Source organism: Melopsittacus undulatus, chromosome 1 (assembly GCF_012275295.1).
Source record: "Melopsittacus undulatus isolate bMelUnd1 chromosome 1, bMelUnd1.mat.Z, whole genome shotgun sequence".
In the NCBI taxonomy this organism is placed as follows: Eukaryota; Metazoa; Chordata; class Aves; order Psittaciformes; family Psittaculidae; genus Melopsittacus; species Melopsittacus undulatus.
In genome coordinates this window covers 40,722,456-40,794,544 of record NC_047527.1, presented here as the reverse complement: position 1 = coordinate 40,794,544, position 72,089 = coordinate 40,722,456, and the positions used below count along the sequence as shown (strand labels likewise).

The following is a 72,089-nucleotide window of genomic DNA, read 5'->3' as shown; positions in this document are numbered from 1 at the left end:
CCTGTAGCTGTGCCTGGGATCGCTCCGACCCAGGTGTAGGACCTTGCACTTGGCATGGTTAAACTTCATGAGGTTGGCATCAGCCCACCTCACAAGTGTGTCAAGGTCCCTCTGAATGGCATTCCTTCCCTCCAGCGGATCAACCGAACCACACAGCTTGGTGTCATTGGCAAACTTGCTGAGAGCACACTCAATCCCACTGTCCATGTCACCGACAAAGATGTTGAACAAGAGCGGTTCCAACACTGATCCCTGAGGGATACCACTCGTTACTGGTCTCCAGCTGGACATTGAACCGTTGACCACAACTATTTGCGTGTGGCCATCCAGCCAGTTCTTTATCCACCAAGTGGTCCACCTATCAAACTGATGACACTCCAATTTAGAGACAAGGATGTCGTGTGGGACAGTGTCGAACGCTTTGCACAAGTCCAGGTAGATGATGTCAACTGTTCTACCCCTGTCCATCACTTCTGTAGCCCTGTCATAGAAGGCCACCAAATTGGTCAGGCAGGATTTCCCCTTAGTGAAGCCATGCTGGCTGTCACCAAGCACCTTGTTGTTTTTCATGTACCTTAGCATGCCTTCCAGGAGGATCTGCTCCCAGATTTTGCCAGGCACAGAGGTGAGACTGACTGGTCTGTAATTCCCTGTAATTCCCATTTTCCCCTCCTTGAAAATGGGGGTAATATTTCCCTTTTTCCAGTCATCAGGAACTTCACCTGACTGCCATGATTTTTCACATATGATGGCCAGTGGCTTAGCAACTTCATTCACCAGCTCTTTCAGGACCCGTGGATGGATTTCATCAGGTCCCATGGACCTGTGCGTGTTCAGGCTCTTAAGATGGTCTTGAACCAGATCCTCTCCTACAGTGGGCCTAGGGTCTTCATTATCACAGTCTCTGTGTCTGCCTTCTGAGGGTAGATATTGTCTCTGCCTTTTGTTTCTATAACAAGTGCTCTGACTACTTTGTCCTATTCTATACCCTAATATTTCAATTAAGGTAGAGAGTTGTGCATCAAGAGATGATCTGTTTTCAGCGTCAGCTTCGCTGTTGACTTGGTGGGGGATACAAATTAGAACCATCCAAAGATGCTGACTACTATTTCAGACTGGGAACTCCCCAGCCCCCAGTTCATTCTCTTGGGGAGCCTCACATTTCATCAGTAGTTCCACAGATATTCATTATCTCCTTGTAAATTAAGCATACAGGAGAGCTGGTATCATGCTCAGGAATAGTTACCAATACCATAATACCTAAGCAATTTAGTTACGGTAAAGAAAGCACTAACATCACCTAAACAAGTCTTTTTCAAAACACACACACAAAAAAAAAGAGTCATGCTGCATTAACAATTACTCATTAAACTTTGGGAATATTTCAGAGCACTTCAGCTCAGGAAGACTGAAAATCCTCTTAATGAGAGCTTGTTATGTAGCTACGCATATGCCGTAACACGTTTCAAGAAAACATGTTACCAGATGTTTAAGTGCTGCAAGAAGGAGTTAACCTCTTCTCAGTTCCAAAACTAGAAAAAACAGAAAAGCCTCATCCTCTCTGCTACAAAAATAGGAACACATTAAAAAAGAAATAAAATCTGCTCCCACATTCAATAAACTTCCAAAGCCTTAAAGTCTTTTATAGAATTATACTAGCCATCCTCATGAGGAACACAGATGATGCTCATCCACTGCAATCAACGATTAGGTTTCATTGGCCTGTGTTTCAAGATACCAAAGGCCAAACAGAATGAACAACTGATCCTGAAGGCAGGTAGAACCCAAATACTGCTGGCACAGCTTTCATACTGATATGGAATGGGTAGTATAGCAAATTCAGTGACACTGCCATCAAGGACCATCTGATTAATAAGGTAGCACAGAAGTATCCCTGATTGAATGCCTACTTAATGCTACATGTCTTCCCCTCATATCTTCATCTTACTACATACCACATAAATTATGAGGCCACTGTGAAGGCACTGATGAAACAAGAATACCTGTGTGATGTTAACAGACTGTCATAGCACTTACATCAGAGAGAAACTATTCAAAGAACAGAAAACAGATCTGTGGAAAAAGATTGAGACAACAGAAATGGCTTTCCCTATTATCTTCAAGGGAACCATGGGAATGGAGCAATGCAAAAGTAAATAATACGTGGGTGACTTAGGAGGGTTAAGGGGGAAGTGAAGATTGACGTATTTGACCACATAGTTTTTGAGACCTGAGAAAAAGAACAAATTCAGGTAACAACACACAAGAAGGTTTTGCGTCACAGGGCAGTACGTTATGTGTAAAAAACAAGTCAGACCAGCACACTCGGTCACAAGATAATTATGAAGTAACATATTTACAAAAGCTGTTTTGCTCCTCTGCAGAAAGCAAACAAAAAATAGTTGTGTGCATAAACAGCTTAATTAAGGCATTTTTTAGTTTATATATAACACTGCAGCCTTCCCCAGGAAGCGTGAGTCTGATCTGGCACAGACAATAGAAACACAGCATATTAGGTCACTAATTAAGGCTCCAGTCATACTCCAGTTCATTAGTTTGGCCTGTGGTCCTCACACTTCAGATTTTGATTTGTGTGAGAAGGTTATCATCTCCATTACAGATAACACACATACAGACTGTGATTCAAACCCAAACCCTCTAACATAGATGTGAGGTTCAAGTCAGGTTGTTCTAACACATCAAGCCTGTGATGTTTTTAATTTTTGCATTCTGGCTCAAGGAGGAAAGCAAACTTTGCAATGCCACTAGGACCTACTAGAAACAGAAGTAATAGTGTCTCTAAGTGACATCTCCCCACATGACTACAGGATGTGTGTGGAGGAAAGTTACAGCCATCAAAGCTTAAGCAGCTATACTGAAATATAGCACAAGTTACCAGTATAAGTTTCAGCCAACACATAAAGCAGGCCTACACAAAAGCTGAAGAGGGACTTTTTACAAGAGTATGTAGTGGCAGGATAAGATTAGATATTAGGAAGATGTTCTTTACTGTGAGGGTGGTGAGGCACTGGCAGAGGGTGCCCAGAGAAGCCGTGGCTGCCCCATCCCTGGCAGTGCTCAAGGACAAGTTGGATGGCACTTTGAGCAACCCAGTCTAGCGGAAGGTGTTCCTGTCCATGACAGGAGGGGTGTAACTGGATGAGCTTTAGGGTCCATTCCAACCCAAACCATTCTGTGGGTCTGTGAATCTGGAAGCAAGGAGATTTAAAGCCATCAGAGAAGTGCATTTCTGGTCCAATCTTGTAGTAGGAGAAAGAAATACAACTGACTCTACAACAAAGGCAATTAATATTGCAGCCTCTGAACCAACAAGCAAGGCCTTTGCTGAACTTTTCTGAACCTTCCCTATAAGCACAAGACAGTTCACTGCTTCCACAAATTCAGGGATTCACAACCTCTCATGGATACTGGTTAAGCCCTAGGAAAAATTCACAGGGAAACAGGGAGGCAGTTTTGCTTCAGAGCTCTCCCCTCTCCCAGCACAAACCTTCTCCACTCCTTACCGAAACATCACTTTGTGCACAGGCACTTGCGCTAGCCTGAGTCCTCCTGTTCAAGGGAGGTCTCTGCAGAGACCTGGTTTCCCTAGGCAGAATTAGCACTGAATTACCCTTTAAAAGGGATGAAATCAATAATAACTTCTAGAGTAAACAAGGCACTGGTGCAGCTCAACACAGCAGGTCCCTCAACTGCAGCACAGGCTGCTGCAGTGGCCTGGGGAGAATGGAGTTACCAAGCAATGCCCCACACTACTCATGGCATCGGCTAAAATCATGGGAGCTTCTTATGAAAGCCTTGTTCAGTACAAAACAGTTATCTTCTGATGCCATATCTTGGAAGAGAGGCTATAAAGGAAGTCAGCTGTGGAGCTTGCTATGTCCACATGCCATATAACCAAATATTTCCATAACAAATTGCATCAGAACACAGACTGCTTTTGTTTAATCTCTTCGGCTTATTCCAAATCTTGGCTGCAACAGTGATGATTAGACAGCATTCCCAAGCACTGGTTTAATTAAGCCTTGTCACTATGTCATTTATGCTAGACAGGAGCTCATGACAATATTGCAACCTTTATTTTTAACTCCTTTACTGCGAAGTTGTGCTGAAGAAAAATCACCATCTGTCCTCTACTTCAGTCACCCCTTAGTATTTACTAGGCACTCATCCTCAAAAATGATAGGAGAAGAGCATGCGTTTTTGCCAAAGTAATGTTTACTATAAGCAAATTCCCAAACATTTAGAAAACCTTTATGCAGATCCCATGGTAAAGGCCTTTCATGGCAATTATTGTATTCAAAATACTATAGCCAAAAGGTAATTTAAATAGACAGATGAGTTGCTGTGTGGCCTGGCAGTAGAGTGTCTAAAAGCTCAGAAAAGTTAACAAAAGCATTAAAGCTTTAGCCTTTGGTCATCAGTGAGGACCCTCTCTGGGAGCAAAATACATACCACTTCAGGTATACAGGGCATCAGTTTAACTTGTCAAAGATCAACACCAGGAATCCAACCAGGATGTTGGGGCTCAGGAAAGGTGAACTCACCCAAACATGAATCCAGGGAGAAGCTAGAGGCAACTGCACGTTTCCCCCCACTACCACCTCCCAGCGCTCACACCACAGCATCATTTGAACTCTGGTTATTCCAAGGCTCCTTCAGCCACGTGTCTTCCTGTCAAAACTTCCCAGACAGCCTATAGAAACACAGCAGCATCCCTTAGTTGTGCAGATTCTTTGTTGTCAGGTACCTGGCACAAGCCCCTGTACCTGCACAACCCAATCAGCTACTCCTGCCCCCATGCAGGTGAATGATGTCCACTCAGGCATGGCACACACATTAACATAAAAGTAGAAAGCCATAAGACTGTTATCAGCCCCTTAAGTAAGTCTCAGAAGTGTAATTTGTTCAGGTCTGTCTCTATTTCATTTGCTCCCCAGACACTTCAGGTAGGAAATAGCTTCCCTGCCACTTCATAAAATGACAAGTTTTATCTGCAATTTCCAGCAGCTTCACACAATAGAAAAAAAAAAACCTAAAATCAAGATTTAAAAAAAAGAAATGTTGTTTTAAAGGAAATACAAACAACTCTCACCCCTGGAAAAGCTGCATGGAGCTCTTCAGCCATAACTACACCAGGAGGAAATACTACCTCTCCTGGCTTGCCTTGGTGTTTATCCCTCAGGCAGAGCAGGTTTTCCTGCGGTCATGGTGAAAGAGAGTAAAATGAAGCTGTAGGTCTGCTTGCAAGAAGAAACAAGCTGGCAGCAATGAAATATACTTAGTACAAGCCATGCAACCCTTTCTACTGCTTTGCCAAGCTCCCAGAAAGCCCAAAAGGTTAAGTAGGAACAGCAAGTAGCTCTTCACTGCCCTGGGAGTCAGCGTTTGTATCCAGACATAGCATGGAAGTAGGATCAGCCACATTCAGGAGAACAGCAAAACTGCTACACATGCACAACACAGAAGTCTCAGCACATAGAATTATACAATCATAGGATCACAGAATGGTTTGGGTTGGAAGGGATCTTAAAGCTCATCCAGTTCCAGCTCCCCTGCCATGGGCAGGGACACCTTCCACTAGATCAGGTTGCTCAAAGCCTCATCCAACCTGGCCCTGAACACTGCCAGGGACGGGGCAGCCACAGAATCTATGGGCACTCTGTGCCAGTGCCTCACCACCCTCACAGGGAAGATTTTTTTTGCTTATATCTAATCTAAGTCTACCCTCATGTATTCTCAAGGGTTCTTGGATTTCTCTAAGGTGAGCAAGGCTGTCTGTCTTATGCAGAGGGAAAAACAGCCACTAATATAAATTCTTGTACAACTCTCCTGGTCCCTTGCAAAGCCGTACAAGCTGCTGACAGCTAAAGTACATCTTGAGAAATCATCATCCATTTGCTTATCTCTTTTGGAATCCATTTACCTGATGAACGTCCCCCATTCAGTTACTTCTGTGGAATACAGATTGGGCACAAGGGAGAAACAAATGGCTAGAGACATCGCACCACAGGCATTTCAAATTAAATACAGCTTGATCAGAGGGAGGAGTAGATGGTGCAGAGCAGTCTATTTTGTCAAAGACTAAGATTTAACTTGCTTTTGTATAAGTTATTAGCATCACCTACACAAGCTGCACTCATGTCTGTGTTTGTCCAGAAGTGGTTTACGCTTCAGTGTTACTGATTAATGGCAAAAAGGGAACTGATGAGGAAAAAGTTACCTTTTTTGTTCATTATTACTTTATTTCAGAATTTTAAATTGAGAACACATTATCTAATTCTGTCAGGCTATGGAATCTAAGGCACACATTAAATTTCAAGTATCACGCTGTAGATACTGCACAGCCTGGATCTTGTGAGATATGACCAGAATGAATATAAAATACTTTTATTACAAGCACTGCATGAAAATGGTCTTCAAGAATACACCCTGCAGAAGCATCACTTCCCAACATCCATTCCTCAACTCAGCTTGGGGCAGGAAGTAGAGAGGAACATTTTAAAAATCTGTTGATTTCAAGTGTTATATTTATTGCATCCGGTGATCTACGATTTCTCCACAATATAAATTGGCCTTTTTAAACCCAAATGGTGATTTGCCTTATCTGCCTACAACAAAAATTCAAACTATGCTAACATGAAGCTATAGTCTCACAGCCAGTAACAGACGTTTGCATCCCTATTGATGTAAAAGACTTCCATATCTTCAAAATACAAACTTACAAACCCAAATTTTTGTAACCAACATAAAAATTTGCAAGTGACTTTACAAAACAAGGAGTTAATGCTCCTTACTCCTCAAAAATAAATTTAAGAAGGACAGAGAGAATGGACAGAGATGGCAACTGTGGCAGCACTGAAAAAGACCTAATAAAGATGACACTCTAGGAAGAAGTTCTGCTAATTAGTTTCAAACAGGCACTCAAAAGTTTTTCCCTGCATAAAGTATTGTGTAGTTGGAGACTAAAGTTGGATCAGGAAACAGAATTTATATGGAATTCTGAGGAAATACAGAAGAGTTAACTCGTCATCTACAGATTAAATAAAAACACCTGAGAAAAACAGTCTTTAATTATGTGACCAAAGAGGCACCAGCTGAAAGAGCCTTGCACCAGGGCAGAACAAGGAAGAAAGAGGCAGAAATAAATGAAGAGATGGGGGTATGGAAGCGCCAAACAGAAGGAAGAAAAGCCAGAGAAGACCAGAGGTTCGACACAGTGCAAGAGATGCAACTGTACACAACTGAGAACTTTTTTCTCATGCAACAGACCAGTTAGTAGGGAATTCAGAATGCACAATAAGAGCAGAGACACAGGATGGAGAACAGATGATGAAAAGGATCTCACTGGTTTGATGCAGTATTCCACTAATCCTCCACACCAAGTTGCACCATCATAAGATTCTCATCAAAATTATCAATTAATTATACTGGACTAGGAAACAAAGACAAAAAAAGAGTAAGATTCCAGCAATCTTCAACAAAGTTCCTTTCACCTCCAGAGACGGCACAGAGATATGATGGGACAAACATTATTCTGTTATAAAGAAATTACAGTGCCTAGTCCCTGCAGAGCAGTCAAAGACACAAAGTATATGCTTGGCTTTGCCCCAGTATAAAGCTATTAATGTAGACTAATAAAATTAAGGTCAGGAAATGAAAATTTCCCTAGAAACAAAATCTAGGGAGCTTAATGCAGTCTCTTTAGGGGAAGATTTCATCCCATTCCAGATTTCTTTGAAAAAAAATAAGCACAATGCATGTTAAGTCAGAGATAATAAAATTTAGGAAATGCAATGTCTCCATAAAATAAAAAAGGAAACGATCTGGACTTAGACTTGTTGGATTAAGAGCAATAGGCTAAAAACCTTGACTCTTCCTTTAGAAATAGTATTTGACAGAATTTGGACTGGAATGTATAAGGAAAACACAAGACAGGTAAAATAGCATAAATAGCCTTTTTTTGCCAGAAAAAGGTTTCTAAAACATTTCCTTGATTCTAGGTCTCATCCATCATCTGCTCAACATAGTACCACAAATGCATTTCAACTGGGAAATACTACCAATTGTATGAATCAGAATATAATCTAGAAAGAACTGTATGGCACTAATGGGAATACTGAGAGAAGAGTGACATTCAGAAATACAACAGAAGGTAAAATTTGTGCACTTCACACAAACAACTTCTCCTGTAAAAAGGACTTCACCAATCGAAGACATCCCAGATGGATTTCAGAATCTCACCAGTGGTCTCCCACATTTTGGCAGAAAAGGGCCAGCTCAGTTCAAGTGTGCTGGTTGGGGAAGTCAAATAGAAAGTGATTGTTAGTAAATCCCTTGAGATTAAAACAGCCTGTGATGTCCTAGACAAACAATAAAAAAAAAATTTAAAAAATGTTGAAACGCAGAAATCTTGAAGGGGAAAAAAAAGAACATTTCTAAAAATTATTTTTCTGCTCAATGTTTTATGCTAAAATGATTTAATCTTTTCAACTGATGGCCAAAGCTATGTGTTTCCCTGCATCTACAACCAAACTATTAGCTGTGATCCCCACATTGGCACAATTAATAATCTGAAGATGCACTTGGAATACCTGAACCTGACAGAATAGGGTCATTTTGCACGCTTCTTTTTCATGGAAGTTATCTAGAGAACAATGACCTTCAAGCCTGCAATTCACACATTTTCTTGCTACACAGTCATCTGATACTCTAGCACTTTTGCGGTTTCCAAATCAATAGGCTTTAACTGTCATTGCCACAATCAGCCAGCCAATTTCCTTGCCCAATTTTCGGCAGAGCTGGACCTATCCCTGCAGCCTTCTTAACATAGCTTATGATGACACTGAAAAAGCTATTTAAATTTTCAGCTTGACAGCACTGTCTCTTACAGATTCCAGACAAGGGAAACCAACTGAAGAGCCTTGAAAATATTATACCACGAGTGGGCACATAATGGCACCAAAGATTAACTCATGAAAAACTGTATTGTTCCCTTCCACTGTTTTAACTTTTGCACAGAAATGTTCTTGGATACAACCAAGTAACAAACAAGACACTCTGCATAGCAATCAGCCATTATGCCATTGCTGGGTTTTATGAGGCTCCTTACTATGCAGTAACTTAGTTTAAAAGCAGCAGTAAAGCCAAGATACAGGTCATGAGAAAACATTCTCAAAGGGTACTGAGAGGCATCTTGAACAGGCTGTACCAATGAAATATGCATACCCCAAAGTAAGAAAAGTTCCCAGGTAACTCTCTAGATTCTACACCTGACATCTGCAAGCAGTGCTGCTGCTTTCTGTGGTATCTGAATAACACTGAATGATAAAAGTTCAACAGCAGTTCAGATTTTTTGAGTCTAAGAGGAAGTGAATATAATTAATAACATACCAAATCATCATGAGACCATCAGCTCTGTTCTCAACTCTGACAAAGCACATCGATCTAAAAAGATAACTCACAACTACCGTGCAGAAGATGTCAAAGAGAAAAGCAAAAGCTTTTAGATAGAGATGAGTCAATGGGATTCCTTCTAACACCTTGTCACCTACTGGGCTAAAACTAGCATGTCATATTCACCAAAAAAACATATATTGACCCAGCAGGCCTGAGTTACGAATTGTTGGCAATCTTCCCTCATTCATGCAGGTACACAATGACACTTTTGCAATTCTGATGAGATACATAAGGGAGATTTGATGCAGTATGGTACAGCCCATCTCCTGCTCAGCCCTGCTGTATTACTAGCAGAGTAGCTCACACCGGCTAAAACCAAGATCTGGCCTCCTCTTCATCCAGATGCAGGCCTTAGGATCTCAAATGGCTTGTTGGAATAATAAACATGCACTAGGCATATGATTAAAGCATTTTCCTGCCTTAGTTCCTGATGTCAGCACTGTTCTTCATCATGCTTCGCCTCCATCCCTCCTGCATTTAACAGTGACAGGTTTAAATTCTTTTCACAGTTGCTGCATCTTGCAAACTTACTCAGTTTCCCATTTAGATTTCAGAACAAGATCAAAGTTGAAAGAAAATCATTTCAGCAGACGTATCATGAAAAGCAGAAGAAACCTTCAACACTTTAAAGGCAGCTTATAAAGATTCCAAAGACTCAGTTATTTCCATTATAGGAAAATTAAACTGCATTTATTCTTGGATGCAACATAAGAGTGAAACAAAAAATTAGGAAAATGGACAAAAACTTACAAAGAGAAGACTGATTACCCTTATTTGGGAGAAGGTAACTTATCTCCTCACCTAAGAAGTAAGGTAGTCATCTGGTTCACGGCAGCTAATCTGCCATCATCTCCAAATCTCCATGTCACCAAAGGGAAGGAAGCTGCTTGCACACACTTCCTGTCACTGAGCTCTACCCACACTGTCACCACACTGCCCTGAAGCTTCAACCTGTCACCATGGCATCTGGCTACCTAACCCATGCACAGTTTGGAAGAATGAGGCTGAGCAAGTTAAGTGAGCCAACACAAACAGGTGAATACTAAAAACAGTGCTCAACAGCAAAAGCTAAAGCTCATTATAACTTATCAGACAAAACCAGATGCAGTAGAAAGTTTTAGGAATTAACTGAAATTCAACAAAAGCTTTTGGTCAAGTTTCTTGACTTCAAAGGTTAAAAGAGCTCCAGGACAGTTCTGCTCCGTTTTCTCTCTTGAGCCATCTGAACTTTACCATATGGGGTTGCAAATGTCATGGCTTTCAGGTTTCACAGTCAAAAAGGTATAAGTACTGCACACTGATGTAAGTAATACACCACGACCATTTCTTTAAATACACCTTATTCTGCCTACAACAGATTTCTAACTAAACAAAGTTGAACATAACAAAGAATTAAACTATGTACAGAGAAATACTAGCAAACCTACAGAGAGAAGAATTTAATTGTGTAATACATGAACACAATATTTAGATGTTTCAAGACAAGTCCTGTAAGCAATTTTGTTTCGTGCTACGAATAGCTCCCAAAAAATAGGAGAAGTTGCCATCGGTAGCATTCACCATCTTTACTGATACAACTGAAACCCAAACCCCCTTACTAAGCGGTGCTTCTGTGTTCCCTTCAGACAAGGAAGCAACACAAACTTCTGCTCTGAACATGAGAGTATGTAACTTTCCCATTAATGCCCTGTCACGGTTCCTGTGCAGGTGTAACCAGAGGAGCAACCTTTTACAGCATCTTCAAGGTAAGCACCAGGCTATGCTTAAATCAGCAAGTGTGACATGAGAATCTGACTTGTAGACCAAGACATTTGGTGCTAAGAATCCAGCTTTCACTCTGCCTGAATGTCAAAGGGCTGTGCTTCAAAGAAAATCTTACCTGGTCCAGTGGACTGAACACTTGCCAAGTAGCCAAGAGACATAGGATATACACCCAGCAGTTTAGCTTTATCGACAAATCCCATTCATACAACGATCCCACCATGCAATGGAAATTGAAGTGTAAAAAGCAGGGAAAAAAATCAGAGATTTATTTCAGGAGCATTCAACTGACCCAAGATAAAAATGGCAGTGCAGGCGCACCCTTGAACTCCCAGTAGCTTCTCACACCACTATTATCATCACTATGGAAACATGCAGTGCCAAGATAAGATCCATTCAGATAACCTCCACTCCAGCTAAAGTCAGTTTAATTCTCACAAGCTTCAGCATCTATCCTCATGATACTAACATCAATATAAAAGCCCATATCTCCTATATGTAGAGGTAAGTACTTGTCATTAATCTACACAATCCAATTTTGATTAAGCAGGCCAAGAAATCAAGCTGTCATCACAAATGTCTTCTCTCCCACCACTGCAGCAGTGATCAAATTTCAGTTATAGATGATGAAAATCCAGACTGGATAAGAAAAGTTCTCCCAGTTTGCTTTTCTTTCTTGATGACAAAGTACCCCCAGCTTCCTCAGAGACTTGCACCACACAAAACTACTGAGGGCATAGAGTTGTTATCTCATCTTCCATTTTCAGTCTAAAAATTAATCACAAGAATATTAACTGTTTAGTGTTGCAAGTGCCTGAGGCCAAGCTCCTATATACGCAACAGGACTGTTTTCACATGCCAATCCAGTATCATATTTGATTTATTGATGTTTACATTTTTTTTACTATGAGGAGCTACAAAACAGAAAATATCAACAAACAAATTATTTGGCTTATATAAAGGAAATACAATGGATTTTAGAATGACCCCAGAACCCGAATATTTACAAGTCTTTTCAATAACAAAAACACTCCATGAAATTCCAAGTTTATCAGTTCCTGAACATGTTACTAAAAAAAACCCCAAAAACCAAAAACCAAAACAACACAGACAGAAGCCCTGATCTCTGCTCAGCCTTAATGCTGATGTTATACAGCTTGACTAATAATTTTAAATTTACCAGGAGTGTTTTCTTTTTCTTTTCTCATGTCCAGATTTTCTTAATGTAGTCTCTAACCCCATCCCCCAAAAACCCATATGCTTGCTTTTATATAAAATTATACACTGTTTTGAGACTTTGTGTATTTGTAGTACTGATAACCAATACTTTTTGGGCTATTGCATTTCCTGTGGAACACTAAATAAAAGCTTTATTAATTTGTCTGGAGACATATAGGGACTACCTGCTTTTCTTGAGAAGTGATAACACTGACAACTCATTGAAAGAACAGTTTTTCTAGGCCAATTATAACATGGAATGAATATCCTTTAATAACATTCTTTATTACGAGAATAAATACATTAAACAACACAATATATTAGCCACATTTCCTCATATACATTCAGAATATAACAAGAAGCTAATACACATAATCATCAGAACCAGTTGAACAAAGAGATTTTTACCAAGCCAAAATCACCAGAGGAAAGCTGGAAAGTTTATGTGCTAATAGCAGGCAAAGAACATGTGATTTCGTTGTTCCCTTGATATTAATTTAAAGACAAACATACTGTAGTTATAAGCATGAACTGACGAAAGTGTTTAGCTCCGTGCGGTGGCCGTTTGAGGTTGTTCTGACTGCAATTGCTTTCCAAGGTATTCCCTGAAATACAACAAAAAATTAGATTGAGAAACGTTCTGGAAACCAGGGAGTATGGAATAAAGAAAGAGGAAAAAGCTTTAAGCTTAGAACTAAACCTTAAATAATGCCTACTGCTGATAGTCATTTGGAGCTACTATGAGAGTACCTAAGCTTTAGGTATCCATCATCTACTGTCCTGAAAGTAAGGTACAAACCAAACATCAACAAAACTGGAAAAAGAAGCAGTCCAGTCATAATCTTTAAAAGGCCTGGCAACTGTGACATCATGAAGCCCACAGATTTTGCTCACTAAATATACATGTTAGAAGTCGTGGCAAAGGCTCTCTTCCCATAACCCAGCTGCATGAGCACAAGTAATACTGATGGATATACCGGCAACTTAATCCATAGCCAGCCAAAATAGACACTGACTAAAGAACTGTATGTCTAAGTTGGAAAAAAGAACAGATATTTGAGCCAGGCTCACTGTGTACCAACAATTTCCTCACCTGTTTTTGAAGTGCTTATTTTGTCACTTATTTTACACCTGTCATCTTAACACTGGAACAAATACCCTCCAAATTCTTAGCATTTGCCTTGAACAACAATACCTATACTGCACAATCCTTGTGAATGTCCCCATCTTTCACTGTTTCCTATGAAAGCACCTCAACATCTCACAGAGCCACAAAGAAACTGAAAGTGGTATTTAGTAGTGCCTGGGTTATTGCTTGTTACAGAAAATACACTTCAATAATTGTACCATTGTACCAGCAGAAATAAAGGTTTCGGGACCTGTGAGGCATACACATTTCTTTTCCACTACTGATTGTACGCTTAGCACCCAGTTTTTCCTCACTAAACAGGTATTTCAACCTACACAGATTAAACATAAGAAACAGTTTAGAGAAATTATGTTTAGAATGAAGCCTTAAAAAGAACTCAAAAGATAAAGAATATGCACTTGCGCTTTATTTAAAGTTAAAAATATTAGTTCTTACTGTACATTTCAAAAACTAGTTTTCATTTTAGTGTCCTGTTGAATGGCTATTCCCCAGGCATTACAATTCCTACCACACAATGAAGTTTAGGATCACAACTGTCCCACCCAACATCATTTTTCTCAGTTTTAAAGTTAAGTATCTAGAAAAGCAGAATTCCTGTAATGTTAACTTCAAACTCCACTAGCAAAGAAAATGACACAATTTGGATGCTGCGCATATGTTATGATTTAGCACCTTCCTTCACAGCTTTATCAGGTGTTGCAGCAGGATCACAATATTTTAATAACTGGGCTGCACTCAACAGATATGGCTTTTGATCATATTAGGTAGGCTACCATCTTCAAAGTAGAGACTCCTGATGGCAAAGAAGGAAATGAGCTGCCCTCCTGTGGCTTTGCAGGACTCAAAGTTGTACCACCAAAATAAACAAAATTTGACAGCCACTCAGAGACACAGCCAGCAGCTACAGAAGGGTTTCCAAACCTCCCCTGCTCTCCCAGTGTTCTTTCTCCCTTTGTTTCAGGCATGTACTGATTCTAGTACTTCTCTGACATCCAGCCTTGAAAGCAACTGACACTTCACTTGCTGCATACTTGGATCTGCAAACAGCATCAAAAGCCTGTAAGGTTATTTATAAAGCACACATGAGCCATTTTGACTGTGAATTTCTCACACAAGTACTTAGAAGTAGGAAAATCAATCAAGCTAGCAATCTAGAACAGTACAACTATTGCATAGCTTACACTGGTTCAGATGCATGCTCAAGGCTTACTAAAATCCAATCATAATGCAGTGTATTCAGCAAAAATCTCTGAGAAGGCAGAGCAGTCAGATATTCTGTGGTAGTGAGTGCCTTAATGGATACATTTAACTTCTAAGGACATGCAGTAGATATCACAGTATCTTCTCTACAAAGCCATTTCAGTCATTCATTTGCATGTGTGAGGTTTAAGTCCAGGGACAAGGAAAAGCTTTTATCTCATTTCCCCATACAGAGGAAATATCTGCAGTTACTGCTCTACACGATCATGCTGCAAACCCAGGTGAAAACTGTTGTGTTCCTACCCCATCACTTCCTTAGCCACCACCAAGGGCCACTGAAATGCACAAATCCTGTCCCATCTGCTGCTGCAAGTACCAGTTAATTTTCTACTTGATTATTATTTCAAATCAAGTTCTTGCCTGGTCTATGCCAGATGATGAGAGAGATTGGTAAGAGACTGATAGGAGGGATTTAGACAACATTTGAACATGAAAGCTTCATGTGCAGCCTTAGGAGAGCAGACTGACAGGTTATTTTAACAGGTCTTTCGTCACTTCTCCCTCTGATCTTCCACTGAGATTAGCTTCAGTATGCCCCTGTTCTCCCTATGTTAAAACACATACTAGAAGGGCAAGAAGATGCAAGTAGATTTTTTTACATACTGGTATTTCATCGCATCAGGAGGTTAAGTAACACTGTAAGCTTCAATCTTCACACGTAAGTGGGACATAGGTGTCCATCACCATGTATTACAAGTCAACATCTAAGATTTTATTTATCCTGCACTGTTACTCAGTTAAAAGAAAAACAGGATTTTAGAATTCATGTTTACCCAACAAAATTTGAATTACGATTAAGAATGCAAGCATTCAACACATCGCACTGTAAGAGCATGTACAATAAAAGAATAATAAATTTTGTCACCATGATAACAAATGACTTTGCAAAATACTGAAAACAGCATCTGACAGATTAGAGGTGCATGCTACAGTGAAAACTAATAAGATTTTTTTTTTCAATTGCAAGCTATAAATCCACAAACTGGACCACTTTACCCTATTCTACACTTACTTTCTTAGTCCTTCCTTCATAACTTACTTCAGACAAAGACCACTTTACCACAAAAAAAGCATTGTGGCTGGTCTTTTGCAAGCACATCAAGTTTCCAAGACAGTTAACTTGGAAACAGAAGTACACAACATACAACTCTGGCAGAGATTCATGCATGCCTGATCAGCTCATATTATAGACTTAAGACAAAACATATTCTGCTAACTTTGACATAGCTGTGCTTTGGGGCCTACATACCTATTGTCTTTCAGCAACACAATCTTCCCAGTAATGCCATTTTTCACTTCTAAACAGGCCAAGGAGATCTGCAGAATGTCAGTATGCATTCTACAAGATGTACAAAATTCAAATACAAATTCATGGAAAAAGAGCAAAATACTGTCCTGGCCAACAACAAATTCAGTCACCAACTGCCTCCACTAGAAAGCTGCCTTCTACCTTGAGTAGGCATTGTATTAGTGTATATAATACTTCAAAAGCCAGTCAGAAGCAGTAAACACTTTCTCAATACAAAAACACCAGCTCTCCAGCCATTACATAAGGCTCATTTTAATTTTAAATCTTCTAAGATGATGAAGAGAAATTCTATGTACCAGTAATACTGTGCATGCTTACATATAATGCTTTATTCTTTAACTGCTTTCCAAGAAAGGGAAGGAAAGTTACCACATGCTTAATAGTGCTCCCTCAAGGCAATAAGCACCTGGAAAAGTCCGTTCTCCACCCCATAAATAGAGTTGAATTAAGCATCATTTTGGTATACTGACCCTTGCTGGAACTGTAGATGTGAACTCCATAGATATTTTTAAGGTACCTTGCAACAGTTCCTAGTAACACTAACATTAAATCAGTACTAGAAACCATGTAACACAGAACAAGGTGGCAATTCATTCTCCAGCACTAATAATCAGATAGAAAGTTCATTGAGCAAAGGTCCAAGTTCTCTTTGGAAGAATAAGTTCCACTTTGTCTTCCTCACAGTGGAACAGAAAACCATCTTTATGACAAAGCAGATGAAGCTGGTACAGACAAGCTTATATTTACAGTTAACTGCATTCAAACATGAAACAACTGATTCAGTATAAATTTACAAGAGCACAAAATATTAGCTCTGCATTGCTGGGGAAGTGTCAAAACAAGCTAGTGTAGGACACCACTTTTGAGAGTAACTACACAAGCTTTCATTTCCCAACTAGCTCTCAGAACAACAGAACTTGAAACACCACATCTTCTCGCTTTCTTGGTTATTCATAAGTCTGACGGTGAGGTGCAAGTAATTTCTATTTGCCAATTATCTTTTCATTTATATTAGAATAACCAAGTGAGACTTCCACACCAGCAATTTACCCTTTTTCGGGCCTATCTTTAAACACACTCTTTCTGCAGTTTCCAGAGTGCTTTCGCCAAGAAAATAAAGGAAACTTGAAGGTGAATAGATGAAGTCGTTGCATCTCAAATCCTTATTCCATTCTGTTGCTTCATTCCATTTAATTGGGTTTGTTGGTATATGAGAAACACTGACACCCTCAAGTTAAGATACACCTAAGTGTCATGGTAATTGAAACAAGTGTTTATAGGTCATTTAGGAAAAGGCACAAGGAACTGATCCAACATGTAAGCCACCAAATTCAGTGAGTACAAAATAAAGAGATAATTGTAAACTGACACAAGGACCTACCTGAAAATTTCAAACTAAAGGACAATCAATCTCTGACAGATGGGGAAGTTTTATGGTGCACACAAGAGATTTCTAGAGGCCATGTGCTAAAGGGAACAAGCCTTGCTGTTTTATTAGTACTGCTTTCAGTGTTATACTCCAAACTCCAGTGTAGTTAGATTTCCCTGACCTATAAAGAACTGAAAATTCTTCTTTTTAGGAGGCAAGGGAAGAAAAGTGGATGAAGCATAGAAGAAAGGAAGGATGAAACTGCCACATTCTCTCTTTTCTAACATTTATTTTAAATCTTGCTTCCAACCTACTAAAGAACCAAGCTATCAAAAAATATTTGGCAGTTCAGAACATCTGCAATTTCTAGCTTGTTTTAGCAGCCTAAGGTTCCTAAGAGGCAGAATGTTTTCCTTTGACAAAAACAACATAAAACTACTGACTTTATTTTTCTCTACCTAAACATAAACCTGGAATTCCCTGCTTTTGAAAATTAAATTGAAAAGCCAGTTCTGAAGGAAGTCTATGCCTCATGAAAGGGTACAGAAGTGTAATAAAGCTACAATAAGAAGTCTGCCACATGACTCAAGCCACTCAAAAACCATTGCCAACACAAATCAAAGATACAACAAAAAATACTTAAACAATTTCACAAGACAGGCAGCAGATGGAATGTTTGAACAGACAGAACAGTCTTGCCATCTTTACATTGCATTTCCACTAGCGATCCAATAACCTGGACTTGCTGACACCAGTTTTGGCAATTTATCATGGCTTCACAAATAGGTATTCAACCTACACAACTGATGCATTCCCAGCTCTAAGCAGTTTAAAGCGTCCCTTGAAGGCATTGGTCTTGTGCTAGACTGCTGCAAAAACAACTGTTTTGTTGTACAGATGTGACAACCTCTGGAACCTTGTGAGCAGGAGTCAAGTAGCAACATGAAGTAATAGATGAAGTAGCAACATGAGGGCAAGGCTGCAACTGTCTCTCAAGTCCCCATCTAATCCAGCAGGGGACAAGCTGACACAGCCACCCTTGAATCTGAATGCCTGCCTTTCTCATGGAGCATTTATCCAACTGTTCTGGTGAGACAGTACTTTTTGTCCAGGTGAATTGCTTTCTGGTAATAAGCTCTCTTGAACCTGGTTACTGCAGTGTCACATAAACAATAGTGGTGGCCAGAAGTCAGCTGGAGAGGGTACATCACAGATTTATCTGCCTTGTCACAGAGCCACAGCCACACTAGTCAGTAAAGAAAATAAAGAAACCAGGTGCTATCAAACCTGGAGCTATGTTAATATTTACTTCCTGAAATATAATATTAAAATGTCATGCTGCTGGATCAGAAATTATGCCACTGCATAGTTTTGTACATTATTTTATATATGTCATATATACTGTATATATTAAATATACCATATGTATATTTTAAACATTAAATGCACTGCTCTTCACAGTAGTAAATAGAAGTAGTACAGCTATGTTCCTTAGTTTACTACTTTCAGAGTTGGACTGAGAGTGGGTAGGTGGAGTGCTACCACACAGGGAAGCTCTGCAGTTCTCTTCTGTCACTTCTTTGCTGAATACAATTTTCTCCCTTGACTCAGTGGATTAATGCAATGCAAAGTATTTCAAGAGAAACCAAAAAAAAAGTTTAAAGCTTATAAAATATTTGTCCATTATACCAATGTCAGCTGTAAGAAGTGCTGAAGATAATTCAGCACAAGCAAACAAAAAGAACAAACAAATGTACTGAAGAGTTTAACTCAATTTTCCTATCAGGAAATCAAATCTTTAAAGTAACAGTAATCAGATGTGAAACTATTCAAAAAAATTTACTTCTTTGGTGACATATTTTTCAGCATAGCCTATGAAAATGAACAATTTATTTGGAAAAAGAAATGGGAAAACGCAAACTGAACAGGATGTTTAATATATGCAAAATATTTGCTCCACATTAACAGAAGCTCCAGCAATATTAAAGTGTGTTTTACAAAGCATGCAGATCTCATAACAGAACATGGTCACAGTGTACAATCCCAGAGAGCACACACACACTACAAACCACAGTCCCTACCTGTACGGAAGGAAGCTTTACAAGAGAACATATTTATGTTCAAATAAAAAGATGAAACACTCATACTATGCATCAAGTGTGCCTATCACTAATAGGATTTTTGCCTAATTTGTCTCATTCTAGCTAGGAACTGTCCTCTTAAAAATATTATTTTTTAGTGGGGACACACTATCTTCTCAAACTTGTTAGTTACTTCTGCTATCTACTAAAAAGGAATTGTACTGATGATGAGGGCTAAAGAAATAGGGTAAATAAATACAGTGGATTGCATTATCTTGTATGCATTGTTCCCTAGATTTAAGTCTACTGTGTTAAGTATTACACATCTGAGTTTTGGAACAGGGATTAAAAAAAAAGGAGGGGGGAAAGGATCAAACTTCACAGCTGCCAGTTAACTATCATTACACCTTGCACTTCTCTCTACTAAAAGCAAGCATGGCAGAAAAGCTATTTTAAGAGACACATGAGCTTTGGAGAGCAAACTTTATGCCAAAGAATAGTAAGAAATACTGAATATTCAATGCTAACTCCATAGAAAAACAGTTTCTAAAGATAGCATACTGCAAACCCTAGGCAGTTTCAGATTTTTTTAATGTCTCTCTACATAACAAGACACTTTAAAATACAGAAAGCAAGTAATTTTGTCTGGGATGTGCACTCTGAAAATCATGTATGAATCTGTTGCATATTCAAAGCTTGTATTAATTTGTTGCTTCATTCAGTATGCTATTTATTAATTTTACTTCCAACACCATACTTGGTCATGCACCAATGATGCATCCTGACTCCCATTGTTCATCATCTGCTAACATACCCATACTCTCCATGTATGTATCAATTCACTGACTAGCAGTGAAGACTTTATTCCAAAAGTCTGCCTGTTTAGAGGATGTCTATAGCTTAGAGCCTGCAGGGGTGAAAGGACCCTGGGAAGCTGAGGCATCATACCTGAGCACAGAGGTAACGGCATAAGCAGAAAGGTAGGTCAATGGGAGAAACTGCCAAAAGATGGTATGAGATCCACCATTACCCTGACTCAGCCAGAGGAAAACCAAACAAGTCTGTAATCAGATCCACTCTGGTTTCGGTAGCATTTGAATGAATATTGAAGATTACTTCACTGAATACCAGGATGGAAGGGGCCTCAAGGATCATCTGGTCCAACCCTTCCAGGAAAAGCATAACCCATACTAGATGAACCAGCACCCTGTCCAGCCAAATTTTAAGTGTGCAGTGTTGGGGAATCCACCACTTCCCTGGGGAGATTGTTCCAATGGCTGACTGCTCCCTTATGGAAAATTTTCCTCTTCTGTCCATCCAGTCAGAACTTGTGTCCATTGCTTCTTCTTTACCAAGTGACTCCTTTTGAAAAAGAGTCTCCATCTTCTTTGTACCACCCTTTAAGAACTGGAACATGGTGATAAGGTCTCCCAAGCCTTCTTTTCTCAAGGCTGAACAAACCCAGTTCTCAGCTTTTCCTCACATGGCTTCCCAGTCCTTTGATCATCTCTGTGGCTCTTCTCTGGACCCTTTCCAGCCTGTCCACACCTTTTTTTATGTGGTGAATGCAAATAGCTCATTTCAGCTACAGAGGTCAAGCCACTGCATTTTGCTTTATATTCACAAGAACAAAGAGCATACATGATCAATCTCTGCACATGTCAGCTAGGCTGGATACTCTAACAATTCTCTCTTAATTTCTGATCCTTGGTTCCCAGCTCCAAACAGCACTGCTACTGGCAGATCAAGACTAAGGTAATATGGTGCACTTACTACACGAGTCATGAGCAAACTTTTCCTGGGCCTAACCTGGCTAGGAGACAAGCAAGTCTAATGCACTATGTTCTTGATGACCTGTAAGGTCAAAAATAAATTATTTCATTAGCTTATTTAAATTGGTTCATTAAATGCAGAACATCTAGAATTCACCTAGCTCTTCATCTAGCTCTTATTTTAGTGAAGAAATAGGATAGAATTACTGACTTCAGAATGAAGCCAGGAGGCTATAGGTTCACAAATCTTAAAGACAAGAGATTATTCCCACTGATCTACTTCAGGCACTGAAATTGCTTTGCACTGCCCTGAAAACAAAGTGCTGTGTTCCACAGCTTACAGAAGAAACTTGTGCTTCTAGCTGCAGGTGCTTTGAATCATAGCATCCCATCCCTTAGGTTCAGAAAAATGTTGTGCATGAAGCACACAAAAGGCATGTGCTTCATTTGTATAGATTCACATACTGGGTTTCTTTAAAGTGCTATGTGTAATTGTTGTGAATTTAGAATTGAATTATTTGATTCTTTTAAAGCCCACATGATTAAAAACATTGTTCCAACCAGCACAAGGTTCCCAAAGCTATTTCCTAATACTAAAATGGTCAAGTTAGGTATTGCCGCCAAACATCAGCAAAGACAAGGAATAAGGAGATGATGTTTCTCATACATAGTTAAAGCACGAATTGAACAGGATGCACACAAAAAAAATATACACCATCACTGCCATGCTAAACTCCTCCATCTACCAAAAACAGGGTTTTACCATCAGCACGGGGTGCCACAACTAACACAGTGCAAGTGAGACTAAAACACACGATTAATTACCATTTAAAGACATTAAGCAAGGCTATAAATATAGCTTTGCTCCCGGCTTCATCAAATGCATGATCATTTAACATGTAAATGTAACTAGAATATTTCACCTGAACTTACCTCATCTGAAAAGCTGACAGCAGTTACTGCTTTTGCCAACCCAGATTCACCATTTAATAGACTGCCTGACAGTCTGATTTCACCCCATTTAGCCCTGACTTAAAAACCCCTAAGGAAAAACAAGTTGAGCAGCTTCTACCTAACTATTTAAATTACTTGGGAGTTGTCTCCAAGTTGAGCTATTAGCAGTTTAACAATACAGCTAAGTTTTAAACAGAATGCCACTTGAGCTGTCCCATGACACTTGGTTTAGGTACCAAAGGTTTTCCTTATTCTGCTGCTCTAGGCTCCAAAGCTTCAGCCTGGCAGAGCAAACATTTTTTAATCCTTCCCTCGGTTAGCCTACAGGGCTAGGAAATGCGTGACAGAGGCAGTCAGGTTAATGTCACAAATAGTAATGCAGAGTTGCTCCATGCCAATTAAACTCAAGCTAAAAGACAATTGCTCTGAATTAAGTAACTGAATTCCAACACATGTGGAAGCAAGGGGAAAATGGCTTCTTGTTTCCCCAGTTCTGAAGAGCAAGATAAGCAAAACCTGTAAGTTGCTGAGTAACCCATCTTACGATAAAGCAAAGCTAAATATGTAGGCACCTGAACTGCACTGTGCAGCAGTCAGAGGACTGTTCCTCTTCTCCCCACGCAACCCATAAAACAGAAGAAGTCCTGACACACATCAAAAGCCAGATCTATACAAAGACAGATCTAGCTTCCCACATACAAACAGTGTGTCATTTCCTCAGCTCAAGCTACCTCATGTGCATTCTAAAGGGAACATGCTTTGTCAAATATGAACCAAGGACAATGTGTCCCAGAGGCTTGATGCAGTAAGAATTAAATAAGAACATATTCCCTAGAGAGATGACAATACGAATCTGAAAATGGCACTTAAACAGATCCTTTTTGTTGAAACCTCTGAAGATCTGAAACTAGATGGAATTGTAAACTCTTCTCTGCCTCAAGTCTAAAGGTTCACAAACAGACACACAGAAATGTTCACACCATTAAAAAAACAAGACAAATCTAGAAGACCTGATGTGATTTTCTTAAAATTAGTATGCTTAACCTGAAAATGACAAAAAGCCAGGTTAGGCATCCAGGAAAACTTACTACCAGTGAGATTTGTGCTAGAGAAAAACCAGAGCTTTGTATTTTTATTACCAGATTTCCAAGATATCAGGACACACATGAAATAAGACCTGCCCCCCCGCAGAAGGTAAATTCAGTAACTAAGCCTTCAACACTGTAATCTCTGTTTAGCTATTGTTGGTTTATAATACTCAGTATTCAAATATGAGAATAGCATAGTGAGAAATAAGCATATCAACAAACTGAGAAGCAAACTGGAGTGTAATATTCAATAATGACCCAAAATCAGGTTGCACTCAGCCACACATTGTGTCTCCACCTTCACACACTAGTATTTGGTTAAAAATACTCAATACATTCAGTATTTTTTACCAAAGTTGTTGTTACGGGTGGAGAACATTCACTCTGAATTTGATATAGTAAGTTATGTAAATGTGTGTTTCTCTGCTATAGAAGGTTCCCACAGTATGAGAGAGGGAGGAAGCAGAATAAAACTAATATAACATGCATGAGAGTTAAAAAACATTCTTCAGAAGAGAAAGAGAGAAAACTATCTTTCTTTTATGGAAGATACACTGCAGGGAGAGTGGACAGGAGTTTTTGTCAGCCTTGCTAGCCCATCTTCAATAGTCAGAATGTGCTTGCTAAACCTTGTTCCCTACCACTTTCACACTGTTAGCATCATCACTACTCAGCCTTTTAAAAAGATCATATTGTGTCAGAAGTGAGAAAACTGACAGAAGTTGTAGGTACTTCCAATCACCAAGCTCTTCAGAAATAAAAGGTCATTTAAATTCAAAACCAAATTAGTTGGTTTTATCTCAACATCTATGTTTAAATATACTCAGATGTACTGTTGCATTTTATCTTTCTAAGGTAATGCCAAATTGGAAATGTCACCTTTGGTGAAATCATAACTCATAATCAGATTAAGAAATCCTAATTAATATTTGTAACTCTCCGTGCTTTATGCTTAGCATAATTAATTAGTTTGGCATGGTAAACAAAGTTATTTCATGAACACTGAAGTTTTTCAGAACTTTGGTCCTTCATCTCTTCACTATAAAGGTCCTGTGCTCTGTGGAAAGGCAGCATCACCCACCAGCAAGTTCTGTGGCAGAGCAAACCAGAACCTGGGGTTTTGGAGCTTTATTAGAGAACTAGTCAAGAAACTATGAAAGAAAAACCTCATTTCAAATACTATTCTCAGCAACTGATGAAAGAGATACCAACAAGTGATTTTCAACTTCATATAATCAACCAGACCTTAAGCTTCTGCTACCCCAGGAGTTCAAGAAAAATTGTACCTACACCCTTAAAATGGCAACAGAAAAATAACAGCGTAGGTGGGGGAAAAGCACCAGAGCAAAGAACAATGCAAGAGAATGGTCAGGCATGCATTTTGAAAAGCAACTGTCAATTAAGTACTGAAGTGCAAGCCTAAATTACAGTTCATACTGAACATTAAGCAGTTCAGATAAGTCGAAATACAGTGAATTACTCTTGTGACACTCAATTATGCAAGGTGAAGCTACTCAAACTGCAACCAAAATACACAGAAAAACTAGCTCTTATGTATCAGCATCATACTGCTCTATCATTTAAAACTGTAGTCTTAGCACATAAAAATGTTATTCCCCCTTAGAATAATCTATTGTCTTGAATCCTCTCCCCACACCAAATATTTCTCAGTGTTAGTAGCATATTAACAAATCACATATATTAATTATTGACATACCAGTTGTGAACCATCAGCTTCTGCACAGCCAGTAGTGCATTATAACGAACTTGCTGGTCTTCATGATGCATGTGGTTCATTACCAACTGCTTACCACCAAGTTGTTCAATCACTCTGAAAGAGAGAAGGGGAGCAGTTTTACTGACATTACTTCATTTTCTGGGTAGCTATCTTACCCAACCACCTTATGTTCAAAGCATTAAGAGGCTAAGCTTAAGTCACATAATGTTTGGTGAAAGTGTTTCCCAACATATACATCTTATTTGACACATTACCAATGCAGATCTCTCATACTACCTATGAATTTAATTTTTTTCAAGAGTTCACAGCATCAGGAAGCATTTGTATTAGACTCCTCTTTGCTACCCACTACCTACTTCCATAAATTTTGAAATGAACAACAATCCAGGAAGAAGCCCTCTGCACAGAGTGTTATTTACCCAGTTGGCAGGGTACTGCGCTAGCTATTGTTACTTAGGAGTAGGTAATACCCCCTTCCTCCATAAACCGATGATAACCATGTCACTCCATTTTTTGCAAGACTAAAGCCCCAGTCCAGCCCAGCAGTGCCTAATCCAGAAAAAATGCTTGTCAACACACCAACACCTATTAAATCACCAGCTGGTACACCTCACAGTGTTTTCTGACATTCAAACTGTACTGGAGCCACAGCTATTCCTGTACAAGATGCAGAACTGGCTGCTAAGGTACCATTTCCAGAAAAATCACATGCTTGAGCTCAACTTTACCACAGTAGTCAGACATAACTTTTTAATAGCTATAGCAAATCCCACACAAAATACTGATGAAACCTGTTATCACGCCATGAATATATCATTTCTTAAAAAAATATGGAAAGCAATACACTTTAAACTTGCAAAAGTACCACCATCCAGATGACACTCTACATGCAACATTTCAGTCTGTCATAACAAAGAAAGGTTGGAGAGAATTTGCAAGGAATATATGAACTGATTATTCACTGACTAGCATATGTTTTTTTACATCAGTTCTCTCACAGGTCTCTGAGCAGTTAAACATAATATCCTGTGAAGAGGCTATCTTTTGCATTACTATTAACCTGGTGTTATCCTGCCATTCTAAACTTGCATCAGCTATCTGCTTTTATTACTGTTCTTTTCACGGCCAAATTAACGCATTACTGCTGCACAACACGTTTTTGCAAACTGCATAACAAGTATAAAAACGTATCATGGAGATAAAAAAGAGAATTTGCCGTTTCACTTTCTGACTCGGTCGAAACCACCCTGGAGAACACAGGGAATATTATTTCCCAGAAATATTAAAACATACAAGGATGTTGCATACAACAGAAATGCATTCAGAGAAGTGCAATTGTTTTAAGCTGGAAAATCATGGCTAAGAATTCAAAAAATTATTAGCAATGTAACAGAGTCAAAAAAAATGTTTATACCTGCCTTCAGCTGCCTCACATTTTTATGAGTTATATATAAAACCGCTGCACACGAGGACAAGACTATGAAACACAAACAAGAATTTTTTCCGCATTACAAGACTGACTTGAACACTGAATTTTCGGGAACTGAGGTAAAACAAGCCATTAAACTCAAAAGCTTCCTTACATTAGGAACACACAAGGATAAAAATGAAAAGTTAAAAGCCTATAATCACAAATGGTAATAGGATATTTCAGATGACAGTACATCACTGAAATTATGGCTAAGAATATGATGAGCCAGAGAACAGCATTCTTGCATAACACTGCCTAATGGTACAAATCCTTTCCCAGACATGTGGTTTATACCCACAGGAAGGAAAGTGTGAGGAAGGTTCACAGTAAATCCTATTCCTTCAAGTTCCAAACCTGCGCAAAACACTACTATTAGTTCTATTTTCCCTGTCCTCAGCTACTGCTTACTTTACAACAGCAACAGATCCCAGTGAGCCAGTTATGATGCACACACAACTTCTGCAGTTCCCCATAACAACAGTGCACCAAGCCAAAACAGTGACAATTCAAACAAGTTTCTGGATGCTGAAGAGCTGGATTTTAACATGGCCCATTTAAAGGGAGAAAAGGAAACAGAAGATGATGACAAATGAAAATAACTTAGACCATTATAGCAGAAAATACTAATATAAAATCCACACTATATATCTAAAAGCAGATCAAGATAAAAAAGGGAATGCAGTTAAGCTGTTTCTAAATCACAACCTAAGCAATGGAATGGCTCTAGGAGTCAATCTCTTGTACATGCAAAACATAAAACCCATGTTCACAGCATTCAAGTGACTGAAACTGTTATCTTGCGTAGCAGTAACCTTTGGGCCACATGGAAGCTGTACTGGAGGCTGATGTTTAGCCTGCATTTATTTTCACTGACAGGAAACACCAATGGCATACTGCACCTCTGCTGTTCCATTGTTAAAAACACACATGTGGCTGACCCTCATAAGAAGTCCACAGTGCTATTGCCTTGAGAACCTGGTCCTCAATGTGCAATTTTAAAGGCAAGTTAAAATTATTTAAGCAGACACCACTAGAGAACAGCCAAGCAAAAATGTAGTCCTTAAGTTTAACAAACATTTTACTTTGTCAGACAAAGAGAAAGGTTAGCCAAAACTGTCACTCTAGGTCTCCACTGTGTGCAGCAGGTAAACTCAATTTCAGTTCAAATTAACCTCTGCAACCTTTGAAGGCTGAAGGACAATCCAGTTAAGAGTTAAGAATAAACACTCAGAAAAAAGCACTTAAGACATTTGAATTCTGTTATTTTTCTAAGCCAATGAAGAGCTTAAACTCTCAAAGTGAGTCATACAATGAGAGTGTGAAATGCCAGCCCGACATGGGAGGAGTAAACTATACCTGATGAAATCCATCCATGGGTCCTGAAGGAGCTGGCAAATGAAGTTGCAAAGCCACTGGCCACCATATTTGAAAAATCATGGCAGTAAGGTGAAGTTCCTGCTGACTGGAAAAAGGGAAATATAACCCCCATTTTCAAGAAAGGGAAAATGGATGACCCAGGGAATTACAGACCAGACAGTCTCACCTCTGTGCATGGCAAAACCTTGGAGCAGATTCTCCTGGACGGCATGCTAAGGTGCCTGGTGACAGTCAGCATGGCTTCACTAAGGGGAAATCCTGCCTGACCAATTGGCGGCCTTCTATGATGGGGCTACAGAACTGATGGACAGGGGTAGAGCAGCTGACATCATCTACCTGGACTTGTGCGAAGCATTCGACACTGTCCCACACGACATCCTTGTCTCTAAATTGGAGAGACATCAATTTGATAGGTGGACCACTTGGTGGATAAAGAACTGGCTGGATGGTCGCACACAAAGAGTTGTGGTCAACATCTCAATGTCCAGCTGGAGACCAGTAATGAGTGGTGTCCCTCAGGGATCGGTGTTGGGACCGGTCTTGTTCTACATCTTTGTCAGTGACATGGACAGTGGGATTGAGTGTGCCCTCAGCAAGTTTGCCAATGACACCAAGCTGTGTGGTTTGGTTGATATGCTGGAGGGAAGGAATGCCATTCAGAGGGACCTTGACACGCTTGTGAGGTGGGCTGATGCCAACCTCATGAAGTTTAACCATGCCAAGTGCAAGGTCCTACACCTGGGTTGGAGCAATCCCAGGCACAGCTACAGGTTGGGCAGAGAAGAGATTCAGAGCAGCCCTGCAGAGGAGAACTTGGGGGTGTTGATCGATGAGAAAATGAACATGATCTGGCTTCAGTGTGCGCTCGCAGCCCAGAAAGCCAACCGTATCCTGGGCTGCATCAAAAGAAGCGTGACCAGAAGGTCGAAGGAGGTGATCCTGCCCCTCTACTCTGCTCTCACGAGACCTCACTTGGAGTATTGTGTGCAGTTCTGGTGTCCTCAACACAAAAAGGACATGGAACTGTTAGAACAAGTCCAGAGGAGGGCCACGAGGATGATCAGGGGCCTGGAGCACCTCCTGTATGAAGACAGGCTGAGAAAGTTGGGGCTGTTCAGCCTGGAGAAGAGAAGTCTGCATGGAGACCTCATAGCAGCCTTCCAATATTTGAAGGGGGCCTATAAGGATGCTGTGGAGGGACACTTTGTTAGGGACTGTAGTGATAGGACAAGGGGTAATGGGTTGAAACTTAAACAGGGGAAGTTTAAGTTGGATATAAGGAAGAAATTCTTTACTGTAAAGGTGGTGAGGCACTGGAATGGGTTGCCCAGGGAAGTTGTGAATGCTCCATCCCTGGCAGTGTTCAAGGCCAGGTTGGATGAAGCCTTGGGTGATATGGTTTAGTGTGAGGTGTCCCTGCCCATGGCAGGGGGGTTGGAACTAGATGATCTTAAGGTCCTTTCCAATTCTAACTATTCTATGATTCTAGACACCATGGTGAGAAATGGATGTGGGAACTGACATACAGTTCTCAGATATTTTAAGCTTTTAGTGCTAAAATTGCTGAAGTCATGCTCAGTAAGAATATACTGTATTACAGAGGAAATTCTTTAAAAGAAAGAGAGTGATGCATTTTAGTTTGTCCATCAGAATAGGAAGTTAAATAAGCCAAGTTTGTAAGTAGAAAGCAGCTGAAGTATAAGAATTTGATAAAAGAATGTGGGTTAGAATAGTATTATAATAGTTCTTGTTTGATAATGACCACTCTTTTCAAAAGTTGATGCACTTCTGAGTAGGTTTAACACTCTGACAGTTGAGCAGAGCTGTGGTCCCATCAGCAGTACTTTTTCCCAACTACAGAAGGAGATGCAGGTCCTGTTCATCCACTCATCTGACTTCACCACTTTGGTGCAGCAACTGCATAGCCAAACTAGCCCAAGCATTATGCCACATTTGGACAGATGTGTCCAAACTGTTTTAAGATTATGCAAATCACTAATAAAATGGTTTCAGTCAAAGGGCAGCTGAAAGCAGGAGCATCCAGTAGCAAAGCTTCTTTAGATTTGCTACTTGCAGGCAGCAGTGCAAGTTCATACCTTACTGAAGAATATCTTGTTTTCCCTCCAAATAGTAGTTGTCATAAATCTCTTTTGGAAGACATAAGAGCTAATTAACAAAACTGAGTTAATTTGTTCCAGTATTTTAAAAATATCTTCAGCTCAAGATGCTTACAAGACTACAAAGGCTGTGAGTTTTTCTAAGTGAGTAAATTTTTTAGCATATATACAGCATGAAATTTCAGTCTGTTGCTCACATTTCTATTACTGTCAGGACAGCAGATTGAAGTGTCTATGAAATTCTCAACATGCCTAGGAGACCATCCTCATCTTCCCCATTAAACCATATGCAGAAATCAGAAACAGAACACTATTTTGTTGCAAAAATTAAGACACATGTCCCTTTGGGTGACTGATGAGCACAATTCCTGCAAAATCCAAAGGCCTGTTTCTGCTTCAGTGGTCTCTATTTACCTTAGAGATGCAATTATTCAGCAAACATCTTTGTTCACAGATTTAAAAAAAATATGCAGAAATGTCTGTCTGTGTATTTTGACAGGAATTCAGGTTGACAATAAACATTAACACTTTCATTAAAATGTGTATTTGTGTAGCTAAAAGAAAACATGGTAAAATAGAAGTGATAACTGAGTATGTGCTAACATCACTGAAATTATAATAGCAATTGTTTGTGAGAAAAGAGATCTTGTACCTGTAGTCTTAATTCACAAAATAGACTTAATTATTGAAATAATCCACTCATACTGTAAGCCAAATACGTCATAATAGAAGGTAAGAATGATGTTGCTTAAATTCCTGGTAGTTAGTTCTACTTTCTTCTGGTTCATGTCTTTTGCCTTAGTCTAAACAACTTAACTAAAGACTTCTTTAGACATAGGTTCCCATTGCGGTTAAGAGACACTGAAATACATTAAGCCAAAGATTTTGTCTGTATTTTCTCACCTGATCTAGTCTGTGTTTTCTCACCTTCCTAGAGAATTAAACCTAAACACAACCTGCAATCCCTATGTAGCATATTTTAATATAAATGCGCAAAAAAGCCACAAAGGATATACTCTAGCTAGTCTCTTAAGTAACATGTTGGCATTTTTCTTACCGTTTCCCACGGGGATAGTGTCGTACATACTCTCCCACATCATGAGCAGCTACAGCCAGCACTTGCGGGTCATCAGAAACCTCCAGAAGTTTTGTCAGGATTCTAGGAAAGGATTTGAAACAATCAAGTCCCAGGTTTTTGTTTGGGGTTTTTCTTTGTGTTTAAACTTAAAATAATGAAGTCTGTAACCATAAAAATACAAGTCACCCAAACAGCAAAGCTAGAACTTTTTCCAAATATGCAGTTGCACTTAAAACAATGGAGATCCCGCCCCAGTTAATAGAATTAAAGCATTCACTAAATTGAGTTTAGTGAGCTAGATCTACAAATACCTATACCTAAGATTTACAAGGTATCCCTTTTTTCATACAGATGTTTCAAGACCAGCAGGTTTTGAGTTCAAGATCAGCTGTACTTAACCAAACGTATAAACACTTACAGACTGGAACAGGGGTGAGACACAAGCACAATGCCTACACAAGGCCAACAGATGCTGCTGCTTTTGTTATACAACAGACCCCAGTCTTGCTTGCATGCTTTTTGCAGCTCCTGCACTCACGATCTTACACTATGGATTGAGAGAGCAGTAAGGCGACATCACTGGTGACACAGCAAGGTGGGTATGACAAGCCTGCTATCTATCAGCCTTTCTCCAGCTCTGTTCTTCCCCTCACCTTATAACAGTAACCTTGCTCTTGCAGAAGACAATGAAAAAGGGCAAAGTTTTATGGAAAACACTGTTACACAGAACTGTTTAAAAGTTAAAAGGCATCGTAGTAGTTGAGAACAAAGCAGCACACTGAGTTCTTTGGTTTGTACAACCATGAACAACTCTGGGTTCAAGACTGCCAATTTTCTGTTAGGTCTGAGACTAATTAGCAAATGCTCAACAGGGAGAACAACCCATTAGCAGTTAATAACAATGCAATTAAATATCTGAGAGCTCTTAAAAACTGCTTAAAGCCTAGACATCTTTAGAGTACATACTTTCAGAAGCCAGCAAATAAGTCCTTAACTCCAAAAAGAAAGATGAGCTTCACCTTCACTTAATCTAACAATCTACGTATATCAAATACAGTCTCAGAACAAAATAACAGACTGCAATGAAATGCAGCAAGTCAGATTTTCCATGGAACGTTGCCACAACTTTCAATCCACAAGTATTCAAAACATAGGAGATCATTACAGAGATCAACAAGAACACAAAACTAAGACTAAGGTATGGCAGAAGTTTTTTAATTACATTAATTAGTCTAGCTTTTTTTTCAAGTGTTGTGTGTCAACAGCACAAATTTGTATGCAAGTTAAGCTAGAAGTGCTCCCTCCATCATCAACCATACATTCTGGCCAGTAAAAGCAAATAAACAATTCCACTTCTGAACAAAACTATCCATGAGTAAGAACCATACATTCTAAAAATAACAAGATGTTCAGACTTGCTTTCATGCTAGACATTACTTCACATTGAAATGCCAAACATTAGATACAGGTTCAGTTAAAGAGAAAATGTTAAAGAATTCTGTTATTCAAGACTTGAAAACTTACTTGAGTAGCTCATAATTCTTCTCATTTAGTCTTACAGCATTCTCCCGCCAAAACTTCTCAGACTTGTGTACAGGACTCCACTCCAGCCTTCCTGACTTGAGCTCAGAACTGTACTCATCGAAGGAGCTACAAGATTAAGACCTAAATGAAATATGGGCTAAGCTTCTGCGAACAGAGTTTGAACTGTGTGCCCAAGCTCGTCCTATCAAGACAAAGGCGGAACACAACTTGCTGTGACACATATGAAAGTCATCTCTCTGCAGAGCACAAGAACTGCGCCCTCTCTCAGAATTTAACACTTTAAACATAATGAAAGGCATGAAGGGCAAGACCAAAATTTGCTTTCAAACATACCCCTCCATCTACCCCAAAACACAATTCCCAAAGAAAAACAAGCAAATAGAGGAAAACACAAGCCACACAACCACAGCATTCAGGAACTTAACTGGCTGTTTCACCCATTTTCTAGGATTTAACTTCCCCAAACAAGGATGCCAGTCCTTGTCTTTCATCCAATTAAACTTTTGACATGAACTACAATATGCAGTTCAATTTATGCATAAGAGCAAGAACTAGGCAAACGCTAATAAAAACTTCAGTTTATCTGGACAGCAAAATGTACCCTAATCAGGTAGTCTTCAGCTTAAACTGGAACTTCTATAGGATTCCTCTGATGTCCTTTAACAATTTATCAATTACAAAGATGATGTAGCCAAAAGTGAAGATTTATTTCCTATTCAGCTGGTAAATACACACTTACAATATGAAACTTTTATTTACAACCAGCATCTCTGTATGCTCTACCCTATCAACTAGCATTTATATATCATAGAATCATAGAATAGTTAGGGTTGGAAAGACCTTAAGATCATCTCATTCCAACCCCCCTGCCGTGGGCAGGGACACCTCACACTAAACCATATCACTCAAGGCTTCATCCAACCTGGTCTTGAACACTGCCAGGGATGGAGCATTCACCACCTCCCTAGGCAACCCAATCCAGTACCTCACCAACTTAACAGTAAAGAATTTCTTCCTTATATCCAGTCTAAATCTCTGCTGCCTAATTCTGTATGTTATTTAGCCATTAAAAAGAAACAAAAAATTACCAATGTTCATATAATTGCTTTTTTTTTTAAAAGAAGTTCTCACTTGCAAAGCATACCTAAGGTCCTGCACACTCTCACCAAGCTTGTCCAGTAGAAATTTGATATCTTCACTTATGTCTTCATCATCATATTTCTGCTGATCCAGATTCTCCAGCTGCTTCAAAACTTTACACTGAATCATGGCAAGAGCATATTCTTGGCGAGTTTCTCTCTCAGTAGATTTCTCTAACAAATTCTAGGGAAGTAAAAAGTCACTTTAAGACCAGAGTACTTTGAAACAAAGTGATTATTTTTAAGAAATTCTTATTGGTGCTTTTTAATTTGTTGACAGAATTGACCACTTCCCCAAAATAATCATTCCAAAGAAGTATAGTATCAGTCTACCACACAGTGGCTGCTTTATACATACATTTAATAGCATAGATTGCCTAGGACTGACCTTGCAATGCAGGAGGAGCATTCGTATCTGTCACTACAGCAGATGCATAGGGACTTATCACAAAAAGGAAAAAAAAAAGGCTCTGTCTTGCAAGGTAGAAGTAAAGCAACCCTATGTGCTGGAAAACAAAACCACTAATGAACTCAATTTATGTCATCCAGATGATGTCTTACTTTCAATACTAGAAAGTATTAATGCACCTTCTTTGGTCACTTTCCACATCAAATTGGGCTGGCTACGAAGACTAATCAAAGAAAAAGGCCAGATTTATATCCCAAATCCCAGATTGTCTGCTATAAGCAAATACTTTTATCTGGGATTATCGTTTTAGATTTCTATGCAGTAACAGCATAAAGCAGGAAAGCCTCCCCCTGCCATCCCCCACCTAAAAAAGAATACCCACAAATAAAAAACAATCTGAAGTCGTCTTTCCAACTCAAGAGTTACCATCTGGATTAGAAGAGCTTCTTTTGAATTTGGCAGTATTCCAACTAAACATTTTTACTCAAACTGAAGCTTGTTGCTAAGACTGGAATTGCAAGCACAGAATGCAAGTTCAGTCTCTTTTATTCATTACACTTCTACGCAGTTTAATCAGCTTCCAATTTTGTTGTTCAGAACTAGACACCTGCATTTTTTGATAAAGCTGAAAACATGAATTCCATGTAAAAGACAAAGTCCTTAACAAACAGAACATGTGTTTATACAAAGAAGCCTTAACATCTACCAGAATAAGGAAAGGAACAATACAGAAGGAATTTGACTCCATCACCCTCATTCACGTCACAGAACCATTACTCTTCAGGTTTCTAAGATATCAGACACTGTATCAGCTGCAAGAACACTGCAAATAAATGTGAAAACTTGCATACTGAAAGTAAGTTATATTCCTGCTTTAATGTGTAAAAAAGCCCACATTCTTATTTCAGTAAAAGAACCAAGACATAAAAGGTAATTACAGAAAGTAATGCTAAATTATTTGGAGTTAAAAGTGCTAATGAGAGCAAAAGAATAAAAAATGAATCCTCAAAGACAATATATTCAACAAGCTCAAGGAGTAGATAAAGTTAGGAGAGTACAAACATGATCATATAACTAAACAGAAAGGATCAGTGAACTACTCAGTGTTAAAAAAAAATATATCTTAAGGTACCAAATGAGCTGCAGGTACGAAACACATAAAAGACAGAAGTATGAAAAATGAGGGAAAAACACCCCCACATTTTAATAGGTAAAGTAAAAAATGTATTACAATTACATGCTTCAGGCAATTAACATGCCAAAGAGGTGAAACAGGTCAGATTTGGAGAAATCAAGTAGTACAGGATACATACATAAGCTGTCAAGACTCATGACATACCTTCAGTAACGTACAAGCAGCAGGGATGACCAGAGGAATCATCAAGCCCAGTCCTTTACGCAATTCACATCCCCCCTCCCAAAATAAAAAATTAAAAGGGCTATTTTGCCTCTGCTACATATTTTAACTTCACTTTAGAACTCACAAGTCTGATGTCTAATTTCTAATCTATTATTTCTTGGCTCCCAGTTTATAACCTCATTTTCATGCCAACACTAGTCTTCGATGTTGAAGGAAAAAAAAAAAAACAGCTAAGTTAATTTCCCTGAAGCCTGGAACAGAACCATCTTATTCTTTCTTAGCCTTTATTAAAAGAACGCTTCATTTTTGTCTCCTCTCGTAAAGCACACTAAATTTAAGAACCAGCAATTATTTCTCCTACTTTTTAGGACCTGCCAAGTCCCTCAGCTTCCCCCCACTCCTCCCAAGTTGTCTTGCTATACACCCAATTGCAATCCTAACATTAAGATCCTAAAGAACACTAGAACATCTGCAGAGGTCTGCATAACAAGAATAGCCCCTGCTGAATACCTCATGCTACTGACTGCCTTCAGCAGAATTTTTTCTAAGTGGCAGATGCTTTTGGCTAGTGAGACTAAGTTACAGAGTAAACCCCTCCACACAGCTTATTATTGCTGATCAGCATGTCAGTAAGCAACAGTTCCCCTCTTGCCATCCTAATCTGCTTGCAACATCTCCTACTGGAACATAATCAACACTGAGGAAAACAGTTTATAATGTCTACATCTATTCAGGATAAAAATCCTCTTTTTAAAACAGGATTACAAGTTGTTATAACATTCCTGTATTACATACAGGACACTTGAGAAGCATACACATAAAACTATGTGCACAACTAATTGCTTTTTCATGGATATTCTCATGCATCTTCACAGAACCACCAAGAAAAGTGTTTTGGACTAGTAGATGCAAATAATTTCTAAGTCACTCAGTTGGACAAATGTGTTTCAAATAATATTTTTTAATTAAAGCTTCATAAGGATAAATTTATCAAGTATTAATAACTGGTGTTTTACACTAGTACCAGTAGAAACAAAATTTTGAACTAAAGAAAGGAAATCACTAGTGCTTCTGTTAGCAGGTTTATTTAGTCGACTTCATTTTACAAAGACATTGCATAACAGACTTCTATACTTGTAATAGTGTATCTTTTACCTGTAGTAAAACTCAGTTCATAAGAAAATAAAAAATAAGAATTAAGCTTTCAATACAGTTTACTGATACAGTCCAGCAGAAACAGCTGTGCATCAGCAACATCTGAGACCTCCTCATTTGAGAGAGAAGTACAGTGGGATTGCAGTCAACAGATACTTACACGAAATGCTGCAAGGATGATTCTAGTTACTTTCTCTTTGACAGACTCCTGAAGAATATCTGACAGCACTGGAACAATATTATACCGCCGGAGATATTCACACATTTGAGGGCTAAATGCCAGCAGCCACACACAGAAAATCATCTGATACTGGAGCTGGAATCCGCATTTGTTGCTCAACACCCCCATGATACTGAAAGATTAAAATAATACATGTTGAACCACCCTGAAACAGTAAAAGCTGTTAACAGGAGTTTATCGCAAAGAGCTGCTGAGGATGAGCGTGCAAAGCATGCTTCACAGTATTTACTTCACAGTAATACTGTACAAGTATTTATCATTGTGCAAGCAGCTTGTTCAGAAAGCCATCTTTTGAAGATAGAGTTATTTTCTCCTTAGCCTTACAGCCATGACAGCTCTTTCCATTGTTCTGGGTTCAGCAGTAGCAGTCATTTTTCTCCTTCTTGGTAGCTAGTGCAGTGCTGTGTTTTTGACTTTCAGCCTGGGAACAGCGCTGATAACACTGATGTTTTTAGTTGCTGCTCAGTAATGTTTACTCTGACCAAGGACTTTCTGAGTCTCATGTTCTGCCAGGTAGCAGTGGAAGCCAGGAGGAGAGACAGGAGACCTGACCCAAACTAACCAAAGAGGTATTCCATACCACAGCACATCATGCCCACTATATAAACTGGGCGCTTATACCCGGAAGGCCCAGATCGCTGCTCGGGTCAGGCTGGGTATTGGTCGGTGGGTGGTGATTGGTTATATTCTCCTCACTTATTATTTCCCTTATCATTATTATTGGTGATAGCAGTAGTGATTTGTGTTATACCTTAGTTACTGGACAATTCTTATCTCAACCCATGGGAGTTACATTCTTTCGATTCTCCTCCCCATCCCTCCGGGAGCTGGGGGAGGAAGGCGGGGGGAGTGAATGAGCAGCTACGTGGTTCTGAGGTACTGGCTGGGCTTAAACCATGACAATTTTGTTTTTTGGTTTTTTTTTATTTGTCCCACTCTGGTATGACCAGGATGACAACACACTTCATTAAGTGTTTTACTAATTTTTCTGGATTTTGCACTTGTTCAGTGGTGAAGTTCCAAAGCACTGGAGGAGCCCACTGGCTTAGATACTTGCTCATACTGTCCCACACACCCTGCCACTCATGACTTTCCAGCCTCAGGGAAAAACTCTTGGTCCTCCTATATTGTCTTCTAACCCTAGACAAGACCCAAACCCAACTCTGTTTAACTCTCAAGATCAGACTAAATGGTCGTGGGTAAAATACACTCTGTATGTGTGCCAACATGGTGATCCCTGTCACAATCAGCAAGCAGACCTCAAAGGTACCTAAATGCCATTCAAAAGCTTCAGAACTCTCAAATGATGCTGCAAACAGTCTGGTGGGGGGACTGGGAGTGTAAGGGAATGCCTCCTCCACTGGTTGACCACCAGAGGAAGGGAAAGAAGATGAGCACTTGTATTATATACCTCCCAAAGCATAGAGGTGGCGACCACACTGGGAATGCAAGTCAGATCAATTTAATGAACAATGATTCTATTGTATTATAAGCCATTACCATAAAGTACAATGAAACAAGAAACTTAGCCCAAGGCCCCCAGCCGATTAACACAGCAAATATCAGCTGTAAGTAAGGTACGACATGCTGAAACTATGAGATCAAGAGCAACAACTTTGAGAGCCAATAAATCAGCATTGTGACGAGTGACTACTAATCCAAAACAATGAATGCTTATCACAAATACGATTTGACACACTCCCATCAGATCAGATATCTCAACCCTTTGTGCCCCACACTGGGCGCCAAAAAGGCCTGTTGTGGTTTTAGCCCAGCCAGTAACTCAGAATCATGTAGCTACTCACTCACTCCCTTGCCTTTCTCTCCACACTCCCGGAGGGATGGGGAGGAGAATCGAAAGAATGTAACTCCCACGGGTTGAGATAAGAACAGTCCAGTAACTAAGGTATAACACAAATCACTACTGCTATCACCAATAATAATAATGATAAGGGAAATAACAAGGGAAGAGAATACAACCAATCACCACCCGCCAACTGATATCCAGCCCGACCCAAGCAGTGATCTGGGCCTTCCGAGTATCAGCGCCCAGTTTATATAGTGGGCATGACGTGCTGTGGGATGGAATACCTCTTTGGTTAGTTTGGGTCAGGTCTCCTGTCTCTCCTCCTGGCTTCCGCTGCTACCTGGCAGAACATGAGACTCAGAAAGTCCTTGGTCAGAGTAAACATTACTGAGCAGCAACTAAAGACACAGGTGTTACCAACACTGTTCCCAGGCCGAAAGTCAAAAACACAGCACTGCACTAGCTACCAAGAAGGAGAAAAATGACTGCTACTGCTGAAACCAGGACACCCATGTGAACTGATGTACTGTACCCATCTTCAGGTTCACTGAGATTTTTTTTACTGGCATGTTTACAGCATTATTTGTCATTACAGAAGAAATGGAGAAACACATAGCTACCCTTTCAGAGCTATGAAGAAAAAGGAGTAAATAGACAGCACAAAATCTACACAAATTGAGCTTGTCTCCTTAACTGTATCTCTCCACAGGAGTGCCTGAAATGAGCTGAAGTAGTCATTATTTAACAAGTGAGTTCTCAGAAAAAAGCTAATAGATATAACACATCACAGATACACAAAGCACTGCTAAACAAGAAATAGTATCACAAGATTTCCAAGAAGAAATCATGCAAAAGCTTTGTTCAGCTGAAGTTCTGAAAATTTAATAAGCAATTTACAGCTGCATTCCAAAATAGCTAACACTATTAAAAAAAAAAAAAAGCCTCCTTGGTCAAAAAGTTTGTTTCAATAGTGTCATCTTGACACATGTGAACATCATTTGAACTTTCACTTCACAGACAACTTCTGATTTTTCTCCATTTCAGCATACGGGGCATTTTTTCCACCAACCCCAACAGAGGCATGCATGACAGAAAAGTTATGTATAGACAAGCATTTCTTAACTAAGGTGACAACTTCCTATTTTTATGCAGAGCTATTTATGATGATAGTTACCTACTTGAAGCCATGTGAAGAAAAAAAATAATTGAGCATAGCTCTAGAACATGTTTCTCCTTTTACAAATATTTACATACTGAACTCCAAACTGAAAGACAAGGAAGATTAGCAGAAACTCATTTCATTAGTCCTGACTCAAATAATAAACAAAGAACCTTTAGCTGAAGACAAACGGTTATACTTCTGTTCAGATATTTATGAAAGCAGTTCACATGGAAAGTAGCATACCCCGACATTGGTACCTGTGCCTGGAAGTTTCATTTGTCTATTTGATTATATTAATGTTTGAAAACAAACAGGCTTTGTACTCAAACAGATCAGCTGTCATTTGCAAAAAAGTTCTATTCCAAAAGAGGTCACTGGGAAATGAGCTATTGTGTGTGTACGTATATCCATATCAATTGAAATAAATGCTCACCAATTTACTCCATCTGCTTCTACCCACGCAAAGCGATACTCATTGACCCTGAGCATCAGCTGTAGACATCCAGCAACACATTGTACATACTGGGAGCTCTGGGTGAAGAGAAGAATATACCATTTCTTGTAAGAAGAGTTAGATAGTAAGTACTGAAGTTCAGTTTTCCAGACTGGGCTTTATTGCCATACTTCAACATGCATTTCTCCAATGACATTTCCAAGTCAAACATGCTCGCTCTTATTACAATGCTTTACATCCCTCTATTTAAAATAAATACATAAATAATAATATCATAAGAAAAAGTGGGAAGTAAAACATAAGTGAAGAGTTTTGAAAAGGAAAGAAGTATTATGCAAGTGATACCATTTTACATTAACAGATTTTTATAAGCCATTTTAATATGCCTTCTTTCTGTATCTATGAATAAAGGCTGTCTTTTGTCTTCATCCACAGAGTCAATTGTTATTCTATTGAGCAAACTTTGGGAAATAAATCAGCAAGCTGGTTACCAGTTTGAAGAAGTTTACTAGAGGTCATTGTAGAAAAAGCAGTGTTGAACTCAGGCTCTTCCTACACCCATTCTCCAACACAAAACAGCAATGATGTCATTACAATTATGTATCTTCCTATGCATGTGCCACATGGTAAGTACCATGCTTATCATAATGACAGGTGTATTTATACAAAACAACACCATTAGAAAAATGATTATGCAAAATCATCCTCAAAGTTTAGCTTTGCATTTTATTTTTTTCTTCATTAAAAGCTTAGCACAGTATATTGTGCTAAGAAAAGACAAACTTTCCTGTTAGGAAAGCATGAAGATGCACCACTGAATTCTATTTTCATTCAGACTCCTACATGACCAGTCACTTGAACAGAATCATTAAGCAGCTTTTCATCTTGAAAAGCATTCATTTTTTTGTGCAGTAATACATAAAATGGGCAGTAGTTCAAAAATGGGGTTTGGCCAACACATTGTCCTCTCACTACAGCAACAGAGATCCCAAGGCACAACTAAAGTGGCATTTTTTATTTGTTCTCAGTCAACTTTTGACATTATCTTCACCAATACTCAGATATGCTGCTGTTAAAATGTTGTGGGCTTTTTTTTTCCTCTATAATCCTTTTTCTTTACTAAGTGTCTTGAAAATCTTATGGTAGATCACTCACATAATACAAGGTCAAGCCTTTCAAACATTTAATGGAGTGAAGGAGTTAGTCAAACCCATATGAAAAGAAACAATAAATAAAATTTAAAATATAAAGATTAACTCATTCTGTGTCTCTCATCAGAGACTAAGACCTTTACGGAATAACTGAGTTTGAACATCTAGGCCCAAATCATCATACAGAACATTCATTTCCCTGCGTTCACTCTTGCATACCATGCAAATTAACCAGCTATAAATGTACAGACAGCCCTCCCACCTCAAATAATGTATTAATTTATCTGCATCTCTAACTCATGCACTACTGACTTGGAGCTTTCTTTTTAAAGAGTCTGTCATAAAAGCATCCTCTTTCAATACTGTTATAATTAAAATTTCATAATAGATCCCAGCCCTCATCTCTTGTGTAAAATGCTACAACTGCAGCTCTAATTCACTCTGAAATAAATTAGTGAGGACCTGCTTGGGAATCCTGCACAAGCTAGATGTGCAATCAGAACACTAACAAAGTCAAAACAACACTTACCCAACTTAATTATCCTAGAACATATCTACACTATCAGTTCTGCTGCTTTGGAACCCTGCAGTGGTACAGTACATCCAATCAGGAGTACAGCACAAAGAGTAAGGATTTCTAAACAAGTTAGAAGAGTTCCATAGCAAGTGGTGTTGCATGCTGTAGAATTATTTACTCTTTTAAGGTTGTATGCACAACAGCTATCAGTCTAGCAAAACCTCACAGTTCTGTGTGCTATTCTGTACATGAAATAACTGAAATACTTCACTTCTATGTTCAGGCTGCAATTTTACCCCTTATCCAAAGTCATGCATAACAGTCTTTCATCTTTTCTATTTTAAACCCCAGTCAGGTGGCAATATGCTTTTCTCTACATGAAGCTAACACTTTAAAGCGATGACTACATGTAGAAGAAAAATTTCAGGTTCATATTTAAGTCTTCTGAAAAACGGAACACTTTCAGGCTGCAAAAGGAACAAAAGACCAAACTGAATTCTACTCAGCATTAAGCCACAATAAACCACCTTGCTGTGCCACAACAAAACAGAAAATCCAGTTACGATGATCACTTGTGTTTGTCATCCTGCCACAGCTCATCTCCAAGCTCAACCACCATTATAACTACAGAAAATTTAGTACAAGTAAATACCGAAAAAGGACAATCTGTTTTCACCTGAATTCAAGCTATTCAAATATGAAAAGCTTACAGCTCTGAAAGCACTCTTGCCACTTCATGCTACACTGGCTGAGGGGCAATGTTAGCTTTTAATATCTAACGTGCCCTTTCCAAGTTCTTCACATCACAAGAGCTTCTTAGTGTCAGGTTTCTTTTACAAGTTCAATAGTTCAGTGCTAAACAGAGAGCATTTTTAAAATATTGAATTAATTGCATTTATTTTTTCAAGCTTTAAAACCTCTACAGTTTTAAAAACCCAAACCCATATGGAAAATACTTCCACTGCCAGCATTCTCTGGGAAATCAGTATTTTAAAAGTACTTTTGTTTCTTGGCGCCATCACCTGGCACTCTGTTGTCGTACAGTTATGATGCGAAGTACTTTCTATTACAGACACCAGAACAGCTCTGCACCTTAATCTGATGAGTCGGTATCACCTGGCCAAAACAGCAAATTGACATACGTCAAAGACATACTCACATCAGTTGTGGAGACTGCTCCTGCTTCCACAGAACTCCCTGTACCACGCAGTTTCTAACAGAAAAAAAAATGAAGTTTAAAATCATGCTTACAGAACAGTTCTCACCAAGTTTCTTTCAACTCTCCAATCTCTCTAGTCATAAAAATATTTAAAAGCTAATAGATTCTTTTCCTGCATAATATATTATGATAATATACTGTATCAAATTTCCACACACAAACCATCGTGTCTAGAAAAGTATGCTTGGACCCGACTCTGGTATATCAGAATTTTTATTTTTATTTGTGTATTTACTAAAGACTTTTATCCATTTTCATCTTAGAATTTGAAAGCTGTTCTCTTTTGCTATGACACAACCTTAAAGAATGACAAATCACTGGGTTTTGATAAGGACTGAAGGCAAAATCTCCAAAAATAAAGGAGAACAATTCATCTTGGAAGCACTAGCCAGTAGTAAGCAGCTCATACTGAGCTAATGGCATAAGAATACTGTCCAAATAAGTGAGGATTTCTTTAGTGTCAAGAGACAGGACTGAAAATAAAAGCTTTCTCGTACAGCAAATTGTAAAAAAGTTTTGATGTTCACTTCCTGTTGTCATGTGATTTTTCTTCCCAGCAAACAGCTCTGAGAAACAAAACAATACAGGGATACAGAAAACCTTCAAATGTTTCCTCAGTGTCCAGCAAAAAATAAAAATTAAAAAATAAAATAAAAATAATAAAGTTAACCAACAGAAAAGACAAAAGGCCTTATTTTTTAATTTACATTTCAAGAACTGAAGTAGAAAATGTAAAATTTTACATTAAAAACTATGTGTTTCAATAAAGGATATTTAGATTTAAAAATGACAAAGTAAAATTTAATTTTACAAAAGGAAAGCCAAAAATATGCCTTATTCACAGATCTATATTATTGAAGAAAGTTTACAAAGTCACTGTAATGTTTAAAAAGAAGTAGTTTTTTTACCTGTGAGCTGAGCTGAGTTTTAATCCAGTTGAAATAGTAATTCAAGTCACTGCCTTCCATAAGTTCCCTCCCCCAAGCAGCCAGTTTGGCAATAATTCTTGCTGCCTGAAAAAGAATTCAATAAACAGATTTTTCAAATGCAACAACTTCAGAATTCAATGAGAAGTCCTACAAGCTCTGGAAACTAAGCTTTTTCATAGCAGACCACATGATGCTGTCGTTTAGACTGGTGACTGAACCAGTGCTGATCACATACCACGTTTTTAGATGCTGCTGAGCAGTACGCAAATAACATCAACCAAATAACATTTCTCACTCTACACTTTCAGTGAGTAGATTGTGGGGGTAAAGGGGATGGTGACGACCAAGCAGCTGGAAGGAGACACAGTGGAAGAGTTATACTGGCTGGGCATCAGTGTGCTGGTGCTGTGCAACTGCTTTGGATCACTCCTTTCTGTTTGATTCGTTTTGGGTTCCACCCCTTCCCTTCTTTCCCCTTCACTTACTAAACAGTCTTTATCTTGGCACACAAGTTCTTTTGTTTCTGCCCTCACAGTTCTGCCCCAGTCCTGCTGTGGGAACTGTTCAAGCAACTGGGTGGGAGCTTTCCTGTAAGCCAGGGTGAAGACACCACAACAGCACACATTATTTCTTCCCCAGTATGCTTACAAACCATATTCAAGCAGATTTCAAGTGGTTCTGTACCAGTTTGAGCATACTGGGGAATAAGGTTAGTCAAGATAAATGTATTTCCCTTTCACAGAATAAGAACTTAAACTCTAATATTTGCACAGCATGAGGAGCACTGGCAGCTATGACAAAACTTATTTTTCTGGTTATGTCTTACTATGTTTAATTAATCCCAAAATCCCTGTTTTTCTAAGCCTTTAAAACTTGCTTTGACCTCCCAGAATAAAAAACAATGCCAATAAACAACGTAACTTTTCTTTCTAAAATGTGGCCAAGTGAAGCTTGTATCACCCAGATACAGCTCACCTAGACTGCAACAGGAAAACTTTCTAGTCCAGGCAGTAGTTCAGCTTCAAACTCCAAAAGTCTCCTGAAGAAAAATAAACACAGCATTTTTCTCTACCATCTTCAGGAACAGGTTCATTTAAAACTTACCATATGCACAGTGAAAAGATCTTGTCGATTCAACATCGGCAGAAAATAGGACCATGCAGTGTTTTTGCCACGTTTTGCATAATCAAAGAAGATAGAAACACGCTGATGATTTTCCTGTAAAAATGGGGAGATACTTGTAAAAGCATTCAATATAAAGAAGTTATTTGCTTCTCTGTGTTGGCACACATTACCAGAGTGTATCCTGGCTTGTAACAGCCCATAGTATTTTTTCAGACTGACAGTTGGATACAGTTCATTTCAGAAGCTCACCACTAAGCTTAGACATTTGGGGCAGAGAGAAAACCTTTAAAACCCTAGTTAGATCTCAGCACTCCAACACCTGCTTGAGTAACAATGGGTGTATCCTTTTGATCAAGCCAGCAGAATGAGAGAAATGAGAGAGAAGCTAAATACTGTCATTTTCCAGAGGAATACTACTCTTCAATCAATTATGTTCAATCAGGTCCATACAAAGTTATCCCCATATTGCTACTTCCACACAAAAGCCTGTTCAACTTGGCTGCATATGCTGCAAGTGAAAATTCAGAGATGTAAGCTAGTCCTGCCTCTCCATTCCTCTCAAATAGGAAGCGAGCTTTTCTCTATGAGATGAGGCTGTAACTGATTCAGCTGTTATCTCAGGCAACCTGCATAGCTAGGAGAGAACATAGTCACCAGAATGCTGTTCTCCAAAGCTTCTAGGCTGAACCACAAGAGATCAGTAAGCACCTGAACCTGGGCACTGTGCAGTTTCTTCAAGCATTTCTCCTAATAACCACTGTGATATGTAGCTATTACGGTTCCCCTTAAAGCAGAACAAAGAGGCCACGCAAACCTGGAGGAGAAAGAGGAGCTCTGCTACTTCCTAATGGCCTAGAATACAGTCTTCCAGAAAATCAAATGCCTGGATTACTGCTTTATCTCAGCATTCCCAGTAAGCTCTAATTCTTAAGAGATATCTACCATCTATAGCCTAATACACAACTCCTGAATCACTGTAATAGAGAAACCCACAAGAGAACAGTATCTCAGTCTCCGCTATCCAACTAATATAATTTTCAAGCTCCGCTAGCTGCAGGGCTGTCCTCCATCCATTCAGCACCCTATTATTAACTTCATGGGCCAAGAATCAGCTAGGCAAGCCTGCTTGTTGGAATATTACCCATTAAGCACAAGATGACCTGAATGTATTCATGCTCCAAACACTGTCATCTTACTAAGCATCAGAGTTACCAACAACCCTTCACTGAAAGCAAAGTTACTGTACCACATGGGCTGCAAATTGCTGTCCTGATTACTGACTAGGGAAGATGAGGTGTCACTAGTTATCCAACAGTCATAACCCTTACGGTGATTAATGCTCTATATAGTCAAACTATGCTCTATATATGTCAAACACCACTCAATCCCTCTCAAAATCTGTTGCTCAAACTATGGAACAAAAAAAAAGTAAGATCTCAAGAACACAGGGTCTTGGTAGAGAGCCTCTGTTCTTTGAGGCCTAGTTTGATGAAAAATGGAAGCTCAGTCAAGTAAATCACTGTTAGCATCTACACTTGTGCTACACAGAGTCTATCTATAAAGATCAAAAATAACTAGATCAATGAGTTCACTTTACAACATAACTAAGCAGGAGACAGATCTGGAAGCAGAAAAGCTGAAATAACTTCAAGATGTTGTCAATCAGAAGACTAGTTTGGTTTGCTGTTAAGGTGCAGGGCAAACACAGGACGGAAGGAATGGAGAACTGCCTATGTTCCTGAAACACACAAAACTGCACCTTCCTAGGCAGCTCCTGACTGCACCAATAAAAATGAAATCCTGAAGCTCTCACATCAACAGTTGAATAATTTCACATCTGTCATTTCTGAAGAAGCATATGAAGCTCACTTGGGTGGTACTGCTACCTGCACCAACTACACCGCAGACACTTAAAGATTTCTAAGTAACAGACTGTGCAGTGTGATGGGATCACTAATCCAGAGAAATTATTCCAAGTGTTTATCATATGAATAGAATAATTGTTTCCTCAGGGACTCCAGTATGTTAACACTCCACCTTCAGAAATAAGCAGAATGGTGATATTCTTATAAGGTAATACCACATTAATTCCACTTCTGCCAGCCTCTGAGAGAAATCTTTCCCAGAACAATGATCAAAATCAGTAAGTAGAACTGCTGGAACAATCCTAGACACCTAGACAGCTTTTGTGTGCTCAAAACACAGTTGATACAATTTTTACAGCTCACAAGAAAAGCATAAGAAGGTAACAGAAGAACCACAGTCATCATCAATACAGATAAAAGCTGGATACTGTTAAACTATGATAGTTTCTAGAAATTTCAGCTATCAAAAGCAGCTTTCAAATATTGTTTCTCTCATGAAGCTGCAGTGAACATCCAAGCTCAAAATAATTTTACTTGAAGAGTCACTGGCACCCTGAAAGACCACATCCCTGAATAATTTCTCACTTAAAATCTTTGTGTGTACTGAACTGAAACTACTTTGGCAAAGACAGGAGACTTCATATCCACTACTGTGGATTCTTCTGCCCAGGCAGTCTGCAGAGATTCCCACACTAAATTCAGAGTCATTGGCCACTATGCTGCTTTCTGACAAGAATGTTACACCTGTGCAAGCAAGGCTCCATAAGAAATCACTGACAGCATGTTCTACCATCTGAACATGACCGAAAGAAAATAGAAATCCCACTGCAGTTTTGCCCCATGGAGAGATGGAGGGTTAGGAAGTCCTGGGATGATGTCATGCAGATGCCTGTACGCAAGCTCTCTTGGTGTGCCAGCGGCAAGATATCCTTGAATAATGAAATTACACAGAGCACTGCAAAAGCCAGTGCAGCCTTTCCGACACTGAAGCAGAACTCCTAAAGTGGAAAAGACATCCAATTTCAAACAAAAAGAGAATATATACATACATACATATCTATTCTCCTGACAATTTGAAGTCATTATGTCTAACATTAAGAATGCCACACATGCCACTTCTCTGGATGGGTAAGACCCTGAATACAGAAATGTCAGTGCAGTCAAGAAAACATGTTCATTAGACACATATGCAGAGTTAATAAGGTACTTTCTGTGACCACTTAGTACTAATGCAATTGTTCAAGAGTGGACCAGTGAAAGCCTTCATCTATGGGGTATTAACTCTACAGGTCAGGAGGTATCAGCTGTTGCACACTGTAGTTACAGGCAATGTGCTAACGTCAAAGCACCTAAGCAAAGCAAGACATACTAACTTACAAAGACAGGCAAGTGAAATGATTACTTTGCCATCACTGACGTGTCTCACACAGAAAACAAGATCCATTCCTCACAGAAGTAACCATAATAAACAGAGTTTTCATACAAAAAGTCATTAAATGCATAAAACAAAAATAGGTATTCCTGTGAAGAAAATTACTTTTGATTTGTGTCAGTTATTTAGGGGTAAAAAGATTAATATGTGCTTATGCAAGATTGTAATAAGTCTTATGCTAACCGCAGATAGCCAATGCCTGTGCAAGCTTAGCACTGCTGCAAAGATATGGTTCGCTGCTTAAAGGTCACGGAATGAGGAAGAAGATTGAGGAGCCTTCAAGAAGGCAGAATAAGACCCCTAGCAACAGGATGGCACAGACTCAAATGATACCATGAAAGGACACGTATACAGGATGTGGACCGGATATAAGAGTGTATAAAAGGATGGAAACCAGGAGAACATTCGTGCGTCGTTGGTGGAGCGGAGACTCCCCTGCACACTCAGCGCTGCTTTGCTTATTGTCTCTCAAATTATTAATCATTTATAAATGAAGTTAATTTGGATAAAGCCCTGTTTATGGGAAATTTTTATAACATTCCCAACTCAGTGTCCTATCAAGGAATGACACTAAGGCTCCCTTCTGTCTTTTCTGCTTCTTGATGCTTGTCACACTTGAAGAAAAATAAAGTCAAATAAAAGAGGAAGAGGGTTAGAGTTACAAAGATGCAGATGGGATTGATCGAAAGCAGCCCCAAGGAGAAAAACTTGGGAGTGTCGGTTGATGAGAAGCTCAACATCACCCAGCAATGTGTTCTTGCAGCCCAAAAAGTCAACCATATCCTGGACTGCATTTGAAGAAGCATGAACAGGTTGACACTACCCAGCTCTTGTTCCCATTTTATAACTCAAAGATGCAGAATTTCAGAATATGTTGTCCTAAACAGTCTAAAGTTACATTAGAAACATGAAACTGCAGAAACTACATCTTGCTGATTATTAATACCTTCATAGGAAAAGCTTCAACAACTTCAAATTAGAAGTCATATCCTATCTACACAACAAGAAAGGTTACAAATCATCCCTTAACATCCAAGTTTCACATGAAGCGTGGTTGAAAGCCAACAGACTAGAATACAGGTATGTTTTATTTCCAGAATATGAACATATAAGGAAGAAATTCTTTACTGTTAGGGTGGTGAGATACTGGAATGGGTTGGCCAGGGAGGTTGTGAATGCGCCATCCCTAGCAGTGTTCAAGGCCAGGTTGGATGAAGCCTTCGGTGATATGGTTTATTGTGAGGTGTCCCTGCCCATGGCAGGGGGGTTGGAACTAGATGATTTTAAGGTCCTTTCCAGCCCTAACTATTCTATGATTCAATGACTCTATATACATATGTATATATTCACATAAGACTAATTTAACCCAACTTTAGGTCTAACATTTACTCTCTGAAGACAAGATCTGAAAATTTACAAGAATATTTTTAATACAGTATGACAAAAACACCTGAAGAGACCTGGATTAGACTAAAAAAACATTGAAGCATGCATTTAAAGTCTTGAAAATAAGATAGGTTATTGACCTACTTGCAGCATATCATCAACCATAGTCAGAATGTACTGAACCGTCTGTTCCTTGGAGATATGAGTCATCAAGTTTATAAATGTTTTAGCACACTAAAATAAAAAAATAAAAAAAGACATTAAAATTAATATTAGCAATTGTCTTCATTCCTTTTGGTAATATAAACTAGGACCTCATTAATTCACAATTAAGCCTTACATAAGCATTGAGCATCCCAACATTTTATTCAATTGCAATAAGAGCTGAATACATTTGACATTGTATTACAAAGAAGGTTTTCTGTCATGTTGATCGTTACCCTTTACAAATTGGTTTACAGCTTTCAAATGAAATAAAAATTACTCGCTAGCAAAAGTCAGCACAGTGTTTTGTTGAAAGACTGATCAGAAAAACTTCCATCCCTGTTCTTTCTTATGGCAGTGAGAAGAACTAAATAAATTGACAAAACAGCAACAAACCCAGACATGGTATAAGAAGGTTTCAGCAACTTGAACATGAGGGAGCGAAGACAGATGACTTTTACCCTGTTTAGCCCTACACCTTGTAGACAAACCCTTGCTCGTACTTGAGCTGGTTTCTGCCTCCTGAACAACTTTACAATTTCAGCAACAGGCTAATAGGCTGAAACATTCACAACACTACATTTTACACTTTCCCCTTTCCCTTCACCACATTCAACTAAAACTGAAAGAAAAATGGAGCTCTGAACTGGTATACTGCGGCATATCATGTACTCCATATTTGCTTTTATAACTATGCAAATTATGGTCCATTACATACCAGTCACACAATACAATCTCAGGGTGGAGGAGGGGAAGTGGAAGAAGAAAAACCACCAATCACACAGGCCCACACAGAACAGCCTAAAATTGAACAAAGGGCTGGGAGGTTTTGCATCTTGAGTGTATCTGCTACTCTTCACCTTCCCCTCTGCCTCACTAATCCTCTTGATCTCTGACAGTGTCTGATAGAAACTCAGTCTTCAAGACTGACATTCCAGTGCTTCAAATAGTATTTAAGTGTCTTTAGGCATACAGAAACTCAGGCTTCAAGACTGACATTCCAGTGCTTCAAATATTATTTAAGTGTGTTTGGGCATCCTGACCAGACTCCAATAAGCCAAATGGCACGGGTCACGTAACAATCTCATATCAACTATGTTCAGTACAGATATCTCCTATCTTACTGGGGCTAAAATGACACTAGACACCTATGTTTAACTGAATCTACCTTAGCAGTCAGTGGACTCTATTGCTGGAACTACATTATAATTGTTCAGCTAACTAAGCAGAAATCTCAGTTAGTAGCCATTATCAGTAAGGCATAAGGAAAAAAGCTCAAAATAAAAATGTGACTCAAGTACAAGTGTGCATGATTAACTAAACTGGGATGAGGAAAGACTTGAGCTAGCTTGTCCCACTAAAGACTCAAAGTCAGATGACATTTAGTAATTATTTAATAGGTTTTTAAAAGAATGTCCAACCTGTATCTGGGGGGGGGGGGGGGGGGAGAATTATAATAGCAAATTTTAAACTTCTTTCATAACATTTTAACCATATACAGCAAACAATAAAATAAGAGTTAGGAAAATTTCCTTCCATCTTACTCCCCAGTAGATTATTAAAAGAAAGTTACTTGATTGCCTTCTGTTTGCAACAACTCCTGTTTTTCTTCTGGACTTCTTTTTTGTTCAAATCTTTGAATAAATTCACAGTCTTCACCTGAAATCATCTGCCCTCTGAAAAGAAAACATGAAACTGTAAGTAACATGAACACTAAGTTATGTCAAATTTAACAGCCAGGAGAGAGAACTGAGGGTTATGTGAGAATAACAACCCTGCTAACATCAAGGTCAGCACAAGGAAGAGGAAGACACTGGAGCAGAAATTCCCCTGCAGCCTTGCTGCAGACCATGGACAAGCCAGGCTGTTCCTCCTGTAGTCCACTGAGGTCCACAGTGGAGCAGATGTCTACCTGCAACCTGTAGAGGTTAATGGTGAAGCAGTGGAAATAGTTGCAAGAACTGAAACACGTAAAGCTAGCATATTATGTGAAAATTATAATACAGATTATGAATAATAATTTAATCCAACCCAAAAGAAGTGCTGAAAAAGAAAATGAATTATTTTAAATTTGCCATAAGCACTGAAGAGACTTTTAAAGACTACAGAGAACTTGGTTACTAATGTATTTTTAGCTTTCAGTAATTGTGACATTCCAGCTTTCCCTGCTTGTTTAAAAAACGATATGCATGCAAACTCACTCTTATGCATATCAAGGCGGCTTGATGTAGTAAACTGCTGAGGACACCTATAAGCTATCAGATCTCTACTTGATCTTCTCTTTAATGAGTTACTGCCATCATAGTACTATTTGAGAAAGCTGTTGACTCAGCTGAAGAGCTCACAAAATATTGTTGGGGTTTTGTTATAATACAAAACCATCATAACAAATAACAAACTTGCCAAAATAGCACAGTCAGGTACACTTCAGGTAAGAAAACTAATTTCAAACCAGGTAGTCATGAAAATATCCAAGACTTTAATAGGTGACTAGCTTTATTAGTTAATACCAGAAGTGCTTCAGGAAAGAAGAAAATTGTGCATATCATCAATACAAAAGCCACAGGGGATGAAAGTATTAGACACTGCTCTGTTTCATTTATTTCCAAGACGCACCCCCTCTTATGTTTCCACTGAGTCAAATGCCCCTTCCACTTCTCAAAACTATATAGCACAGATTCTTTTAATCCATCTATTACTCTGGGTTAGTTCCAGATGTTCCCTAAGTAGAAGTTACATTAAAACCCTTGTAAACTTATCTGGGGTGAAGAGAGGAGGTTGTGGTGTTGCGTTTAGGGTTTGGGTTTTTTGTTTGTTTGTTTGATGGGGGTTTCTGGTTGGGTTGGGGTTTTGTTGTTGTTGTTGTTTTTAATTGGCTCACCTGGATTCTCAAAACACAGAAACATAAGCAAGACTTACAATATGTTCTTATCTTTTCTCCTATAGTTATGTCTTGAGAATGGCCTCATCACAGAGCCATCTTTTCCCTATTTACTTTTCAAGTAAAGAATATTAGTTTGGTACCTGTACACTATTTCTGTATTCTAGCTGCTTTATAAGAAATATCCTCATATGCACTGAGGAAAGACATTTAAGATATCCTAGATGGAAGATTCATAAAGCCATAGGTAAACCTTGACTAGTTTCTACCAAAACTAATTACAGATTAAAAATTAGCTAATGATAACCATGCTGCTACAACAAGCCTCTTGATTGACTTGTGTTCTTTCCTGCCTATTACAGATGGATTTGAATAGCTGCTGAAAGATGAGGATAATTCATCTGTCACAAATGTGGACTTAATGTTCAATAACTAGAAGTCTTCCATGTTTCAATCAATACTGGCCAAGCCAGGGACTCCTGGATGATATTGACGTGAAAGTAACAAGATGAGCTGCTGGTTTATAAGAATATTGGCATTTAGAAAGTACTTCAAAGATGACATAAGGTGAATCCTTCGTTTTCAGCTTTAATTCTTGAAAAAGCCTCATCACAGGAAGAAAGATGCTTCTTTATAACCAGGTTATTAGAAGAGGTCTGCTAACTGTCAAGGTAAACAGCTTTGAAATTTTCACTTTCATCCTACATTAGGCCACAGGGGAAAAAAAGAAGGAAAAAAAAATAGTGTTGGGATTGATGTTGCTTTGGGGAGAAAAGTTGTTAGGATTACTCCTTATTGCCTTCTAAGTGCCATCCAAAAACACACTTTCCAAGCTATACAACACAGCACAAAGGATTTGACAGCTTTGTAAACAAGACATATTTTATCAGGGATCTCATACATCTGATTAATAGTTTTAGTAATTTTAAATGCATTTCATCACCATTAATCTCAATTTAAAACAGAAAAAACTGATTATGTAGCAAACCTTAGCAACCAATTAAAAGAAAAAAAAACACAGAGCAGCCTCTGACAGCTGGCACCAGCTAACTCATACCATTACACATTTTTCTAACCCTGTCTTCAAAGAGACAGGAACTTCCCAGCACCTCTAGGCAAGCAGTGGAAGAAAACACAGCTTCCCCCCATCCCTCTTCCTAATATCCATTTAGCTTTCTATTTTCCAGGATGTGCCTACACAGTCTTTTGTCAACAAAGTCATTTTGATTGAACTTCAGTTGTCTGGATATAAAAATATTCATAGAATCATAGAATAGTTAGGGTTGGAAAGGACCTTAAGATCATCTAGTTCCAACCCCCCTGCCATGGGCAGGGACACCTCACACTAAACCGTATCATCCAAGGTCCTGTCCAACCTGGCCTTGAACACTGCCAAAGATGGGGCAGCCACAAATTAATTGGGCAGCCTGTTCCACTGCCTCACCACCCTCATAGTAAAGAATTTCTTCCTTATTTCCAACTTAAATCTCCCCTGTTTAGGTTTGAACCCGTTACCCCTTGTCCTATCACTACAGTCCCTAATGAACAGTCCCTCACCAGCACCCTTCAGATTCTGGAAGGCTGCTATGAGGTCTCCATGCAGACTTCTCTACTCCAGGCTGAACAGTCCCAACTTTCTCAGCCTGTCTTCATATGGGAGGTGCTCCAGTCTCCTGATCATCCTCGTGGCCCTCCTCTGCACTTGTTCCAACAGTTCCATGTCCTTTTTATGTTGAGGACACCAGAACTGCACACAATACTCCAAGTGAGGTCTGACAAGAGCAGGATCACCTCCTTCAACCTGCTGGTCATGCTCCTTTTGATGCAGCCCAGGATACGGTTGGCTTCTGGGCCACGAGCTCACACTGAAGCCAGCTCACGCTTAGTTTCTCATTGACCAACACCCCCAAGTCTTTCTCCACAGGGCTGCTCTGAATCTCTTCTCTGCCCAACTTGTAGCTGTGCCTGGGATTGCTCCAACCCAAATGCAAGGCTTGCCGTGGTTGAAATTCATAAGGTTGGCACTGGCCCACCTCACAAGCATGTCAAGGTCCCTCTGGATGGCATTCCTTCCCTCCAGAGTATCAACAGAACCACACAGCTTGGTGTCATCGGCAAACTTGCTGAGGGCGCACTCAATCCCACTGTCCATGTCACCAACAAAGATGTTGAACAAGACCGGTCCCAACACCGATCCCTGAGGGACACCACTCGTTACAGGTCTCCAGCTGGACATTGAGCCATTGACCACAACTCTTTGCATGTGGCCATCCAGCCACTTCTTTATCCACCCAGTGGTGCACCTATCAAATTGATGTCTCTAAACTTTAGAGACAAGTATGTCATGCGGGACAGTGTCAAACACTTTTGCACAAGTCCAGGTAGATGACATCAACTGCTTTGCCCCTATCCATCAGTTCCGCAGCCCCATCATAAAGGCACCCCAGACTGGTCAGGCAGGATTTACCCTTAGGGAAGCCATGCTGGCTGTCACCAACCACTTCATTTTTCATGCATCCCAGCACAAATTCCAGGAGAATCTGTACTATTATCTATCTGTACACTACAGATTACAAGACTGTAGACATGGAGATTTTAGACCAGGAGCCCTGTAATCACATTTTAAAACTCTGTGAGAGCTGTTAAGGCCTGCCTTGAGAGCACTGGCTACAGGAGAGAAAACTGAAGCTGTCTAAGATTTAGAAAGCATTAATTTGTCAGGCTACCACTTTTAAAACCTTTTGGTCTCTCAAGATGATTCAGAAACTTGTGATTTCTTCTTTTTATTATGCATTTCCTCCAGTAGCACTTGTTCCTTTTTTTTGGTTGAATGATTTAACAAAAGCCATTCTGAAGGTTAGGGGGCTTTGTCTGGTTTTTAATTTGGGGGGTTGTTTGTTGTTAATATTTTTTAAAATTGACAACTGCAGCGAATATGAAACTCTTTATGATGACATCGTAACAAGGCATAATTTCTTTTATCCAGGTATCTACAGAATTTTGCATGTACTTAAAGGGCATTCATTTTATCCAACTGCTCAACAGTTTTAACATTACAAAATCAAAACAGTAAAAGAGACTGAATGTACTCTACAGCACTGGAGCTAGTTAAAAAAAAAATTAAAATAAGAATAAAAATAAAAATAAAACAAGCAAACCATATACATTACCACTTAGGAAACTTCTAAGGTAAGACTGGCTTTTAATGTCCAAGATACTCAACAAACTTTAGAAAGTTCCCCCACCCTCAAGAAAATAAAATTGGTATTTTAACATCAGAATTCACAAACATATACATAAAGTACTTGAAGACACATGGAAAGCTAAGTATAAATTAATCATTAGGTATTTCACCTGATTAAAAATGAAATATTGTCATGCTGTACACCTAGAAAACCAACAGTGCATTCAGAGGTAAGCTGAACTCTGAAACAAGTTCACTTTTCACAGAACTCAGTTACTACTCTTAGAAAACAAAAGCAAACTTGCTTCAGGCAAACTAACACACTCTCCCAAAGGCATTCTGATACCCCAAGGCAAATGCTGAAAGCAACCACACAGTACACAACAGCAACCCACTGCTTTTTCAACTAGAAGAAGGCATCAACACCTCTAAACCACTAGAAGTCTCGAAATCCAAAGGCAAGAAAGTCTGTACAGAATGGCCTCAACTACACACTACATGTAGTTTCCAGAAGATAAGTAGACCTACACATCACCTTCCACTGTTGCATGTTCTGCTACTTTTTGTTCCCTCAGACACATACCCTAACTGGAACTAAACACAAAGAAAGCGTAAATTTTATCATTAAAAAAAGTAGCAAGCAATGAACACAGTGACAAACTGGTAAACACATACAGTAGCCATACCTATATATTTCCATTTTGTGCCAACAGTATACACAGAAAATACCTAAAATTAGCATTGTGATAGCATAGTTTTACATTTAGTTTACAGTTATAACCTTCAGATATGGAATAAACAATATGACAGTTAATCTTTAGCCTGAACTGACTCTACAAGAGCAGTCAGGCTACTACAGTCTGACCAACTATTAGTAAGCCATTCTACCTTTGCATTGAAGAACAGAGAGTGGAAAAGAATTTCAGAATGCCTTCTTGGGCAAACCAAACTCCAATGCTGTTGTGACAGATGCAGTTTTTAAAGCATCTTTATACACATACAACTGGCACAGATAGATTAAAAAGAAAATAATACTATTTCATCAGAATTTCTTGTGAAGTTCTTTGACTCCAATGACATAAAAGCTATCTATAGTTTAAGGAACAAAATTATGCCATGCTTCGGTTCATGTATTAACTAAAGGAAAATAAACATATTTCCTCTAATGTAAAAACATCTGAAGACTGAAAAGTACACCCCCATACACTTATAAGCAAGCTTATTGCACTAAATGCACACACTGCTAGAACAGAGGCTCTAAAAAAAGCAAGAGAAGTGTCCTTCACAATCATCATCTTCATTCTGCTCCATAGACTAGAACAAGACCCTCTGACCTGTCCCTAACAGGTACATCAAAAGCAAGAAGTTTCCACTGCCTTTTATCATAGAATTTATCATAGGGTTCTAAGGGACTTAAAGACCATCTAGTTCCAGCCCCCTGCCATGAGCAGGGACATCTTCCACTAGACCAGGTTGCTCAAAGCCCCATCCAACCTGGCCTTGAACACTACCAGGGATGGGCAGCCACAACTCCTCTGGGCAACCTGTGCCTCACCACCCTCACAGGAAAGAACTCCTACCTAATATCTAACCTAAATCTACTTTCTTCAGTTTAAAGCCATTTCCCCTTGTCCTATCCCTACAGCCCCGTGCAAAAAGTCCCTCTCCAGATTTCCTGTATGTCCCCTGTAAGACCTGGATGGTTGCTCTAAGGTCTCTCCAGAGCCTCCTCTTCTCCAGGCTGAACAACCCCAACACCCTCAGCCTGCCTTTACAGGAGAGGTGCTCCAGCCCTCTGATCATTTTTGTGGCCTCCTCTGGACTTGCTCAAACAGGTCCATGTCCTTCCAGAAATGAGTTGATATAGCTGCACTACTGATTTATCAATAAATCCTTTAAAGCACCAGCCTCAACGACACCATCACATCCAAACCTGCCCATTGTAAGAAGAATATGTCAAAAATCAGGTGTAACTTAACTTCCTCCTTAGAAGAGCCAAAAGTTATTCTGATGTTTTACAATGACTAATGATAAGGAAACTCCTCAGCCAAGGAACTATAATCTTCACAACATCCCACAATCCCTCTGGGACCACTGAAGTTCATCCTTGAAGCTACCTTAGCCAGACAGCCAGGATGTTATCAGTACATACAAAAAACAATCATTTCAGAGCAATAACAAACAGAACACACTGTCATTGACATAGGAAGGGCACCAAGCATTGAACAGTCTCACAGCAGTATAACAAACACTAGCCAGATGCTCTACAGTAGAATCCAAAACCTGGCTAACTGATCAAAGACAGGAAGTAACTACTATATACTTCTTTCACAGGTTCCAGAACAAAAGTCAAACTCTATTTCTAGAGTCAAAAAAAGAACCATCAACTCTACCTCCTGGTCAAAGGAAGTTACATAGAAGTTTGCTGACAAATACATACACAAAACTCCCCCATCCTTATTCAGCACCAAAAAGTGAGCCCCCCAAAAGGAAATTATAAATAGTGACCACATAAAGCACAGTCAAGCAATTAATACTACATACATATTCAAAATACAACTCCTTTCCAAAGAGAACCATCCCTTATACTACTGAAAGCAGCAGATGAATCTCACCAGCTCTTCAGTCTGAACTACTAGAAGAAGCAGTGAAAACCACTGTCACATATTCACTTATGTTGACAGTGCACAACTGTACTCCCAGTTTCATCCTGATTAACTGTAAATTAGCAGCAGTTCATTTGCCACTAGGGCAGGAACACCTGCTCAGTTTTCCTCAGGACACACTTCCAATCAGATGGATACAGGGCACACAGTAACAACAAAGCTACTACAAGCTGTCTGAAAAGTGCTTGGTAGCTGCCACTGTCAAGCTAGGACAACAACCTTACTTTCTTGCCTGCAAAGCCACTGTAATGTCACACTATAAACTGAACCAAGAACTGACCCATCCAAAAAACAGCCTATAAAAATAAAGTTTCAGCAGCAAATCAGTTCCGCAATGCAGACTTATAATGCAGATACACAATAACAAAGAGGAAAAATAACACAGTTCAATAAATTGCATAGGCAAGACTGAGCTACACAGCACAGGGTGAAGTAGGTAGTCATTAATAAGCTACTGGGTTTGCACTTCTCAGCCTGCATATGTACATTTTTGCAATTTCATTTTAATACATAGCATATTATGTATGTATCACAGCAGCCTGAAAAAAAAAACTCAAGCTTTCTTTTTGTGGTTATTCTGTATAACACTGATAATCACAAAGCATCATCAGAATGGTTTGTACCTCTAGAATCATCAAGATTTCTGCTGCTTCAGTTACAAAGCAGCGAAAACCGAAGTAATTTGCTATTACACGTAAGATAATAGTAATTTACACTTTGCCAATGTTCTTCATAGGTACCTGTCATAAGGAATGCATGGTTGCAAGAAACTTGCATTTGACTTCAGAGTATGGAGTACTAATAAAAGCTTGTTACTTCTCCTGCTGTTTCCCTACCTCATGCACATAACTCTTTTTCTCAGCGTGTCCCTATGTCCCTTTTGGACAATATTTCTCTCACTATTCCCAGTGCCATTATATACATTCCAAAGCTTTACCACATATTCATGCCAACTTTTATTATTTGCTATTAGTGTTCACAAAAGCAGAATTCCCTTTTGGGCAATAAGTTATAAGAAAATTTTCCCCAACCACTCAGATTTTTTCCAACTACTTTCATGGGACCAAGACAGAATGTTCCTCACTGTAACCTAATGTCCCAATGTAACCCAAAATATCAAAAAGTCTAACACTAAGGAGGGGAAATAAAAAATGTGGAAAGTTTTTACTTACTGGAGATATGACTGCCAGTTTACTTTGTTTGCCCGAACTTCAGCAGCTTTGGCCGCAATGATGTTTGTAGGGACAGCAGCATCTACAGCACCTCGGATATCCATCTTAATTTGTAATCAAAACGTACCTAGAAATGCAAGTCAGATTTGAGGCCTCTTATTCAAGTATATAAAAGCAGAGTATCTGTCCAATAGCTTAAAGAAAGAAAATGAGGTGTCCCATTCCCTAAAAAATGTACTTAGTACTTTCAGAGAAAATAAAGTTTTGTAAAAAAATTGATAAATAAACAGCAACAACAATAAAAATCAAACAAAACACAAGTTATGTAAATTAAAATTCATTATACATTGCCTAACAAGAAAATTCATGTCATCTCTGTACAGAAAGCAAACTGGAAAAGAAACAGGAACAAACGCTCTTTGTAAGGACATAGTACATTACCACAGGCAGTGACCTTCACCACTCCTTTCTCCTTCCTTTATGGCTTAATCTTCCCCTGACTTTGATGCCAAAACAAGAAGTGTGTTTGCAGAGACTGGAGCACCATTCCTTACAATCTAAACTGCATCAAGCCTCTCCACACAGCCTATGTCCAGCCTTTTCTGGCTCCCTTCACAGAGGCAAGCAAGAGCAAACTGACACATTCTGCCCCATCCCTAACAAGCATACAATTTACATGACTGAATGAAAGTGTAATTCCAACAGCAACCAAAAAGGAACTACCCTGAACAAACGGAGCAGCAGTTAAAACTACTTCTGCGAGCAGACATCCAGAACAACGGCACCATTTACTGTGTCCTTCAACTGAACGTTACCGGGCTCTTACCCGACCCAGCCAGAGTGACCTAAACGCTCCTCGAGGCGCAGAGCGGGGCAGGGTCGGTAACCCCGGAGGCAGGACCAAGCAATACTAAGGTCCAAGAAAAAGAGAGGCGCCTGAGGCAGGGAGGAGGAAGACACTTGGCCCTGTCCTGCTACTGCCTGCAGCGTCTCACGGACACCTCCAACGGGGCCCATGGGAGCCCAGACCCTTAGAGAAGCTGCCGCGCCAGGCGGAACCCAACGCGCCGCCCCGGGCCCACCAGAGCCCCCCGAGAGGCCGTGCAGCGGCACATCCGCACCTCAGTCCCCGCGGCAGCTGCCACTCACCCCAGGGGCACGCCGGCGGATGAAGGCCGTGGGAGGGAGGAAGGAGGCCGCAGCGGCTCCTTGGCAAGCCCAAGGAGCCCACGCACCAAAGGACCCCCCCGCTATGTCGCACCGGGCCCCGCTCAGCAGCGGACCCGCAGTCACCGCTGTCATGTGACGCCGCTCACCTGACCACGACGGCAGCCTCCGAGGGACAGTACGCCCCGCCCCGAACTCCGCGCGGTGGGGGGGATGGTGCAAGGCTCCGCCCGGAAGCGGTTAGAGAGGTCAAGAGCGTGCAGGGTTGGGGTACGCAGTGTTAGTCGTGTGTTATGCAATTGTACACACGTTTATAGATATCTTTGTTATATATACATATATAGACACGCACATATATATATATATGGAGTATGCTGGGCTACATTAAAGGATGAGTGTGTCCAGCAGGTCAAGGGAGGTGATTTTCCCCTTCTACTACACTCACATGGGACCCCGTCTTCAGTACTGCATTCAGCTCTGGGGCTCCCAACACAAGAGAGATGTGGACCCGTTGGAGCGCATCCAGAGGAAGCCACGAAGATGCTAAGAGGGCTGGAGCACCTCTCGTGTGCAAACAGGCTGAGAGAGTTAAGGTTGTTCAACCTGGAGAAGGCTTTGGGGAGACCTTACAGCAGCTTCCAGTACCTAAAGAGGAACTACAGGAAATCTGAAGAGGGACTTTTTGCAAGGGCCTGTAGGGATAGGACAAGGGGGAATGGCTTTGAGCTGGCAGAAGGTAGAGTTAGATTAGATCTAGGAAGAAGTTCTTTCCTGTGAGGGTGGTGAGGCACTGGAACAGGTTGCCCAGAGAAGCTGTGGCTGCCCCATCTCTGGCTATGTTGAAGGCCAGCTTGGACGGGGCTTTGAGCAACCCGGTCTAGTGGAAGGTGCCCCTTCTCATAGCAGAGGGGGTTGTAATGAGATGAGCTTTAAGATCCTTTCCAACCCAGACCTTTCTATGATTCTATGATTACGTACACATACCCGTATAGGTATGTGTATAGATTTATATGGAGGTCTCATCCCATACTGAGAAGGCTGATGGCAGGACACAACATGTGGGTGCCCACCAATGCTATTTGCCAAGAAGAAACAGCTCAGTGTTTCCACAGAGAACACAAGGCTGGCTGAGAAGGGCTTAGAAGCTCCATTCAGGGCAAGCTCCTCCAGCCACACAGCACTTCTTCCTGTTTCCCACCTGGGCGAGGGACTGCCAAGCCTGTGACAGAGGCCCAGGAGGGGAAGGGGCCAGGGAGATGGCAGGCAATACCCCAGGCACTGAAATGCCTCCTTGGGCTCTGAATTCTTTTATTCCGGTTCCCAGTATTTTCTTGCTTTCTGCCTCTTGTGCTGCAATGGGTGAACTTCCTCTTTCCTACAGCTGGAGAACAGGCAGGAGTTCCTGAGCCCCCGCTTCTGGTAGGCAGGTCTGACTGCCTTGCTGTGATGTGGTGTGCCAGGTCTCACAGCCTGCGATGTCACACTTCTCCCTTATAGCTGCACAGGGTCATCCACTGGGGGCACACCATTTTGTTCTTCCCAAGCCATATCTCAGTGGGAGATAGACCCTGCACAACCTCTTCCTTTTGTAAAAAATGTCCTACATATGTTAAGCTTTGTCTCTATAAGCAAAAGGAGCAGGAAACTTTTCAGGCTAAAAGCTCAAGTGTTTCAGACACCACAGGCTTATGCTTCCGTGTTTCCAATAAAAAACATCTCTCTGATTTCAGTTGCTGAGTGAAGTTTTCCAGTCATACTGTGATGAAGTGCACAGACACACAACTCATAGTCAGAAATGATCCTGAAGGGTAATACTGCTAACATGTAAGGAGGAAAGGCAAGGGAAAGAGAAATTGATCAAAGAGTTTTGTGTGCAAGCATATTAAGACAGCCAAAGTAGAGTTCCCTAGAGGTGTCTACAGTTAACTTTTCATTTTGCTGTGGTCTGTGTATTTTCCGGGACATCCATTTAGAGGATACACTGTTCTTTAGATTATACCTGCACAGTACCGCTGTCAGTATTTTTTTTAATTCAAGGAGGGGTTTCATTACTGTGCCACTGATTCATTATAATTAGTTCTGGCTGAACCCAAGTGCAAGTACACACAGGACTGTGGTTCTCTCACTTCTAGTCCCTGCTTCCAGTATTGTTTCAGTACTCCATAGCAAGCAGAGAAAAAATAAACTAATGGTTTCAGTTCGGTGCCCAGTATGATCTTGTATTTGGAGCATGCATTAGGTCATCCATGGTCCTTTTTTTTCCATAACATACTATTTATTTTTGCCTAATTGCATCACCTGCAAGAGTCTAGCACCATCTATTCAGTCTGGCTAAAAGAAGATAGACTGCTAGTTTCAGTTTTCTATAGAAAAGAGCTTGCTTTGAAAAGCTGTGATTCAGCGTGTTGCTTCATCATAAATGGTAAGCTCTGGCTTTACTATTAATTTCACAGGTGCTTGGGATTCTGCAGTAAAATATATTTTCCTAGTTTCTGTAAACTGTCTGAAAGTATGCCCCTACTGACTTAGCAGAGAGAGAAAGGCAGATAGCAGAAATAATTGTAATAGTAATTACTGTTTTTTTAAACAGGAGTACCAGGGAGCATTTAAGGAACTACCAAACATTAAACATGGCATTTATACTGGGCAAGTTAATAGGGTCTCTAACACAATAATCAAATTAGTGAACGCAATGTGCCATATTAGAGAATGCAAACAATATATTGTTCCTCAATATGCCTGCATAATAATATACTTAATCTACATATTATTCCATGTCATGTAATGGAATAAATGCAAAATATGAACAAAAAGTCAGTACAGCTTTGTAAGGTACAATCATGTCTCACAGCTCTTCAGGAGTTCTTCATGTGTGTGGGAAAAGTTAATACAGACAGATGCCATCCACTTGGATTTATTTCCAAGAAGCATTAACTGACATGCCTCTGGAGGTGCTCTTAAGAAGAAAAAGAAAAAAACAACAGCTCTCCTGGGTTAAAAGGAAAGATCTGTGCATTGATTCATAATCTTGAATGAGACACATCAACAGAAGGCAGGAAGAAACGATCAGCATTCACAGAGAAGAAGGGTCTTCAACAGAGGGAAAAAAACATCTGGCTGGAGTCCATGCTGTTCATCACAGTCACAGGTGTTTGAGAAAGGAGGTACAGTGCAGTGAAAACTTTGCTGATGACAGTGCTACTCCTTTGACAAGTGCACAGTTGAACTGTAAAACACCTTGCCAGACGATGGTGGGTATGCTGCAGATTGTGCTCCCATCTCCTGCCTGTCAAACTTCAGGCACATCTGAAAATTTTCACTTGGTGTGAGTCCCATGAGGCAAGCTTTGTGTAAAGGAACTTAATTGCAAGGGTAAGCTTTGAGAAAGAAAAACATTACACAGCCATTGCAGGTATCTGTCCCGTGTGCCTGTCATCACTATGACAGCAAGAGGTAATCCTCAGCAACCAGCACAAGTACATCCTTTATCATCAGCTTCAGAGAGTACCTCATGGTGCCTTATTCAAGCTGGTTGATTCTCTGAACTGGATCTTGTTAAAGGTTGTATTTGGAGAAGTTCTGTGCTCCTTTTTTTTTTTGTGGTAAGCCTCTATCCTTCAGGGTTCAGGTGCTTCAAAACAATTCTCATTTAGCTAATTTTGATCAAATCAGTGCTTGTCCATTAACTCATAGCAGTGCATCTTCATTTGAAGTTGCTATGTTTAGATTAATTTACTGATGTGTGAAACACAGAGAAAAATTAAAAGCATATCAGCATGCAGGAATAAAATTCATCAGTTGCCTGAATCACAAAGAATAAAAATGTTCAGTAGTTTAACACTAGAAAAATGAATGCATATGAGTCATCTGCCCAGTAAGACTACAGACAGCTGGATCAGGAGAGTATATTTCTATTATCCTTTCCTTCTTTAATAAGAACAATGTCTTTCATATATTCTGCAAATTACATAAGTGTTTTGCACACCTGCAATTTAACCTTTCAGCATTGTGTACATCACCTGGCTATCTCCAGCATGCCTGTACAGGTTTTTAGCATATGGAGGGAATGGCTTGGAAAGTTTACCCAAGGAAAGCACACTTAGAAGGTCAGGAATAGTGAACACCCTTCTTTAAGTCACAAAATATTATTGACAAACAAAAAATCAGAGATGGCAGAAGATGTAACAGAGAACATTCTTAAAGTGGTACCTATCCACTACAAAAGCGCAGAGACTAGCTTAATCTTTGAAAGCTAGAACAAGAGTTTATTTTAGCCTAAGGTTATTCATCCAAGGATTCAGATCAGATCTTCTGAGTGCTCACTTTTGCTTTTCCAAGGCTTAAACCCCATCCTCCCAGGGCAATGTGGGAAGGGGCAGCTTGTACATTGTATGACAAGGGATGGATGTGAGCCTTAGACATGGGCTTCCTCCCTTGTTTCAGCAGCAAGTCCCCATAGGTGCACTGCAAGAGCAGGACATGTTTCTGCTATCACAGAACTAGTGCCAGGTGCAGACACTAAATGAAACGTGTTAATTTTTAGCAAGGAGGGCTCTATAGCAGGAGAGAGGCAACAGCAGAGAAGAAATAACTACAAGTATGCTTGTGGGTTGCAAGAGGGAAACATTAGAGTGAATCTAGCTGGTTTTGTAATGTGTGAAGCTTGAAGCCTTTCTGAGAGTCAGTGGCTAAATCCATACAACACTAATATAAAGTAGAAGGGGTTTTGTTTTCTAGATAAAATGAGGCAGAGAAATATGAAGAAACTAGCTCAAGGTCACACACATGGGAAGAAACAATGCATGTGCGGTTGTAAATCTAAAATAGTCCTTTCCCCAAAGCACTGCTCTCCAGTATGGAAGAAAAAAAGTAGTGCAAAGTAGAAATTAACCTGCACCACCGTTTTGCAAATGTCATACCAGGCAATCTTCTGATTGCTCCACCACTTTTTTGAAACTAAGTTTTGCATGCTTAGTAAAGAAACCACACATGTATCCTCAGTAGGAATGGTGTTTTCAAAAGTAAAACAAACATTTTATTGTAATAAATGGACTAGATGATCTCCCTTCCAGCCCAAATCATTCTATGATCCTATGTTTCTATGATAAATATTTCTTCAGTTTTTTTCCCTGGTAGAATAGAAAAATTGTCAGAAAATTCAAAGTGAAGTGCTTTGCAGAAACAGGAACAGAAAGGCCAGTGCAAAACTAACTATTTATATTCTTGAGAGACAAATACAGGTGGAGTTGAAATAGTAGGGTACATTATTTTAAGGAGTAGGAACAGATGTCTGTCTCATGAACATATACATCTGTATTGAAAGCTGGAGGGTCTAAAAGTCTTCAGTCCCTCTTTGCAGCTTATAGCATCTCTCCTTCTCTCACTGTCAGTCTCTGCTGCTTTGTGCCAACAGCTCTTGTCTGGACAAGGGGGTCCGCACCTCAATGTGTAGAAGCAGCACTGCAGGATGAGATTAAATACAGCCCACTTCTGGGTTATAAAATACAATTAAAATAAAATTAAATTAAAATAAAGTATCCTCTAACTTCCTCCTTTCTCACAAGAAGAGGCTAGGTCAGAGCAGCGACTTCATGAAGGAAAAAGGGAATGCTGCTGACAGTAAGCCTGGCTAGAGGACAGAAAAGAAGGTGGTTACCTAAAGCTCAGCAGTAACTCTGCCAAAGTCAGACTTATTACCAGAGATCATGCAACAGCTTTCTTCCTGTAAGATGACTTCTAATGCAGTTCAGCTTGTCAAGCCAAATACTGGAAAAAGTATTCTGTCATTGCTCTTCATTTTTCTCCTCAGCACTGGAGTGGGTCCAGAGAAAGGCAACAAAGCTGGTGAAGAGCTTGTACTACAAGTCTTATGAGAAGCAGCTGAGAGAGCTGGAGTTGTTTAGTCTGGAGAAGGGAAGGCTCAGAGGGGACCTCATTGTTCTCTATGAATACCTGAAAGCCAGATGGAGAGAGGAGGTGGTTGATTTCTTCTCCCAGGTAAGAAATAGGGCAAGAGGTAATGGCCTCAAGCTGTGCAAGGGAAGGTTTATATTGGATATTAGGAAAAAATTCTTCACTGAAAGGATGATCAGGCATTGGAACAGGCTGCCCAGGGAAGTGGTGGAATCATGGTCCTTGGAAATGCTCAAAAACTGTGTAGATGAGGCTTTTACTGATGTGGTTTAGTGGTGGACTTGGCAGTGCTGGGGTAAAGGTTGGACTTGATGATCTTAGAGTTGTTTTCCAACACAATTGATTCTGATTTCTGTGAAAAAAGACAGAGATGTGACCAAGACACACCATAAGAGATGAAATGGGGGCAGACGGCATTGTATCTGCCTTATGTCTACTGTGCTGAACTGTCAAAACTTTTGACTCTTGGCAGAAAAAAAAAATACTGGCTTAGACATGTTTATCAACTTGGAAAAAGATGTTGTAAACTTTCAAAATAGATAGTTTCCCATCAGACACTTTTAAAAATGGAAGCTTTCTTGCCTCCCCATTTATGGTAAAACTTCTCATTTGGAAGCTTCAGCTAACTCTAACAAAAGTACTAACTTAAAATATAAAATTATTAAAAGTATTTTGAAATTATTAGTATATTAACAGATTGATTCTTTTTAGTGCACACAAACATATGTATGAGTTTGACTTTCTGCTTTCCAGGATAAGATGTTTTAAAAGGCTCCCAAATGCTTTCCCACACAAGGAACGCTATTATTTGCTTAGCTTTTATTGCAACAACATTGCTAATGACCAAAACTATAAACAGTGTTAATAAAATTCTTTAAATTAAAATTTCACAATAATTTAATATTCCTCCTATTTTTGTTTGTGTGTGTGTGTGTGTGATTCTCCCTCAAAAGAGAAACCAAAAGAGAAAGCACCAAAAGTAAATAGCAAGTAGATGTTGACAAACAGAAGACAAAATCCTGGCAGCCTTCTATAAAGCTAAGAGAAATAATCTATTAATAATCTACCTGGAGTCTTAGTCTTTATATTTAGTTTGTCTCTATCCTCAGAGATGGCTGCTACTCGTGTGGTGTTTTCATTGGGGCCGGAAGGATTACTAGTAGACCATCTGTTCAGTCGGTGAGAAGAATGTGATTGACAGGTGCCACTGACCTAAGACAGACATCTCTATTTCGTGCTGCCTGCAGAGTATAACTATGTGCTGAGTTGCTTCTTCCTTCAAGCTGCAAATGAAATACATTTAAGGTGGTAAAATGTGTTTCATTATTGTTACAGCCTGTTCCTCTGACATGTACTCAATTTACTAAAACCTATGAAGTCATATATCTAATCTCTAGACTAGCATGATGCTGAGGGGATGAGGCACTGCAGATATCTGAGGGCAGATAATCCTGTTTGTCTTCAGAACCGTGGAGGCTGCAGGAAGAACTGGGAAGCTGCAAGAGGCCCTAACTTTTGCCCATCGGTGTAAGGACAAGCCATCTCTATGTTACTGTCGTTCAGCCCAATGTCTGGGATTTGGTTTTGTTTCATTGTTAAATAGAAGCGGTGCTTTTCCAAGAAAGGCCATTGTAAAATTGGATTCAGGAACAGCCTTTTTATTTCTTAATGTGGAGGCAAGTTTTGCTGTACTTCAGGACTCACAGCTACCATGCAGACAACTGCCAAGCAAAGGAGACCTTTCAAAATGAAGAAGAAGAAAATATTAAAGGAGCACAGTGGATTTTCAAGGTAAGACAAAATCCAAGGATATCTAAATGTCCTGAAGGAGGGGTGAAATGCTGTATCTGGAAAGGAGCAGAAAGAAAGTGTTTATGTCATGTATAACAGCCATACACTATTTGTCACCAAGACATCAGTATTCATGTAGTTTTTCTTTATTTCTGAGCTTTGTCCTCTGCCCTCTGTTCCTCAGTGTGTTGCAATCACAGTGACAAAGGAGGTGGTGATCTACCTACCTGTTAAGTGTCTGTTTTCAAACAACATATTAAACACAACATAAAAATGATTCATACTTTGTGAAGCTAATCTGTGGTTTAAAGGGTGAGGGAAAGCATGTTGTTTCATGGTGTTTAAACACTGAAGAGGTCTGCATTTTTTACTTATGCTACCTCAGATTATTTTACTGTTAACGAAGGACATCCAAACAAAAACAAACACAGCATAATACTAAAGTCTGTTTGGGTGTTACAGTAAATCTCTTTAGTGAACCTGTAGAGCTGGTTAACATCAGACATGTAGCAAGCAGATTTTGTCAAAAGCCCAAAAGCTGCCTGAGGGGTGAAACAATGCTATTTATAGTGGGTAGCACACTCCTCTGCAGCTTAACAAAGCAAGAGAGACAGGTGCAAGAAACCATACCTTATAGAAACTTTGGTGCAAAGTGGTTCACCCTAGAGCATGGTAGAGAAGAGAATGTGACAGCAAAGTCACACACTCTCAGAACCACAAAGTTTGGGGGTTTCTCAGACTAACTTAGCACCACAGTGGAGAGGGAGTAAGGCAGCCTGTCAAGGTAGTTGGCAGGGTTGGTGAAAGACGACAGGCGAAGAAGCCATTCCCCGTTCCACATCTGCACTACAGACATTCAAATTAAAGCAAGAGTTGTCTTCTCCATCCTATCTGCTTACTTAATGCAAGTCTGCTTCCAGGAGGCTCTTTAATTTGAATTACAGAAATACACTCATCAAAAATCCTAAATAACTTTCATTACTCTTGCTGAGAGGAAATACTACAGAAGAAATACTCAGCGTCCTTTGTCACTATCAGGAAACTGTTTCTGATAATGAACCAAGTACACCCCTTTTATAATTTCATGTCATTCTGTCTCATTATCTGTCTATTTAGTACTGGGGGTGTGTTGACTGTCTCAAAGGAGAGGGGGGTTTGTCACAGGTATAATGGCTCCTGAATTAAACCCTTGGTAGTTGTAGCTTTTGAAACGCATGTATTGAGTTCTTCACAGCTCATGTTCCCAGTCATTTTTCATTTAGCCACCCTTTTCTTCATCCCAGGTAAATAGTTCCTTTCAGATTGGTGATTACATTTATGGCTCCTTGCTGCCGAGTGTCTGAGAGCACGGTGCACAGGACTGAGTCAGGGACCTCACTTATTATTACACAGACAACTTACTATTTCAAGGCTCTGCAAAGGGATTTATCTACAGACGAACCTAAATGATACTGCAAGGTTCAGGACCACTTAGTGTCCAGAGCTCCTTTCATCCACTGGCTATCTGTCCCATTTACTTTGCTCTGGGCTTATGTTTCCTAAATGCTACAGCTCTGCCAGTGTGTCTCTGGCCTAAGACTGAGGAACTAAAATAAATTGCAAGCTTTACTTCATACAGGAAGGAAATACCTTTCATTTTTACTAGTAGGGAACCAAGTCAGGGAGATTACATGATTTCCTAGTACTTACAGAATCAACTTGGAAGTTTGTAAGGTTCAAGACCAGTTTGTCACTTACACTCCCAGAACAGACAAGATCACATTAAAATTTCTTTATTTATTATTTTCAGGTGGCATTGAAGCCTGCAGAAAGTTCAGATTCTTTCTGGTAAAATGTTTCCATACATGACACTGGTCACTATAGACAAACTATGTTCTCAGACCTAGAATTTGTGTCTTTGAGCAGACTGATTCCCCAGTCCTCATTAGTTCCCATGTTCATTTCCACCTTCTGTGAGATTCTGAATTTTATGTTTCTGAATGTGAGCAGTGGCTGTTTCTGACAGCAAGCTGTTGTCTAATTCTACATGCCAAATAGTAAAAAAGTTGTAATATTAAATAAATTGGGATTTAAAAAAAATCTTTTAGCAGAACACTTGAATTAGGTTTATTTATTCTTGAACACGCTTTCAAAGAGAAACTTGAATTGCAAGAGAAATGTTTTTGAAAAGTGGTAGGCAGAGTTTAAAGGCCTTTTAAATTCTCTTCATGACATTTAAATTAATTCAATGAGTTGTTTATTTCTAATCTCCATTTGCATTGCTTTTAAAGCCTTTTCCTGTTACATGTTTTCATCTTGAGTTATAGAAGTGGTAAAAAGCAAAAGTGAAAAAACTGCTTCTGGACAGAAAGATGTAAAGACTTACTTAAACTGGAGCTAATACAGACACATTCTTGTATTGTTCCAATGAGCTTTTTGCAAGTTAACAAAATAAACACCCCAGAAACATTACACTGTACAAGGAAATGGTGAGAGGTTGCATATATATTACAGCTTTGAGGGCACTAGTAGATGATAATGGCCTGACCAGTCTCACCTGGGGCCACCACCCTCACTCATGGACCCAGCAACTCTATTTAAGCTCATCCCTGAGGACCTGTTCACTGTCTGCTTGAGGTGTGCTGAAGGAGTACTGGCATCTGCTGAGTGAGAGCCATGCCTTATGTGGTGATGGAGCCGCCTGGTTGAGACCTTAACCCCACCTGGGCTGACTTCCTGGCTTGATCTTGGCTATCCCTTGTGAGCATGGGCTTGTGTGGTGATTGAGGGACCTGATCTTAACCCTGATCTGAAGGGTAGATTTCCACCTTGCTGTGACACTGCCTTATGAAATGGATCTTGCTTGGATCATCTCTGTCCATCCTGTTTGCCTTGCTTGAGTACTACTGTAGGATGGGCTGTGGGATCCCTGTGGCTTCCAGCTCACCTCCCTGACCATTCACTTGTTCAGACTAAACAAACCCAGTTCCCTCAGCTGTTCCTCATAAGACATCTA

General features: G+C 39.6%; 1 protein-coding gene across 3 annotated transcripts; it reads right to left on the bottom strand.

The window, feature by feature from the left end:
* Positions 1-12,100: 12,100 nt before the first annotated feature.
* On the bottom strand, positions 12,101-61,558 carry ATP6V1H (ATPase H+ transporting V1 subunit H). Of its 3 annotated transcripts, none has more exons than XM_031052315.2 (14): positions 61,540-61,558; positions 60,224-60,350; positions 51,894-51,996; positions 50,261-50,350; positions 45,413-45,526; positions 44,288-44,392; positions 43,320-43,373; positions 40,472-40,569; positions 36,989-37,181; positions 33,910-34,088; positions 32,745-32,870; positions 31,200-31,301; positions 25,157-25,270; positions 12,101-13,061 (listed from the first exon to the last, which is right to left on the bottom strand). In XM_031052315.2, the coding sequence occupies exons 2-14, from the start codon at positions 60,325-60,327 to the stop codon at positions 13,001-13,003; spliced, it is 1,443 nt and encodes a 480-aa protein (XP_030908175.1). In that variant the 5' UTR covers positions 60,328-60,350; positions 61,540-61,558; the 3' UTR covers positions 12,101-13,000. The 3 variants fall into 3 exon arrangements, with proteins under 3 accessions (XP_030908175.1, XP_030908174.1, XP_005152605.1); XM_031052314.2 differs by lacking the exon at positions 61,540-61,558 and adding an exon at positions 61,345-61,532; XM_005152548.4 differs by lacking the exon at positions 61,540-61,558 and adding an exon at positions 61,373-61,532.
* Between the last annotated feature and the right edge of the window lie 10,531 nt (positions 61,559-72,089).

Excerpts from the sequence above, each read along its gene's own strand:
- ATP6V1H (XM_031052315.2), bottom strand. The coding sequence starts at position 60,327 with ATGGATATCCGAGGTGCTGTAGATGCTGCTGTCCCTACAAACATCATT. Across the intron at positions 45,527-50,260 it reads TGGTTGATGATATGCTGCAA|GAAAATCATCAGCGTGTTTC; the intron begins GTAGGTCAATAA and ends CCATTTTTACAG. Across the intron at positions 40,570-43,319 it reads GAGCAGTCTCCACAACTGAT|AGCTCCCAGTATGTACAATG; the intron begins GTGAGTATGTCT and ends CTCTTCACCCAG.